At 37.8% G+C, this 72089-nt stretch overlaps 4 protein-coding genes and 1 long non-coding RNA gene across 5 annotated transcripts; 2 read left to right on the top strand and 3 right to left on the bottom strand.

Moving 5' to 3' along the window:
* Positions 1-17872: 17872 nt before the first annotated feature.
* On the bottom strand, positions 17873-28085 carry wnt7aa (wingless-type MMTV integration site family, member 7Aa). Its single transcript, XM_087801165.1, has 4 exons — positions 27884-28085; positions 27531-27757; positions 24338-24609; positions 17873-19463 (listed from the first exon to the last, which is right to left on the bottom strand). The coding sequence occupies exons 1-4, from the start codon at positions 27952-27954 to the stop codon at positions 18984-18986; spliced, it is 1050 nt and encodes a 349-aa protein (XP_087657291.1). The 5' UTR covers positions 27955-28085; the 3' UTR covers positions 17873-18983.
* Positions 28086-29696: 1611 nt separating this feature from the next.
* On the bottom strand, positions 29697-31598 carry LOC148070491 (uncharacterized). Its single transcript, XR_015712923.1, has 3 exons — positions 31524-31598; positions 30115-30185; positions 29697-30041 (listed from the first exon to the last, which is right to left on the bottom strand). It is a non-coding gene; the product is annotated as an uncharacterized LOC148070491 (long non-coding RNA).
* Positions 31599-31983: 385 nt separating this feature from the next.
* On the bottom strand, positions 31984-44357 carry ptpdc1a (protein tyrosine phosphatase domain containing 1a). The gene is made up of 10 exons (XM_087801164.1): positions 44198-44357; positions 42323-42409; positions 38927-39098; positions 38780-38860; positions 38450-38568; positions 36986-37123; positions 35022-36082; positions 34415-34600; positions 33747-33860; positions 31984-32876 (listed from the first exon to the last, which is right to left on the bottom strand). The coding sequence occupies exons 1-10, from the start codon at positions 44265-44267 to the stop codon at positions 32754-32756; spliced, it is 2151 nt and encodes a 716-aa protein (XP_087657290.1). The 5' UTR covers positions 44268-44357; the 3' UTR covers positions 31984-32753.
* Positions 44358-47193: 2836 nt separating this feature from the next.
* On the top strand, positions 47194-57281 carry cfap57 (cilia and flagella associated protein 57). The gene is made up of 21 exons (XM_087800612.1): positions 47194-47350; positions 48197-48504; positions 48566-48822; positions 49704-49836; positions 49907-50056; positions 50220-50359; positions 50919-51084; positions 51167-51280; positions 51353-51565; positions 53166-53339; positions 53401-53562; positions 53642-53788; positions 53848-53941; positions 54044-54234; positions 54296-54469; positions 54534-54692; positions 54752-54892; positions 55575-55691; positions 56528-56665; positions 56738-56878; positions 56961-57281. Exons 1-21 carry the CDS (start codon positions 47194-47196, stop codon positions 57021-57023), a joined length of 3339 nt encoding a protein of 1112 aa, XP_087656738.1. The 3' UTR covers positions 57024-57281.
* A 1380-nt stretch (positions 57282-58661) lies between these two features.
* barx1 (BARX homeobox 1) lies at positions 58662-62378 on the top strand. Its single transcript, XM_087800613.1, has 4 exons — positions 58662-59167; positions 60237-60504; positions 61471-61555; positions 61979-62378. Exons 1-4 carry the CDS (start codon positions 58948-58950, stop codon positions 62144-62146), a joined length of 741 nt encoding a protein of 246 aa, XP_087656739.1. The 5' UTR covers positions 58662-58947; the 3' UTR covers positions 62147-62378.
* Positions 62379-72089: the final 9711 nt, after the last annotated feature.

The raw sequence follows: 72089 nt of genomic DNA, 5'->3' as shown, positions 1-72089 counted from the left end.
ATTGACACTAGGACCAAAATCTCTTTGAAAGGTCACATTCCAATGAATGACTGGAGTGGGTTTGCTCATAGCCCCCATTTTTAATCATGAACATTGAAGTCTACCACAGTAGAAAACAGGGTAGCATCCCTTTCACCTTAAGGTTGGGGGACATCTTAAGGTTGTCCACTGTTGTTTCCGCCTAAAAGCCAAATAGCGGTCAAAGTACCAGGTCTTTCTGGATTCAATTGATAATGCTCTAGAAACTCCTGCTCCTAGGGATTCTCTTGAAAGAATGATGTGCTTATTGTTGGAAACGGCAGTGTAGCTTTGAGAGGTGTTTTGGAGGAACAACCGGTACAATCTCTACCAGAATGGGCATTTGTAGTTGGACTACTGAGTTCTTCACAACTTGTCCATTACATACACCATGTTTGAGCATCTACAAAAGATGGAGACCAAGACACCCTTGGCTGAATTTGGATGATCAACTTTGTACATATTGCATCTGATTCGCGGCTGTATGACAAAGAGACTTGGGTGAAGAGGGCGAGGTGAAGGGTCAATGTGCTCCGTGTAAGAATAACTTGACCAGCAGGTGAAGATCTCTGGGAGGTACGGCGCTACTGGGAGTGGCCTGGAAGAGTTTCTCAACACATGGGTCCTCAAAGCTGACAGCTTTTGGAACACCTTGTTGTCACACCCTGATCTCAGTGACTCCAAACTTCTCAGACTGAAGGTGAAGTCAGTAACAGCAGGTGGAACACGAGACCCTTGTGAACCTAGACACTTGATGGGAACCACACCTGACTCATCCTGGTCTCCAATGTCGGACTGGCCAAGAGTCTCAAAGAGAGTCGGGTGGTCAGCCTCATAGTAATGACATTGAAGGTAGCCAAAAGGGCCTGTCGCCAAACTCTGTCCACTGATGGAAGCCCCACGGAGGGAAAAAAACATTTTGTGTTGGTCTAGGTCAGGGCAACACCACAAAGCAGGGACGTAATTCCAATGGCGCTGATGAAAATTCATTTCGCTAACACTTGGATGCAGTTTGGAGACTGAGGTCGACATTACCACTTGTATAATTGAGGCCATACTTATCAATATTTCTTTATATCTTCCATCAAAATAGATGTTGCTTCCTTCCACTGTCTCGCTCTAGGATCCTGGTCAAATACATTTTAATCATATATTTCTAGAAACACTTAAGAGACTTACAATATGACAATGATGGATCTCAGAACCTGAAGTGGCTTGAAATTAAAGTCAAGTCAGGCCAAACTATAAGTAGTTATAGTTGTTTTGGCAAATAGCCCTTAAAAATGTGTGGGTTGACTGTTGCATGGAGGGCTTTCGCTTCGCCATTAAAGGTTGACAGGGATGACTGTGAGCACTTAGGAGAATAAACAAATACATGTGAAAGTTCTGCACTTGTGGTTACATCACCATGTGTACTTAGCTGTTATTTGCTTGTCTTCTGATGGAAGCTCCTCCTGTGGATGTTTCTAGTGTCAACCAGCTGCAAACAAAGTGAAGTGTAGGTCACTGGACTGACATTGTTTATTTTAAAAAGCACCATGATCCATTCATTCAATAGTTAGACACATACCATTTGTGTAACTGAAAAATAGTAACTTTCAAACAATTTATTTTCATAATAATATGCTGAGGCTGAACATTCAAGTACAGCTAGTCTAAGACTTTTGGTATCATGATGGTTATATTAGATATTAAAGATCAATAAATAGGATGTTCAGAAGTTTCAAATGCTAAAAGCTGTGAATGAAATAGATTTGGAAATAAGTTGCATGGTCTTTGTTCTCGTATGTGCTTTTTATGTTGTTCCTAGGGGGAAACAGCTTTTTTCATTATCCTGTGCAAATATGAATCCAGAGAAATTGTGACATAACTTAAGACTTAACATTAATTACTCATTAGCCATTTAAACCTAGTTTACACACAAACAAAGAACGTGAGCCTTTCTAAGACTCAATGACTGCCCATTCAATTTCCCATATAGTGGCTCAGATAAGATAATCTTTGGTCCTGGTTACCCTTGTGGAGGTTTAAAATATAAGACAAACAACAAACAAGCAAAACTCTTGACAAATTTCTAGTTTGGGGGGCCTGACACAAAACAGCAAGTGAGTTTTTGTCGTGATGTTGCCACATTGTATCACCTCGTTTTCATCGTCAACTAAAAGCTTAGAGTTTATCCATCCTCAACCCAACTAGAAATATTAAATTTTAAAGGAAACTAATGTGTGGATTTAAGTGTGTTTTAAGTAGATCTTGTACCTCTATTGTATCATCAGTATGTGTCTGTTTGTACACAAATATATTTTCATTAAAGATTTACATAAGAAGACTGTTCTTAAGCCCCATCCACTGAAAACACTTTTTTGGAGATGGAATCTTGTTAACTATAACCACACCCACTCTTTTGTGACACATGTCACAGGGCGTCATCAATCCAAGACCTTCAAGGGACTCGTTGTATAAACAAAGCAGGGCATTATTGATGGCAAAGAACTGTCTAATAGAAACTGTCCAGACGAACAAATGGTTCGTCTTCAGCCTTAGGCCCAAAGAAAAAGTTATTACTTAAAGTTCTCCCCTGTTTGAAATCTTTGCGAACAAGAGGTTACGAGAGCGTCCGCTATGACGTACTAATGGGCTTCACTCCTCCTCCAGCCAGCTGTAATCAGGCCTCGCTTTGTTTATACAACGAGTCCCTTGGAGGTGGAGACTTCCTGGATTGATGACGCACGGTCAGAAACCACAATCTAAAATAAATGTGCCATGATTGATTGACCTCTTTAATATCATTTAAATTTCTCTTTATTATTATTATCACCCTTTATTGTTATTTTATTTCCAATTTTTTTTGCTTGTATATTAAAATCCCTTTTTATAAGAATTGAATTTGGAGCCTACTTTCCCAATCTTTCCCATTGTTGCCACGGAAACCCAATGTTTTTAGAGTGCTATGCCAAACAAGGGCTCTTGGGGCTGCAGACACCGACCGCTGGCAACAAATAGTTGATCTGTTATATGAAGACGACAGGGTTTTGTGGAGGAGATGATGGAGAGAAAGAGCATGAACAAAGAAAGCATCTTGTCACAAACTCTTCACTACGTTACAGAAGCTAGATTATAAGACTATAATTATATCAGTGCTAAACATTTTTAGAATTTTTTTTGGGTTTGTATAGAACCATCTTTTCACTGTTGAATCAATTTTATTTACACATTGAAGTTGAACATAGATTAAAAAAGACCTGTTTTCTGTCAAGAATAATTTCCGTCATGCGCGGATGCTAAGCTTCCTCACAGGACAATTAATGATAAGTTTTATCAAATCTTATGTCAAACACAGTTTATGGTTGTTTCCCTCCAGCCACATACTGCTGTGACAGAACACACTCGGGAACATGATGAATGGCTTTAATAAGTCTGTAGCTGCCGGCTACGCTACAAGCAGATGAGACAAAACAAAGCGGTGTGTTTCCTCATGAAGCATGTAAAAACACACATGTACGGACTAGCTGCACTCCAGCTTGTTGACTATTGACAGCACCTCTGTTCAAGCCTCTATTGGAGCTCCATTATAAATACCATGAGTCAACAAAGACATAAAGAAACTGATGATAATGTAAGCTACTGCAAATTCTGGTTGTTAATGAGACTTAATTAAGTAATTACTTTTTAGTTATATTACAAAGTAAAGGTGAAACTACGGTCTCTGTTGTCGTTGCAGGACATAAAAACACAGCTGAGTTTTGACTGTAAGACAGAGACAGATAATTAGTTCCTTCTTTACCAAACATTTTTTCTCTAAAGTTTTCATTTTTCAAGTCATTGATTCTTTGAATCATGGCCCCTGTAAGAACATGTGTGCACTGCTCTTGACATATGTGCAATATTTGATTTATAAATCATTTTTTAATAATGTTAAAGAAATCCAAGACTGATATCTGGTAGAAGAACTCACATTCCCCTGATGCTTAAAACTCTTCACTGGCTGCCAGTTTCTTTCAGGATCAATTTTAAATTTCTGGTTCTTAGTTTCAGATCTATTCATGGTCAGGCTCCTCCTTACATCAGTGATCTGATCCAGCCTTACACCCCAGCTCGGGCTCTTAGGTCTGTGGATCAGAATCTACTGATGGTTCCTGAACACGCTTCTGGACCAGAGGAGAGAAATCCTTCCAGGCTTTTAATCCTAAACTTTGGAACGATCTCCCTCTGTGTTTGATGATCTACTGACTCCTTCAAGAAACATCTAAAGACATTTTTATTTGTGCAGAATTTTCCTGATTTTCTGGGACTCCTGTGTTTGTCTTATGTGTCTTGATCTTTTAAAGCATGTATTTTAGCTATATATTGTTTTTGATTTTTAAAGTGCTTTGTGACCCTGGTCTAGAAAAGGCGCTTTACAAATAACTATTACTTACTTACTTACTTACAAGTTAGGAATAAGTTCCTGAAAGTAATACCTTTTGACCTGGTGGGAATTAACTACCATGTCTAACAGGGCATCTATAGTATGGTTATTTTTGTAGCTTTAATAAAAATACTAAACCCCTACATATTGTTTTCCTAAGAAAGAGGGGACCAAGAGGAGGATAGGGGCCTCACCTGCATCATGTCCCCAAACTCTTTCGGTGATTAATTGCACGCATTCAACCGCCTACTTTCACTACCTTTTCTTGAATTTTTGCTTATGAACAATATCATTTATCTCACATGCCATTACCATTGAGAGTTGAAATGGACCTTTCTTTATAATAAAGGATTGCATGTACATTTTTATCCATTCTAGTTTTGAAAAACAAATCTTCATTTTGACGGTCGCCGCTTCAGGCTAATCCCTGCGTGTCACATCCTTCAAACTTGTTCCTGCAAAAGTCTTTGTACGACCTGCAGGAGTAACTTTAGACAATTGCACCTCAGAGACGGCGGTTTATGGCAGCTGTGATCACACAAGTATCGCCTGACGTTACCGCAGAAGCTACTTTTTAACTTTTTTTCAAAGTACTGTAGCCATGTCAGTGGCTACCGGTAATGATGGTGTAGCTTTCCCCGCTGGGAGGGAAAGTAAGCCTCACAGTTCCCCTCGCTGTCGAGCTCATTTGCATGCTGCTGACATGTCACAAAGAACACTTCTTTTATTACCGAGCGGGGATTGTTTGCAGAATTGGGAATGGCCTCCAGGAACCTCCTGCACATTCCTAAGGAGTGCCACAATATTCCAATGGGAGGACCAACTATTGTGTCTGTGCCGGGGACAGCCTATCATGTGGCCCTGAAATGAAGATGTTAATAGCTGGATTGATCTGACTTTCAAGTGGGCGACACAGAGGGAGTACAGTCTTACAGTAGCTCAGAGCAGCACTGGACTTGTTGTGCTTGGGTTAATTAACAGTAACCGCTTTGTGGTATATCCTTGTCACTCACACACAAAGTCGTTCAACACAGCTTGAAAATTCATGCTTGTTAAAACTCAAAGTCTGTTTTCCTTTTAATAAGGGACTCTAAAACGTGGCTTTTCCCAAGTGGCTTTCATTCAGACTTGGGCAATTGAATTTCCTGAGAGGCCACATTATATTCTGTGACAGGTGGGGAAGGGGGGGGGGGTCAGCAAAGACAGATGGATGAAGAAAAAATAGAAAGTTGGATTTAAACAATGCAGTAAAATGTTTGTTTATTATTTATTTATTTGTTTTGTATACATTTGATTACATATAAGATAAATATAAAGCTCTTTAAAACAACTTAATGTGACTATGGATTAATTTAAAATGTGACAATAAATACTTACATGTTTCAAATCTTGAAGTCTTCCTCTTCAAGATGCAGTAAGTGATGATGAGAGATCATCATGATGTTATCTTTTAAAGTATTAAAAGGTTTTCCCCCTTGAAATCTTGGCGAACAAGAGGTTATGAGAGCTGAGTCCATTATGATGTAATAATGGCTCCACTCCTCCAGGCAGCTGTAATTACACTCCACTTTCTTCATACAACAAGTCCATTGGAGGTTGACACTTCCTGAATGGATGACACACAGTGACAAACGACAATGTTGACAAATCACAGCAAGTGCAATATTTTGTGCAATTTCACTTCCTCTCCCTGAGGAATGTGCAATACATCCCAGTGCAATATTGCAATTCTCTCTTACTCTCTCTTATAAAAACATATGAAGATGCTTTACATTGTATGTACATTTGTATCTATATGAACAATTTTTACATTTTTATATTCTATAAATTTTAATTTACACTTAAGTTTGTGTTTTTTTGTTTTCTAAAACTGACTAGTTGAACCCACACAAGATTTCCAATGTCCCTGGGTTGTCTGTTTAAGCACAGAACATTAAAATGGTGAACAAGATTTAATCTCCAGAAAAACTAAGCATTTTCAGTGGGCGGAGCTTAAGCACATTTTTTTATGTAAATATTTCAATGAAAATAGTTTTGGTCACATACCGATGATACAATAGACATCACAGTTCTTTTTAAGAGACATATGAGTTCCTCTTTAATTTTTTTCAAGAGATACTAATAAGAAATATTTTTTCTTTGCCTTAAATGGTGCTTGGTTCTGTTTCCTTATATTGCTTGTGTTGTGTGTTATTAAATGTTGTATCTATTCTGTACTGCCACCAGAAAATCCTATTTTGTGTTTACAACACTGGCAATAAAGTTTTCTTAATCTGATTGTGATGAGCTACAGGTCCGGTCCAATTGTGCGCACCAGAAAGTATGTTTGCGTTACTGATGCTGTCAAAAAGAAGGACACACTATATTTCAACAAAATACCAGCTTTTTTTATATCAAATGTTTAGTGTATTCTTGTAGTCTCTGGAGTCGTGACAGTTCATCAGCTCATGGTCTTTTAATTTTAGTCTGACATCACAATCCATGTCCAGCTGTGTTTTTCCAAGCGGACATTGACCCGGTCGTACTTCTGACCTCCTCTGGACACTTTCCCCCCTTTGACCACGGCAGCTTTCACCTATTGAGACATTTGTCCAGGCCTGTCGTTCTGTCTTCAACGATGTTTTAAATCTTATCCTTTCACTGACATCTCATTCTGCCTCACACTGTCATTGGGAGAGTCCCGGGATAACTATCTTTGCTCCCATCACCAGGAGGCCTCAAGCTGTCCAAACAATGGAGGAGGAGGGGACAGCAACAAGTACATCGGTGTCCCAGGGAAAGAAAAAAAAATGTTCTTTTACAGAAGCAGGGGGGAAAAGGGATTGGTTCTGGGAAATATGTTTCGTTATTGTAGTGAGTGTCATTCATTCATGTAAATATACCCAAATAACTGAATTATTTAGCCATGCTTAACCTGAAATATACAGTGTTGTGTTATCAGTTTTATCTTGACCTTTAAAGTATATACTTTATTGAATATTGTTTTGATTGTTTAAGCGCTTCGTGACTCCGGTCTGGAAAAGCGGTATATAAATAAAAATGACTTACTTACTTACTTAGTATATATATAAATATATTTTCTTAATTTCTTATCTTTCATGATTAAAAGATTCATTCTTTGGTTTTATAGCTTACATACTTATTCATTCATTCATTCAATTTAGACTGTTTAGTCTTAGATATTTTTTATTTAAATTGTCTTGTCTTCATCTTGTTGTCCTCCATTAATCCGGGTCGTGGGGGCAGCAGCTTCAGCAGGGAGGCCCAGACTTTCCTCATCCCATCTATGTTGTCCAGCTCTTCCCGTGGGAGCCCCAAGGCTTTCCCAGAACCAGCTGGGAGGCCTAGTCTCTCCAGCGCATCCTGGGTCTGCTCCATGTCAATTTAAAAATAATTGTGATAAATTAAACAAGATAGGGTATTTTTCCATCTCTAATTTATATATTGTTGTTGCTTTACTTAAATAATACATTTATTCACGTGTCTTAAAATTACCTCGCAATTTTGGAAAAGGAAACACTTTGCTTGTTAAAAGGGTTTGTATTCGTCATGATCTTAATTGGCCACTAGGGGGCTGACTGTAGGGTAGATTCCAGAATCAAAGAACAAGTTCAGGGTCAAGCATGTTCCTCATAAACAAAAAAACTCAAGGGTTCTGTTGTATCAAAAAAAAAGGCCTGAAGGTGTGTTCCACTCACGAAGTTACATTCTGAAGCGTTTCAACAGGGTTCATTTAAGAAAAGTGACGCATGCTGGAATTTCTTTTTACTTTGCATGTCTAACCAGCTTCCTTCTCGAAAGCACCAACGCATTAAATACAGTTTCAGACCTCAGGTCTCATTATCTCATCCTGTTAACTGCATGACTCATAGGGATTGTTTTCTTACTCAACTGCTGGGTTGAAAAGGGAACGTTAAAAATTGACTGCTGCGTTCTTGATAAGTCGAACATTAACTTTTTTTTACCACAGCATCTAAATCCAATTAAATATACTCATATTATTTATCTATCATAGAAGGATTCAAGGATGTTTTCATTGTAACTCTTATCACTAGGAATTCATTGAAATATGTTACTGAGGACGTGTGAGAGAGTGCAGTAACAGCGTACCAGACAAAAAACATAAGCAATAATAATAATGATCATATTAACAGTACCAGGTTCACAGAATCAAACAAACACATCAACAAATGTAATATAGGCTGTTCAAGCAACATTTAATTTGCAGATAAATTCAGTCAGCAAGCTCATGTTCACCATTAAGATTAGGAAACTAAGAACATGTATAAATCTGCCAAATTGTCAAAATAAAAGATGATTTATTGATAAGAGATTAGTCAATAAGTGCATTAAAGTATATATGAGCTTCAACAAGTTCCTCCAATAAAATGCACAATATCGCCATGTCATATAAGACACAAACCAGGCGATTACAAAACCAACAATACAATAAATACTAGGAAAAAAAAAACAGTCAAACATGTTGGGGCAGTTTTGTGCCACTTCATTTACATTATGAATGGCAGTGGATCAGACTATATATTTTACCGTTTAGTATTCTTGTCATTTATTTTCTATATCGTTGTTCATTGCAACATACAAAATATATTTACTTTTCTGAATAAGTTTAGGACAGCAGAACATCCTTTATTTGGCCTTGACGGTCCAACACAGAATAAGAGAATTATAGTCATAATAGTAATGGTGCATTGCTTGAATGAAGTACCAATAGAGTACTAATATGAATGTTGTGTTAACAAAGAAGACAATCCATCTAACAGCTGAGGGGAAGAAGCGCTACTTCTGTCTAGTTGTTCTTCTCTGGATGTCTAGCAGCATCTTCCGAGAAGAAGGAGGGTATAAGAGTCGTTTTGTTGGTTCTCTATCTGTATTTGTAAATGTCCACCTTAAGTTGCTCTTGAGCTGAGGATACCCTTCACAGCAACCATAGATGGCTCACAGGACTGAGCTTTCAAGACCAACATGCCTAAATCTCCTGAAGAGGAGCCACTGGTGGACCTTCCTGACCAAACAGGACATGTTGGTGGTCCTGGTCAGATCATCGCTCGGATGATATTCGGGGCTATAATTCAAAAATCTGCTCCACTGATGTTCAGGGGAGGTGGACACAACCAGCTTTTTCGGAAGTCCACTATCATATCCTTAGTTTTCTTTAAATTGATGCAGTGGTCTTTTTCCCAGCATCAACGCTCTAAGTGTGTTACCTCAGTTAATACTCGGATGAAGCCATCGTACTTTAGCAGGGTAAACAGTAGGAGGCTCATCACACAGACCTGTTGCTGAGTAAGAAGGAAGAGAAGAATTTATTGTAGATCATGACAGTTTTTGGTCTTTAAGTCAGGACGTCTAGTGTCCAGTTACAGAGGGAGGCTTTTGAAACCAATTGTATGGAGTTTGCATAACCAGGATGTTCAGGATGATGGTGTTGAAAGCAAACTTGAAGTCCATAAATAGATTTTGTTTTCCTCCAGATGGGTTACAGAAGTGTGATTTAGCTGTTGTTGTTCAGCACTTCCACCGTGCAGCTCTTGGTAACTGTCATTGAGGTGGATTTAATGTGGGATGAAACCATTGCTTGTGAGAGGGAGATGTTAAATATGTCTATAAGGATCTCAGACAGCTCAGTGGCAAAGCCCCTCAGCACTATCCCTGGGCCAGTATTATTTCAGGGGTTAATCTTCCGCAGGGACTTTTCCACAACAGCAGGCGTCACCCCTCGGGGTCTCCTCATATGGAGGTATTTGAACTCTGGTGCATGAAAAACTGAACGTATCAGGGAGGTCTTGGTCAAAATAGCATTATGCATCTCTCTTTTAATGGTCTGTGATGCACTTCATGCTATAAGGAACATTGGAGGAAACTAAATCAACATACTGTCAAAATTGCAGCATTTGAGCAAAATTGGATTGGAAAATGATCTTCCTAAAAGTTTTATATGGTTTACATATGACAAGGATTTAGTGGAGACTAGAGAAGATACACACGATAACCTCTGTAGAACGTTACATACATCATACCAGCATAAGACGAAATACAATTTTTGCTTTTCATCATCACGATAATCAGTTGTTATCTCGACCCATATTCCAACTTTTGGTAACACTATCACCATCGTCTTGTATTGATACCATATTACACCCACTTTAGTGGCAGGATTGTCGGTAAAATCACAATAATCTCTGGCTTACTTTACAAACAAAGCAAAATATGTACTTGCACCTTAATTACTAGTTTCATATGACTTAGACTTGATTAGACAAACAACTCATAGGAAATTCAGAGACTATTCAAAATGTTTGGTTTTTTTGTCTTTTGCTGATAGTCCCATTCTTGTGTATTCAGGGAAATGGCATTAATGTTGTGATGTGACTACAAAATGAGGAGGATATTGTCCGTAGAAAGGGAAAATTGTAATGTAATGACAGTCACTGTCTCAGACGGTTAACAAGATGACAATGACATGAACAGTAATCAGCCAGGATTCACATCAGTAAACAGTAAGTAAAGTAAGTAAAGTAATGATTATTTGTAAAGCGCCTTTCTAGACCAGGGTCACAAAGCGTTTTGAGAATCAAAAACAATACACAGTTAAAATATATACTTTAAAAGATCAAGACACATAAGACAAACACAGGAGAAAAATCACCAACACCATAAAATCAGGGAAAAAGCCTGCACAAATATGTGTTGATGTCTTAAGATGTTTCTTGAAGGAGTCAGTAGATCCATCAAGTGCAAAGAGAGAGGAAGATCGTTCCAAAGCTTAGGAGCAACAGACTGGAAGGATTTCTCTCCTCTGGTCCAGAAGCGTGTTCAGGAACCATCAGTAGATTCTGATCCACAGACCTCAGAGCCCGAGCTGGGGTGTAAGGCTGGATCAGATCAGTGATGTTAGGAGGAGTCTGACCATGAATAGATCTGAAAGTAAGAACCAGAATTTTAAAGTTGATCCTGAAAGAAACTGGCAGCCAGTGAATAGTTTTAAGGAACAGGGAAATGTGAGTTATTCTACCAGAGCAAGTCAGAATTCTCGCTGCAGAGTTTTGTATTAACTGCAGGCGAGACAGATCCTTCTTGTTTAGACACGAAAATAAACTGTTACAATAGTCTAAACGAGAAGACAAAAACACATTATAAGCTCTGGATCGTGTTGTGACATCATTTTCCTAAATTTAGAGATTTTTCTGTGTTAAAGGAAACAGTTTCTGGTCAGTTTTCTGCAGTTTTGTACTAGAGGTGAAGAGGTGACAGTAAAAGTCTGAGCATTAAAGTGTTCTAATATACATAGTGTTAAAACACTAACAAGTGGTTGTCTAATGTTGCTCTTGTCGTGAAGTGTAAAATTCTTCTCTAACACAATCCACAAGCTCTTCATTGTGTCTCCCTCACACACAGAATAATGCTGTTCTACTCTGCTTGACATTTGGCACAGAAGTCTTTTACCCATTAAGAATCCATGTCTTGGTGCATGTTGGAGCTTGCTGTCCTGAGGAAACATGGTGCAGTGCAGTGGTTCACTGATCCAACTCTGGCCTGAATGACTAAGCCTTGGAATCATCATTATTCCACTAATCTCCAAGTTTCCAAAATTCACTCTCAGTGGCCTCACAGTGAACCCCTCATCTGACAAATAAGAGACAGTCATGGGTGTGAAACGGGCTTCATCAGACACTCATATGAATGTGAGAGGGGATTAAGACGTGGCAGTAGAAGGAGAATATTCCTCACATATAACAGTCATTTGCATTTACAATAAGAGAGTCTTATCTCTTGAAAAATGGAAAATCACTTTTCCTAAAGTGGTGCAATGGGGGAGTAAGGCGGGTGATTGGATTAATAACCTGAACAGGTGGGAAACAGATTGTTGGCCATCAATATTCAGCCCCAAAAAAACAAAACTATGTGCAACCCAGGCATATTAAACTTGACATTTTTTAACTAGAATCAGAATAGGAAACGTTTATTTCCAGTGTTGTAAACTTTTATGTGAGTAAGAAAGTAAGTAATAGTTATTTGTAAATCTGGTGGAAGTACAGAATGATAGAATGAAATAAAACATCACATAAAATAGGCAATGGAAAAACAGAACCAAGCACGAAGGCATCCACTCTGCTCGAGACAAACGTTGGCATTGTTTTGTACAAAAAATGATCGCAAAACCCAAAATCCATTTTGTATCAAAAGAGCTGATAAATGATTATCTAAAAATTGAGCAATCCAGCCACTGACTCACCTGATTTATTTTAGATAGTCTAGTCATCACTCTGCTCATTACTCAACTTTATTTTTAAGTGAGTGTCACAGGTGTTTTCAGTTTCTTCTGCCGCTGCGGGACGTTGATGATGTGCCACATTCCTCCCCCTAAATCAACTGTGAAAGGTGTGAGTTGATGAAAACATACAGAAACCTGATGCTTCCATTAATGTGTGACTTATCTGTAAAGAAGGATTTCTGCCAGCAGCACTTACATATGGGGTCACAGGAATTGGGAAGACATGTCGATTCCAAAGATTCCTCTTTGCTCCAGGCCTTCGTATCATTCAGTAGCCTACTGTTCTCCAAACCCTTCACATCCTGAGTTTCACAGGAAGTCTGTGGAGAAGAGGTTTGGTTATTTGGTTTAAGAGGACATACCGCCCTTGTGCTCTCACACGTGTCATTAGTGCATTCTTCACACATTCTTCGCTTACAAATGTATCTGATATGAGCCTTTGCAGTGACAACTTGTAATTTACATCCTTGTCTATTAGAAGTTTTAATAATAGTGTGATTACTGCGTGAGTTTGTTCCACAAATTGGTATGAAGCGCAAGCTAACACAGGCACAGGAGTCACTGCTGATCCTGTTCATACATGGACTGTAATTTCAGATACATGCCACACATGTGGTAGAAAGGCCTGCAGGAGTGGGCAAAAAAAAAAGTGTAATTTAGTGCATCGGCATGTTATTACCTTTGGCTTCTCTGGGATTAAACTGGTTGTCAATCACTATGAAGAACAAAGACGGCAGAGACCTCCAGTGCAGCGAGATGTCTGCGAGTCAGCACTGCACGACTGTTCGACGCCAAATGCAAAAAAAAAAGGTCTTAACCAGCCCTACACGCCGATCCATGCTGTATAGAAAAAGGTACTGTCTGGTTGTGGGTGCTGGCACTCGTCCCTTTTACAAAATGAGGTTGAGATCTGGTCCACCAGTGACAACGGTGGGATAATCTCCCGGTAATGTACTCAATGGACCAACCCATGCTTAGTTTCGGAGATTTCACAAGATAGAGCTCCTTTGTTGCATCGTGGTTTCGCCGCTTGCATCGACTTCAGTAGCGTAGACACTTATTCCACCTTCGGCCAATTTAGTTGCACGCTTGACATGATCTGTTTGAGTGCACTTCACAGGAGGAAAATGTTGTCTTTGTGGTCGCTCCTGCTTACATACCTGTGGTTCAGTTCTCTGCTATGGGAAGCACCGCAAGACAAGCATAACAGATCAGAGCCCGTCCATTCTATCGACCTACGATAGGGGTTTGAAGAAACCATGGTTTGCCCCACAGCCGCCTGGCTTTGACCAGCCCAGAACCTGCATGTGAACATGGTGCCATTGGGGGAGCTCCAGCATCATGCAGCAGGCTACTGGTTGGTCGCCTCATCATCCATGACTTGGTCATCTATTTCCACTTAAAGGACAGAGGACACTTGTTTGAGGACAACTAGGACAAAAAAATGGAACTGCATCGGTGGCCATGGCCCTTGAAGGGTCTAGGAAAAATACAAGACAGACCACCAAACAGCATCTAGTGCAGTTGTGAGACTGCAATAGTCACTTATGCTATTCTTGCTCATGGTCAAGTCCAACAGATGTGGCTTTCCTTTGGCAAGCCTCCTGCCCACAACATTCCCATGACAACACTTTTGGTAGACAAACACATCTTTTGATTGTGTAAACCATGGTTAGCGCCAAAGGCTATACAAAATATGTAAGATCATGAATCTGGGCTCACAAGTTTTTTAGGTTTTACTTGTTGAGGGTGAGCTCTGAGCACCAGCACTGAATAAAAAACTAGTTCCTGCTCTTGGCATTCTGTTTGAATTGTAGTGCCTTCTCACTCATTTCATTGGTTGGTACCGAATACATTCTGGGGGTAGACTGTGGTAGCCGGCTTGGGTTGAGGGTGAACCCCAACAGCCTTTATTGGGTCAGAGTGGGCTGCAACCAGCTTGGCAGGAGCTCAGCTAGAGGACAGAGCACTATAATGAAAGCATCAGAAGTGTATAAAGATGTGTCTTTAGGTTTTTTATTGTTATTTTTCTTGTTGTATCCATGTGTTCTCCTGTCTTAAAGGCAGAGCTCAATTCCCATTGCAGCAGTGGCTGGCCTTCGGGGACAGCCAGGGATTCAATGTGGTCTCACAATGGTCAGAAAAGTAAATCTATGTCTTATGTTATGTCATATTGTATCCACTTGGCTGCGCTGTTTTCCAGGGTGGGCCATACGTAAACTGACATATATGTGTCCTGTTGGTGGATATGCATCACTTACAGTAAATTGACAGTGTTGTGTCCTGTGATTGGACATGTCCATTTTTTTTTTGCGCAAAATATTTCTGAATAGATAGCATGGCTTATCAATGATAACTAAAGATCAATTTAAGAGACATTTAAATCAACACATTCCTTGCACTTTTACTTTCTTAGCGCTGACAAAGGCTCAAGGCCACCTCTTGATCCACCAGCAGAGAGTCACTTGTTTGGTTCTGAATTTGAAAACACATGTGTCCATCACTGCTGGGACAAAGCTCAATAGTGTAACTACAGTAAATGAGAGTGATGTGATATACAGCAGTGGTCTCCTAAAACATGCTAGACATTCTTGTACAAGTATATATACAATCCCACTGTCGGAGCAGTGTTGTTGCACTGACTGGGACTATTTGACCAGCTGCCTATGGAAAGCACATCTATTGAGGAAAACCTTCGCTTTTGTGCCCACTCTTCTCAGAGTTAAGACCTTCTCAATGGTCTGAATTGAAATCCCTTTAGACGTGATCCCAATTGTGACACCTCCACAGCCCCCATCGCTCTGGTGTTGGCTTCTTTTCAAACTCTTAGCTTTACCCTCTCTTAAAGAGATGGCTTCCCATTTCCATCAGGCTTTTGCGTGGATCTACAACTGAGACTTTGCAAGTAAGACGCTGGGAATTTTTGAGGGTCACTGTTCGGTTGTTGTAGCAACATTTATCATGGATTGAATGTAGCAGATGTCAGAATGATCCATCAGTGAGCAGCTAGAAGAATTCACACACCACTTTGACACACAAACCCCTATAGATGTGACGACATCGCCATTTCTACCACATCAAATCTTAGATTTTGAAGCACAAGCTCAGATTTTCTCTTTCAGATCAAGGTGATGAATCAACAAGCCTCTCTTGGCAAGAGACCAACTTGAAACAAACTTGGGTTAAAAGACACGGTGGGTCTATTCTGTGAAAAATCTGTATGTTTTCCATGTACTTATGTTGGATGTGTGTGTCTTTCCTATATATTCAGAGACAAATGAAGACACACAGCTGTAAATATGACCAACAAGAGAGTTTGATAAACACATTTGTCCTACATTCATGATCAAAAACTGCTGCTATTTCGTCACAAAAATAAACGATACAATAAACACAAACAAATCAGAGATGTGAAGTTAAACTAAAGACTATTAAACAAAATCCAAATTGTGTGGATAAGATAATTTGCTCGTTTCATTTTATATTTTGCGGCAAATCTTTTGAAAACAATAATTGAAATTAATAACTTCCTGTAACCAACACAGCTTTCCTACTGGAATTTCATGTAAAATGTCTTCTGGAATTTTTATTAAACAGGATGTGCAATTACGGCAAAAATCATAATCTTTTAAAAAGTTGACAAAAAACGCCCAAATGTAATGAACAATGATACCAAATAAATTTCATAAATAAAAAGAAATAAACATTTTTATATTTACCCGGAAAAAAAATCCCCGGTGGTGTTTCCAGTTGTTGCGAAACTTCCAAGAACAGTAAGTCTGCTCTGCGTTAGATTGTTTAAAGTCAATATCTAATTATTATTTATATTCTTCCTTTGATAGCAACACACGAGAAAGACACAAGGCATACCGATAATCTTGTTTTCATAATTGTGGCTGAACATAATCAAAATCAAATTTCAGCACCTCGTCGATCCCAACGAGGTTAGTAAAATTATTCGCCACTACTTCCACACTTTTATTGTTTACCTCATGATCTCTTTTAATGTACTTTCTAATGAACCAAAACGATGAGTCAAAGTTTCTCTATTCTAACCGACTGAAACTGCCATTACTATACCTGTTATTTCACACAGGTGAGTAAAAAGACATATATAAGTGGCATTATGTGTTTGAAACATAATTATTTCTCACAATCTTGACAGTTAAAAAACATGTTCCAGTTTCTTCTGTTCATCCGTGAATAAAAAAAATGTAAAATGTAATTTGCATTAAGAGTTGTTACGAACAAAATTCATTAAAATGTGAACACATTCAAACTATTTCCTTTTTCGTATAAAGTTTTCCCTCAGACAAAACAACCATCGCTCCTTAATTCGTGGCCATGTATGTGACTGGACTGCCACCCCTGCCTGAAGGTTTCTGTAGATGTATTTGTAAATGAAGAGGGATTCTATGGAATTCATTGTTTCGTGAAAAGTTTTCATTCATTTCCAGAGTAGTACATGTTGCCCCAAGTTTATTGATACTGAGGCCTTCATTAATAGATCATTAATATTGCCAGATTGTCCAATTAAAAACTGCCAGACTACTGATGCTGCTAACAAACGCATTGAATATATAATGTCAAGCTATAAAACAAAACCTGAGGCAACTGGTAAACTTCTAAACTTGTAAGTAATGTTGCCTACATTACGGTGCAATAAGTTCCCTTGTTAAATGTCAACTAATGTGTTGATTTCAGTGAGTCTTAAATAGATCTTGGACTCTATTGTAATCATCAGTATGAGTCTGTTTGTACAAAACTCTCTTTTCATTGACATATTTACATTAGAAAATGGATGAAGAAGTGAAGCCAATTATAACGTCATAATGGACTCCGCTCTCGTAACCTCTCATTTGTCAAGATTTCTGACGGGTGAGAACTTTATAAAGTAATAACTTTAAAACATCATCATTATAAGGGACTTTCTGCATCTTGGAGAGAAATAATTCAACATTTGTAACATGACCAGGAGCCTTACAACCATATGTACAGTTTTAATCAAATGTAGTAAAAGATGCTAACCAAACATCAATGTTTCATCCTTTATTTGACCAATTTAATCCAACATTTATTTTTGCCTCATCTGTAAAAACATCTTTGTTATGAAATATGACTTCAAGATATTTCTGATTCAATGCAAAGTTTTATTGGCTTGGCCGAGCTGTACAGCAACACATCTTCCTAATTCTTCTAAACAGTATCCAGTGGTTCATGACCTTTTCGCTATTATCAAACTAACATGCTACAGTAGTAAATATTAGAAAAATAGAGCTAATAAATAAAAGACATTCATAAAAAAATAATCTCTTAAAAATATACAAAAAAAAAACATTTATACATAGAAAGGGGCAAATATGGAAGTTTCCCTTCTAGAATTATAGGCAAAAATGTCTGTTCATTTTAATGTAGCGACTCAGCTCAGTTGTCGTCTCATTATCTTCGTCAAAAATGACTCACTTAAAAACATACAAATACCTCCAAGGTGCTTGTCTGTAATGTCTAACTTGTATTGAAGAGCCAACATGAGAAACTGTTCTGAAAAGATAGTTAAATAAGTCTATATTTTAAGTTTGTTTGTAGCTGTAGTTAACAGTCTTTCAGTTCCTGCATGACGTCCATCCTCATTGAAACACATTGCAAATGACAAGATTTAACTTATAGATTTGAAAAAAAAAATTGCGAGGCTTCAATACAAAATGGCGTTACAGACTAGCAGTATTTAGGTATTTGAAGTTGGTCATTTTGGACGAAGATGAACCTGAGCTTCAGTCGCTACATTAAATTGAACAAACATTTTTCCCTCTAACTTTAAAAAGGAACGGATTACTCTGAAAATAATCCAAACCCTTGGTCGACATGAGGGCGAGTAGAAAACGAGTGAAGTTTGAATTTTGGGTGAACTATCACTTTAAGCCATGAACATTGATAGTGCTCCAGTGTTGAACCAAAATCCCTCAACTTTGACTCTCTCTAAGTGCAGTAGATAGATATGTTCAGTTGCCAAGTTGGTGACATCACATGTCTCATGTAGGAGCGCCATAAATATAAAAACCAACAAAACAACGGGACAATCCAGTCAGGTTGGTCATTCTAGTAGAAGCTGAACACACTTTTAACATCTCGTCTATTAGATTCCGAGACCGAAATGAACACAAGTCTTCAGTAGTTTGAACATTGAATAAATTATACCGCAATACATCCAGTCTGTGCTTGAAGGTCGTCTCTGCTCCGCCACGGGGTCCTCGACAATAAATAGGTTTATTTACAGGTGTACACTTCTGTCCTCTCGCTGCACGTGTTGCATTTCACGTGGCAGCACCACAGGAACTTGCAGTTGCACTGCCAGACGCGCGAGTACTGGTGCGTGTTGTATCCGCGGCCGCAGCACATCAGGTCGCAGCTGTTGGGCTGCTGAGCCGTCTTGTTGCACAGGCGCCCCTGCGTGCCGGTGCTGCCGGTCCGGGGGTCGGCCTCGCAGTAGTTGGGCGACCTCTCGGTGAAGACCATCTCCGTGTCCATGGGCTTGCGGTAGGAGTGGGGCTTCTTGATTTTCAGGAACGTGGGCCGCTTGTTGCGGCTGGCCGGCACAGGCTCCACGTGCATCGCCAGGTTGTACTTGTCCTTCAGGATGAATCCGAGCTGGCGGAACTTTGGTAGCGTCGTCCAGCAGGTCTTGGTGGTGCAGGATCCTGAGACGCCGTGGCACTTGCACTCGACGTGCATGCCCTTCTTCAGAACCTGCAACACAAGCATGTGGACTTCAGGTTTGGGGAAATGACAAGTCTTTTTTTCTGCTACATCTTAAATGTGTTCTTGGCTTTAAGTCTAGTTGATGAATGAATTAGCTTTAAGAACTTTTCATGTCACGTCTGATTTAATTTTGAATCTTGTTTTGTTCGTCCTCTCTGAGTTCCACAGAGCAACTGCAGCTTCTCATGCAATCACCACCTCTTCAGCAGTCTAAAGCCACCTCTGCTGCAGCAACAGGCGCCAGATTATAATCGTCGCTACCTGGTATGTACATTTCCGACACTCTCCTCTTGGATTACAGTTCTTTCCTGTTTTTCTGTGTTTTTGTTTTTGTCTCCTCACCCTATTTTTTGTTAATTTTGTGTGTGTTTTTTTAATCCCCGCTCTCTTGTTTTTTCTCCGCCTGTCTTGTGTTGCGCTTTGAGCTTCCTTTGGACAGTGATATGGACTTTTTTTATCGAACTATTGTAATTAAACATTTTTGGATACTTCTTTGGGTTGTTTTTATTTGCACTTGGGTCCAGCTCTGGTCTAAAGCCCCACATTTTACTTATTTTAATTTCTTTTTTTACCCAAGAAACAAGTAAAAAGACACCTAAATATAGATTTTTCAAATAACAAAACTGTTTTTGCTTAGATTTCATTGCCTTGTATATAGTATATACCAACTGGTCTTTTTTACTTAAGTTTCATTTAAAATCTTGCCGGGGAACTACAATCAGGATTTCCTCATTGTTCAAGATTTTAGACAGATGTGTTTTGTCAAAGTTGTAGGCCTGTATGTAGTCATTTATGGTTGTTTTTGTCAGTGTCTGTTTTGTTTTACCAACTTATGTCACCATATTGTCTAGCAAGAACATTGATTTGAGCACCTGCCAATACAATAAAAAAGTTTATTCCATGTGTTTCCATCCTTTTGTACCTCAAAACAATTGGTTAGAACTCTTAATGACAGGAGAGATATGGCCACTGTTACTATTTTTATGTTGGTTTATTTTGCAAATGAGAGAAATTCATAAAATAAATGAAGATGATAAATTATTTTTTAAACGGTGAACAAAACATGAATGTGCAGGAATATATAACTTCCCTCACAGCATCCATTTCCCATGTTTGGCATCCTTCTCTTCTCTTCATTTTCAACTCTCTTTGTCTGACTTCTCCGACAAGAATACTCTTGTATTTACAGAATATAAAGATTTACAACATGCAGGGTTGTCAATTATAGACATTAAATCCATGAAATTTTCCACATTGAGGAAGAAAATAAAGGAAAATCAATCAACTTCATGCACAATATATTAAGTAATATCATCTTTTTTTAAATTTAATGATACATTATTTCCAAGCACCTTCATTGGGGAACTTTAGGGAACTAGTCGTGGCAACAGACAGGCATTTGAAGAGATTTAAGAGATATGCATTTGTTGGGTCACATGGTTTTCTGCGTCCCAGTGTGCAGGGGAATCTAAACTCATGGCTGTTTAAAGTCCAAGGCACCAGAGGAAACATTAGATGTTTTTTTGTCATCATGATATGATCTTCTATCTTTAATGTTGCATTAATAACACGTGGTAGAACTTCTGTGATGTCGAGTGAGTACAGGATCTGTTTCCACAGTCAATTACAGTGTCGTTATTTATTTTATTCATAGTATTTTCCTGTTTTTCTATTCCCCAGATGCAGACAATCTGGCAGGAACACATTGTGACTAACATATTGCTGAAATAGTTCAACAGGTTGAGACAAACTTTTCTTAGCATTCCAGAGCTGCTACAGTTTGTCACCCCCTGGCTACTAATTCTACAAGTCGTCTTCATGAGCTTCACAATTCTTGACAAACAAGACTTGAACTGTGGAGATGGATCGCCGGGCAGGTCTACAAAGCTCCGGGAGCCGCCGACTCTTTGTGCTTGATAGAGGATTGAGGGTCAATTGAGATCAGCTTTTTTGTCCAAACACCTACGGAAGAATCTTTCCAGACATCGTCAGGAGTACTTTAACATTACACAAAATTAAAATTATTATTTCATTTATAGAAAAAAAAACTTGCTTAAAAAGAAGTAACTGATTAATTCTACATTACATATTCTAGTTGTGTAGTTGGATGGCACATTATGGGATAACTTTTTGGTTTCATCGATACAAAAATGACAGTTTAAAAAAAATAAAAAGATGTATTTGTACAGCTCATTGTTTGACTGCTGTTCTTTTAAACTTAAAGTGTATTAATATGATCAGACTATCAACCCCTGCTCTATGGACTACATATATATTTCTACTGGTTAGTGTTTCTGTGCTGTTTTCGTTGATATCCGAAGAGCTCCAGTGTTACCTTTGTGCTTTAATTGCTGCTTTTTTTTTATAACATTTAATTTTGTTGTGTCTGATTGAGGGTTTCTTGTGAATTTCTTACTGATTTTAGAGGGATGCACGTACTAAACTGTTTCTGATAAATACAAAGTGATTCAGTAAGAGAGCAGACTATAATCTGGGAAATAAGGTATGTTTAGATCATCATTATGTGACATCTTGGGTCGTCTTCTAGGAGAAGGGCTTCTTTGTATCACCTGATATAGAATGATTAGGAATTATGGGTGTTTTCTAGCTCGTGCATCTTGTATGTTAAGTGAGAACAACTTTATCAAAGTAATCTAAAACTGCGTAATCTGATACGAACTTTATAAATTGATCCTACCATCCAACATTCAATGAAGCAGTCAATCCGTTCTGTCTACTCCTAGTACTCCACACTTAAATGATGATAGGAGGCCAAATCTTTATAGTATTTATACACCTAAAATTAAGGTGAAATTCCGATTTATGTGTGTGTATGATTTGCTCAATAAAGTGTGACTTTTAGGATGAATAGTTTCTGGCTGGTATTCGACCTGCCTCACCCATCTTTTTAATAACTCTCTAAACACACCGCTGCGGCCTCAGACACACTGGAGTCTGCTGCTGTTATTGTCTAAAGCCCGGGATACTTGATGTTCTCCTGCCCCTAAGACCTCGCAAACACTTCCTACACTACCCTCAGTCAGGTGAGAGGCCAACATCACTGCTACTGTTTGTCTAACACAAAGCTCCATAAGCTCGCCCAAGGCACCTTCTCACTCTCGTTGAATCTTCTGAGGAGGACTTAAAGCTCGGCTAACATCATCTCCAATTAAACATAAAAGCTTTATAACAATAATTACAGAGAAGTCACGTTGGTAAATGTATATTAAGAGATTTGCACTCAGAAAAAGAGTCTCAAACATGAAGCTGTTAGAATGTAGAAAGATGAAAGTGAGTCAAGCACATACTTTGGAATGATATACACAGGAAGTGGCAACACAACCATGACATTAAGTCACTTTCAAATATTCTCATGAAGCTTTCTGTCATATATCATCTGTCGCTTACTAGCCAGAGAGTGGGAACTACACATTACAAATCCATAACTTGAACTGAATCTCTTTCTTTTTGTGTCTGTCCAATTAAGTAATATGGAGCAACAATGCTAAATGCTAACTATTCTATACTATATATATATACATATGTCTGTTGTACATATATACATATAAGCCAAGCCTGGTGCTGATACATACAAAGTGATTTAGAACGAGAGCAGACAATTATTATATTTTTCCAAAACAGTTTGAGGTAAATCTGATGTCTTATATTTGTAATTTAAAATGTTCCTTCTCTAGAACAGGGCGTCCTCACTCTATCTGACCCTCTTTGGAAAACAAGTTTGGCTACTAATGACAAATGCTGATGACTTCATTCGAAAATAATTGCAATATAAACTGTTTTTGATTTCAATGTGAGTTTGGACTGTTTCTCAGTCTTTCCAGACTGACTGAAGTCATATTTATGAAGCAAAAAAAAAAGATATATTCTAAACAAATAATCAGGTTTCTCTGATTATAATTACTTTCAATACAGACCAAAAGATTTAGTTGTTTCTTGAGTGTGCAATCATAACGGACACATCGAAACTCACATTTTAGCAGAAACGAATCATTAATGTTTTCTACTTAAACAAAGTTAAATAAAAGTATTATTTTAAATATTTTTGGTGGTAAACCATTGGGTTTCACACCTGAATTATCTCTTTCTCTAGCAAGTTATCTGAAGACATTTTACAGTTTATATAAAAGTGCAAGATGACACAATCTAAATCTAAAGATAAAGAACATAGATCAAAGTAAATTAACTAAAGACAAAGGATACAAAGATTACAAAGATACAAACTCAGAATTGTACAATCTAATAGCACGAGGAATGAATGAGTCCCTGAGTCTATTAGTGTTGCATCTGGGGAGGAGCATTCGTGCTTCTCTGTTCACTGATGACAGTGTTTAGAGGATGACTGTCATCATCCTCTTTCTCTCTTTATATATATATATACATGCATTCTGGAAACAACAGCTTTTCTGATGTAGTTAAATAATGCATAAAGTTTGTAAAAACATTATTGTGTAGGTTTTAAAAAATGTTTTTTTCGAGCCCACGATCAGCATTTTACCCTCAGGCTTTTCCTTGATTTTCTGGAACTCCTGTTGTGTTATCAGTTTTATCTTGACCTTTAAAGTATATACTTTATTGAGTATTGTTCTGATTGTTTAAGCGCTTTGTGACCCTGGTCTGGAAAAGCGCTATACAAATAAAAATGACTTACTTACTTACTTACTCTTTCATTTCTGATCAGCTTAAGCTTTTAAAATAACCCAGTGAATCTAATTTGAGTTTCCTCCTTTTTTTAAGACATAAAAAAGCTGCCAATAAATATATATTTTAAACTAGTTTGTTAGTGGACAATGAACCATGTTTTGAGCGATGACATCATCTCTAGTGACGGATCCGTCGCGTACCTTGCGGCCGACCTCGTTGTTGTGCAGGTTCATGAGCGTCCTGGCGTTCTGCTTGATCTCCCGCGAGTCTACAAACACTTTGGAGAAGTCCAGGCCGAAGAGGATGTCGGCGGAGCAGCCTCCCCACTTCCAGCCCTCCTCGTGGTTGTAGAGACCCTGCTTGTCCTTGTCGCAGCCGCAGCCGCTCAGGGTCCCCTGGGTGCAGGCGGCGGTCACGGCGTGGGCGACACCTGCGGCGATGATGGCGTAGGTGAACGCAGCCTCTTTACTGCCTGCAAACAGAAATCTTTCTTTAATATATAACAATTGGATTCATTCACAGTTTTAAAGGAGCTGTCAGGCCTCCTCACATACCGGGCATAGCTGCGCTCAGGCAAATCATAAAAGCCGAGCCAAGTTCATTAATCATGTCCTTGCTTAGGGCGGAAATAAAGGAGACAGTGGCGGACTCTGGGTTGTGTGTATGGAAAAATCTACTTTCCGTGACTATTTTAATTCCAAAACAAAAACGCACCGACGTGAAATCACATCATCAATCTGCTACATGGATGCGGCAGATATTTTGAGAGTTGCAGTGGGAGAAAAAAAAAACTTTGTATATTTAGATGTGGATTTGGCTTCTTTCCCAGCTGTGTACACACTGATGCACACTGTGGAGGTGATCGTGGCGAACATGCATCCCAGAATGGATGCTAGGCATTGGAACGATCATCGTCTCTCTTTACCCTTGATGGATCTACTGACACCTTCAAGAAACATCTTAAGACATTTTTATTTGTTCAGGCTTTTCCTTGATTTTCTGGAACTCCTGTTGTGTTGTCAGTTTTATCTTGATCTTTAAAGTATATACTTTATTGAATATTGTTTTGATTGTTTAAGCGCTTTGTGACCCCGGTCTGGAAAAGCGCTATACAAATAAAAATTACTTACTTACTTACTTTCCACTCTCTAAATTCATGGTCACACGATGCATCCATTAAAATGTAAAACTAAAGATCTAAAAATGATTAAATTAAAAACCATATATGAGCCACATTGGTACCTATTATTAAGTGGTCATCGATCTATATTTATCCAACTATGAATCGCCATGGCGACAGGGAGGATCCTCCATCCTTAAGGCAGTGCAGTCACGATCGCTGCCCCGCGCTGCCAACAACAATCTCACTTTGAAGGATTCTGTCAGTTATCAGAGTTCCAGTCTGCTGGAACAAAACAATGGACTGTGAGCAGGGCGGCCGGACGACTCGACCCGGTGGCTCCTGGCACATTCTGAGACACATGTGGGTCCAGCTTGGGATCAGGTAACAATGAGATGTTGGAATTTAGAAAGAGACAGTGAGTGCAGACGGCTTTTCTGTTTGGCAGCGGTCGCACATCCTGAAGGCATATACTCGCACAAATCAACAGGATAAATTAGAAACAGGACAACTTTTGTCAACCCCATGGGTACATGAACCAGGCTTGTGATCAGCATTCTTGATTAAAAGTTTATGTTTAAACTTTATATCTTAATGTGTTTTAAGAATATTTAATGTGTTGCTAATATACAGTATAAGTTAGGTAAAACTTTATTTTATTGATTTGATGAAATTGTTTTTTTTTCCAATTAGCCACAGCAAATACAGCAATTTTTCATAAAAAATAAATCAAAATAAAATTGAATTTAATGAAGTTACTGAATTGCTGGGCCATTCATTATTTAACATATTTCAATATATATGATATTTGTGTGATAAAGTTTATTATAATTATTTATATAAGTTTATCCTTTCAGTGTATTATTTTCTTGAAATCCTAATCGATATAACCTATAACTGAATAAGAATATGGGAATTGTTTCAGAAAAGATTATTTATTTGGACTGTTCCATGTGTATGTGCATAAGCAACTTCTGTAAAATGGCACGTTTTAAGGTAAGGTAAGGTAAGGTAGAACTTTATTGATACCTTACTTTATTTTTTTCCAAATAGCCACAGAAAATACAGCAATTTTTCATAAAAAATAAATAAAAATAAAATAAGAACATAAAGAGAAAGAACAAGATGATACAATCTAATCTAATCTAATCTAATCTAATCTACTCAAGTATTATAACAATTCCTGGAAATAAACATTAAAAAAAAACACTGACTTCTACTTCTTATATTAAATGTATCATCATCTCCGTCCCTGATGGAAGACAGAACCATGGAAGGTCACCATGTAAGGTCAGTGCCTCCAGTGGCCTGGATGTGATTAAAACACGACCTGTTTTACATTTTGGTCAAAACTCTGAATAAAAAGTATAATATCAGTTGAAATGTTCATTTGATAGTTTATTTGCCAATGCAAAAATAAGCAGTTCCTGGTAGTCATGTCTATGTGCATAAGCAACTGCTGTAAAATGGCACGTTTTACTCAAGTATTAAAAGAATACCTGAAAATAAACATTAAAAAAACACACTGACTTCTACTTCTTATATTAAATGTATCATCATATCCATCCCTTGATAGAAGACAGAACCAGGGAGGTCACCATGGAAGGTCAGTGCCTCCAGTGGCCTGGATGAGATTCAAACACAACTCTAAATAAAAGTATAATATCAGTTTAAATGTTCATTTGATAGTTTATTTACCAATGCAAAGATAAGCAGTTCCTGGTTGTTTTTCTCCATTTGAGGGGCGTGTTTGATTCCTTAACTATAATCTAGTATTACATGTAATAACATCATCCGAGAGGTTTTTTTTGAGAAAGTCTCAAGGTGTCAAGAGTGTCCATGAAGACAAGAGTCTCACTAATCTAATCTAATCTAATCTAATCTACTCAAGTATTATAACAATACCAGGAAATAAACATTTGAAAAAACACTGACTTCTACTTCTTATATTAAATGTATCATCATCTCCATCCCTGTAAGAAGACAGAACCAGGGAGGTCACCATGGAAGGTCAGCCTCCAGTGACCTGGATGAGATTCAAACCCAACTCTGAATAAAAGTATAATATCAGTTTAAATGTTCATTTGATAGTTTATTTGCCAATGCAGAGATAAGCAGTTCCTGGTTGTCCTGCTCCATTTGAGGGGCGTGTTTGATTCCTTAACTATAATCTAGTATTACATGTAATAACATCGTCATCACATCATCCTAAGGGTTTTTTGAGAAGGTCTCAAGGTGTCAAGAGTGTCCATGAAGACAAGGGTCTCACTCACCGACTCGGAGTTCTCTCCCGAACACGGTCCTCTCCCCCAGAGCCGAGCAGTTCCAGCGGCTGTGTCGGAACTGGAACTGGCACTCGTTGATCGCCATCTGGACCCCCTCCCCGATCACGATGATGGCGTCGGGCCGGCTCTGACAGATAGTCCTCTGACGAGGTGCCAAGCCCGGGATCTTGTTGCAGATGATCCCGGCCCCCAGGGCGACCACCGACGACAGACCCCTTGACGCGCACAAAGAAGCCACGTTAGATGCGCCAGAAGAGAGAGACGCGCGCGCGTCACTCCAGAACACGCGCATCAAAAGTTAAAGTTAGTTATGATAACTTCTTGTTAGTTTAAACACTCACCCGATTTTCAAGTAGAATAATCCAAGGCAGAGGAAAAGGTGGAAGATCCAGCGGCGGGTCTTCCTGCTCATGGTGCTGAAGACGGGTCTAGACCGTCCCGCGGGACCTCCAGGTGGACCAGTGGACCAAAGTTCTGGGCAGTCCTGTCATAGGGTCGCAAGCCTGGGTTCTGAGCTCAGACATCAGGACGGCGGGTTCCGGGCGTGCATGTCCCGACTGAAAAGCACGGAGAGAAATCATGCGCACTTGTGGCCAACGAGGGCGTGTTCCGAGAAAAGGTTCTGCCTCTGCAGGTATGGCTCACCTGACCCAGGATCTGCTCAGCGCGCTCCCCTGAATCCATCTTTTTTTTTTTTGGTTTCCATCTGAGCCCATCCCCTCTCAGCGCCTCCATCAGTTCCAGACACAGAACATCTCACAGTTCTGATCCAATTCAAAAAGGATTACAAGAGAAATGCATCAGACGACATAGAAGAAACCGTTCTTCAAAGCGATATGTGTGACTACAGATGTTGAATTAAAAATGACTAGAAATGATTCACTTCAGGTCAGGGAGAGAAACAGGTACAAAAAAAGGTGCCTCTATAGGTGGGTGAGGGGTGAGCACGCCATCTAGTGGCGACTTTGTGCACACGCGTCTTTACAAAGTACTTTTTTTTTTTTTTAAAAGCGGATTTCATTCATGAGGCTCGACATGTGAAGGTAAGGTAAGGTAAGGTAGAACTTTATTGATATATTGAAATTGTTTTTTTTCCAATAGCCACAGCAAATACAGCAATTTTTCATAACAAAGAAATCAAAATAAAATAAGAACAAGAACAAAGAGAAATAAAGAGAAAGAACAAGATGATACAATCAAAGTCTAAAGATAAAGAACATAGATCAAAGGAAAATAAAAAAGACAAAGGCTACAAAGACTAACATAGAACAGAACTTCCAGATACGTTTACTCCACTCCTGCCCCCGAACTCAGAATTGTACAATTAAGTAATTTTTATTTATATAGCGCTTTTCCAGACCAGGGTCACAAAGCGCTTAAACAATCAAAACAATATTCAATAAAGTATATATTTTAAAGATCAAGATAAAACTGATAACACAACAGGAGTTCCAGAAAATCAAGGAAAAGCCTGAACAAATAGAAAGGAATTAATGAGTCCTTGAGTCTATTAGTGTTGCATCATGGGAGGAGCATTCGTGCTCCATCTGCTTCTCTGCTCACTGATGACAGTGTTAAGAGGATGACTGTCATCATCCATGATGGACAGTAGTTTGTCCAGTGATCTCCTCTCAGCAACTGTCACCAGTGAGTCCAGCTTCATGCCAACCTCAGCCAGCCTTTCTGATCAATATCAATATATCAATATCAATGTGCTGATACTAGGTAGTACGTGAAGGGTATTTGTGTTGAGTCGCACCCAGCATGACATTTATTGGTGGTAAAAGAAATCCAACGTATATAGAAGTCATGTCATGTTTTGCAATCTAGAAGAAAATGTATGCAAGGTTGATGTTTTTACAATTCAGAAGATGCTCGTTTCTCCATGACAGCTGCGCCATAACATGTTGCTGATGTCCGGTCATACATGATAGGGACCAACTTACACCAGTCCGTTGAGGACAAGGACAGAAAAGTAAAAAAGTCTAATTAAATTAGATTTTTTATTTACTAAATGGATGGTTGAATTGTGGTTCAACTGATTATACATATAAGGCTGAAATAGGCCAGAAATAGGTACCTGGGGAAAAACTGTTGTGACCAGAGACATGAATTAATTTATACTTTAAAATATTAATGACAAGAAACATCATATTAATGACCACAGTATCTTTATTTCAATACAAGTGAGTCACTGATCATTTCACAATTTTCAAACAAGGCTGTGACAAGCACGACATGATCATTACATACAATTACACGTTTAAATAAAATGTAAGACTATTACACACACAGGCACAAAAAAAAGGTGATACATTCTGATGAAATTCTTGTCGAGAGGCCACTCTTCAGGGAAGGCAGTACATTGTATAGTCATCTCCAGACAGGGCAACATCTCTACCCACCAACTATACAATCTACTACCTCACTCTGCTGGAGGGCAGTGGACCAGGAGCTCGCAGACCTGAGGAGAACTGGCAACCGTCTGTGTGACCGTCACTTTGAGAAAGACAGTAAGTTGAATAGTTATCTCCCAGTGTGGGTGTGACCCTAAAACTATACAACCTACTACCTCATCCCACAGTGCCAAAACGGATCCATTGCCAGGGGCGGCGTGCTGGACTGGGCCAGAACTTCACTGAGCTGTAACAGGAGAAGAGGACAATAATCATTTTGTTGAAAAACATTCAGCAATATTTCAATAAACGTGACAAGATCCTGCCTAGGACTACCTTAGCTTCACTCCATTAGTCAATGTTCTCCCAGTTATTGCGTAGTCTTGATCAAATGATCACTTACTGACATGAGCAGGCAGGTTAACTGATGGTGCAATAAGGCTCCAAGTTTCAAGTTTACTTTGAACTACTGTCTCATGTAATTTCCCCCAAAATCCCACTAACCTGAAATAAAGACCACTCGAATACGCATATAAACCTTTATTACATGGTAAAGTATTAAAGGAACAAAGACTCATATAATTTGCAAAGGATTATTTGGTGCAACATGCAGTTTATTTTGTCTGTTCCCTTTTGCTTTATTGTGGTATTGCTAATAAATAGTATATTCCATGAAAAACAAATCAAAGGTGAAGTGAAATCGATGTACTAGTTTATTGCTTTTTAAATGAAGGATCACATGATTATCTTAAAAGAGTCTTATTGGCATTATTTAATTAAATTGCCAGTGTAATGATGATTATAGATATGTAGAAAAGCACATTTTCATTGAATCCATCCAAATATGAATACACTTTATAAATGTCTGCCATTAACCATTTTTTATCAGTAGACCTGAATCCTAATTTCTCACAATGGATTTAAAAATCATACATTTCCTTTTAACTAAAATTCCACTTATTTAAATTATATGCATCCTAAATTCTAAACCTGTGACCTACTGGTTTAATGAAAATCTAATTTGTATTTAGAACCAACTGTTAAGTACTGAATAATGCATTTAAGAATACTGAAGAATAAGAATATATAATCTTATAGACTTAAATCCGAGGCTGATATGAAGAGCACGGAGCTCGATTTATAGAAGTTATTATCTTCCTGGATTATAAAACTATTGCTTCTTTAAATATATATACACACACACACACGTTAACAACCATATGGGTGAACGGTACATTCGGTAAGCGCTGCATTCATCTTTTACTCTGAAATACTATTATGTCGGATCACTTCAATAAACTATTATAGCTCAGAAATAATCTATAAATGTAAATTCATTTATTAGTTATTGGCAAAGACAGTCCGCCTCCAGTTTAGCGCCTGAGTGCCTGTTAGCCAGGGAGCTAACGGCATGAGCCAGCATGGTTGTCCTGACAAATGTCGGTTAGAGAAACAGCAACGGACACTGGACTTTAAAAAATATATATATATCGAGTCCCCGCGACGAGTTTTAACAAACCGGTTCGAGTATTTCGAGCGATAGCGAGCAAAGTGTTTTAAAATAATGTAAAAGCTGCAAACCTACTGTGTCAAGAAGGTCTTCGTACTGCTGCTGCTTCTTCTTCTTCGTCGATTACGTGCGACGTGAGGAGTCTGCGACTACTCACTGCCACCCGACGGTTGAAGACTGTACTACAAAGACGACAGGGACCCTTCTAGATTTTTGCCTTTTAATAACTGTAAATTCACCTTTGATGTTTGATCCTTTATGACAAGTAAATGGAAAAAACAACTGTAAATTCACCTTTGATGTTTGATCCTTTATGATAAGTCAATGGAAAAAAACAACTAATATCCAATGATTCAAAATCTTAAAACAGAATGATAGGTCTATGTCAGAAAGATACAGATCTTTGTTCGTCTCAGTCAAAAATGAACATCCTGGGTCTGAAAAAATTCCCAAAAACATAGAAATTACATATACAAATGTAAGTAAATAAGGGATGAAAACAAGTTTGAAGCAAATTTGTTTTTATTTAGCAAGAAGCAGCACGTTGTAAAAAGAAATAGTGCAGACTTTGAATAATAGTCTGTGGGGTCAGAGACCCTGTGTTCACATGTCTTCATGTATTGGGGAGACATGAGGTGGTTTGACTGACTCATGTCATCAGCAAGAAAGTGGCATCACAAGTGCACATTTAGTGCAGTAACACACATATACACACACACACACACAGATGAGCTCAGTTGAGGCAGACGGTGTTTAAGATACATGTAACAGTGTAAGCAGATTGCTGCGAAGACTGCATTAGCACAGTGAGGTCCAGTTGTTGCACAGTTTTAAGAATACACGAGCATATGTCTACAACCTACGGAGGGGTTGTATTGTCATTGTCGTCATTAAAATTTGCATTTCACTCCCTTCTAAAAGGCCTTACACTCTATCTCGGAGCATGGGTCCACAAAATGACAGCTGTAGTGCTGCCATGGTTTTAAATAGGTAACATTATTTCCACAGTGTAAACCATTGCAGGTCTGTAAATAACTTTAGCTTAGGAAGCAAATATAAACTACTATTATACATTAATATCACAAATGCCTCATTTAAAACACAGAAGACAAAGCAATCTTACATTCCATAAATATTTTTAACACATAACATTAAAGTATTAAACAGTGGCACGGAAACGAAAATAAATGGCAGTGATGTTTAGAGAAAAAACAAGAAAACAGTTATTAAGGTTGACTTCTTGACAAGAGGAGGACAGGGTCCGTTACAGAAGCTGGTTGTGGAGACAGTCATGAGCAAAACACGTTAGAGTGATACTCTTGAGTCTTGCTGTTCTTCTGCAGCTTTTCGGCACAGCTTGTGAAGCGTAGGTGTCAGGATTGTTTTCAGTGTGGAGTGCAAAGAGCCGTTCTCCGAGGCAGAGTCAATCTGGAGACAATTAAGAAAACACCAAATATAAATTTTGTATTAAAACACGTTAAAATAAACATTCTGTTTCCTGAATAGAAAAATATATATCGAATACCCATCACTAAATGATGGGTATTCAGTATGGGTTGGCATAAAGCTGGACTCACTGGTGACAGTTGCTGAGAGGAGATCATTGAACAAACTACTGTCCATCATGGATGATGACAGAAATCCTCTCAACACTGTCATCAGTGAGCAGAGAAGCAGAATAAGTGCATGAATGCTACTTCCCAGGTGCAAAACAAATAGACTCAAGGACTCATTCATTCCTTGGGCTATTCAATTGTACAATTCTGAGTTCGGTGGCAGGAGTGGAGTGAAAGTATCTGGATGTTATGTTCTATGTTAGTCTTTGTATCTTTGTCTTTGTTGTTTTTCTTTGATCTATGTTCTTTATCTTTGTCTTTAGACTTAGATTGTATCATTTTGTTCTTTCTCTTTATTTCTCTTGGTTCTTGTTCTTGTTTTATTTTTATTTATTTTTTATTTTTTGTGAAAAATTGCTGTATTTGCTGTGGCTATCGGAAAAAAATAATTCTGAGGGATCAATAAAGTTCTACCTTACCTTAAATGCAAGTATGTTGTTGGCAAGAGTAGATATTGCACATTTATGCATTTATATATGGAATATAAATAAAAAATATTAATACTAATAAATGTTTAAATACTAATGAATGTAAAACAACTGTAGAGAACCTCAAAGTAAACGTTGTGTATTGAAAGCCTGCATAAGAAAAGTTAAAATTTTCTAACGTGAAATGTGACAAACAAAGTAAATATGAGGATACATGAACAGAAATAAAAACAGGATAATTGAGAAAGACTTGCCTTTGTAAACACTTTTATTGTTTGGTTCAGGAAGCTGCTCTCCAATTCTTCAGGCATTACAGGCAGGAGACGAGCTGCACAGTCAAGGATGCACAGGAGAGTGAAGCGATGACTCTGTTGAAAGAAACAAAGAAAGAGGCAGATTTGTCAATTAAAAAAAAAAACCATTCATTGTTATGATTAGTAATTCTGCATTTAGTTGAATTGAATTCAAAGAAAGGATGTTAACCTTTGCTTACTATATATAGTACGAGCTGAAATACCCGGCTTTACACCAGGGTGAGTCGGATATGTAGGTGACTTAAATATAAATGACAAGGATGATATGAAGAAAATGTGAAGAGCAAAAAAAGAGAGAAAGGGAAGTGAGAAGAAAGTTAGTTCAGGAGGATTACGGACCTCAAAATTGCTGAAAGGACCTAAAAATATGGATGTCATTCATATTTAATATGTTTCGACTATGAAATAGGAACCATTTAAACTTTTAATGGAGTCTTCAGCCTCCTATACCTTTAACAAAAGAAAATATTATGGTTTAAATTTCATCAAATTGGACAAATTAGAATTTTGGCTGAAGGCTTACAACTGCAATGTTGACAAACCAGCGATGGTGCTGTATTGATATTTCTTAATGAAAATCACTGTAAGAGAAATTATTGAAGCCAAACCTTTTCCAGCAAGTCGAGTGCATCCTGTGGGTTGACTTTCCTCTCACTTAGGGATTTGACATCCTCTCTGCTGATGATGGGCTCTCTCAGCTGCTCTATCCACGACCACATGAGAGCAGACAGAACCAAAGGGTCTCGCTCCAGGCACAACCTCTCCCACGCGCCTTCCCTGGAGTTCAGCTCCGTCTAATTCAAAAGTAAAAGCCAACATGCAAAGTTTCAAACACTTAAATCAAACTTTACTGAAGATTGTTGAACATACACACCTAATGTATATCAATATATCAAACACAGTCTTATTCCCTTATTAATATTGTCGATTAATTCATCCAAAATAGGAGAATAAACCCTTAACGATTTTGGATGGTATAGACATTTTCCTAAAGACAAACTCATGCTAAAATTAAAAGCCTAAATAAAATATTTATTGACCACTTACAAAATCACATGACAACCTTAAACACGTTTGTTACTAATTTAATTATTTTGTTTTTTAATTGACTACGTTGGGCAGTGTTCTATGGATGCTTTATATAAACATATAATTGAAATATTATTGCAATATTGTGGAAATATTTCACTCTCAGTAACAGAACTTGCGGTTTACCTGCCAAACTGACACCTTGGAGCCCAGATGGTTGTCAATCAGATCCATGGACAGAGCTCTGGCCACCAACAAACATCTCTTTTCTGAGGAGATTTCCAGCTGAAGGTTGAGGATGGGAACTTCAGCTTTGTGGTCCGTTTCTACAAGCGAAACCACATCTGTTTGTCCAACAACTGACTCTGCTTTGTTCTTGGTTGAAAGATGAGCAATCCTGGTGTTACACAGAGTCCGTCTTTGGTCACTCAGCTCCGCAGGCAAACTTAGTCGCCCTCTATTTAAGGGTCTGTCTAATAAAGGGGATCCTGGGTTGGGAAATGAGCTGCTCAAGTCCTGAGGAGAGAACCTGCCGTCTGTAAGGCTTCTGTGAGACAGAGAACGTCTCATGTGCTGACGGGGCAGATCTTCACTCCTCAGACCCCCCGAATGATTGTTACGTAATCCCAGCTCGTGAAGGACAGAGTCACTGCAACTGAGGCTTCTGGTGTTGGACAGACAATACCTGAGGAGGGCCTCTGCATTCTGCCGTCTCCATAGTGGGTCAAGTTCATTATCACTCAGGAGAGGTTGATCGTGAGGCGGACTCGTCTGCAGGGACACCCGGCTGACAGGACGAGGACAGGGCACAGGGATCCCCTTCCCTCTCATCTCCTTCCCCAGCAACTGCAGGGCCTGCTGGGAAACGGTCTTCTCCACCTCAGCGGTGAGGTCAGGGATTTCCAGCCATCCTTCCTCGATCGTCATCTGTCTATTTGCTGCGATGTCGATCAGCAACCTGCACACCAGCTGCACCACTTTAGGCACATGCTTCAGTTGACGGGCCTCGTAGCCGTGCAGCAGGTGCCGCTGTCGGATCAGGTACTGGGACAGGGTGACAGAACTGGTCTTGGGCTCTGCACACGAGAAGACGCTCCTGAGAGGAACAAGAAACTGGGCAAACTCTCGCACACACAGCAACTGGCCTCTAGTCTGGATAGAGTTGGGCCGCTTGGCTCGAACGAACAGGATGGCCTGGTCCGCACTCATCCGACACGTGAAGACGAGATAGCAAGCTAATAACACACCTGAAAGACAAAGTACATCCTGAGAAGAATGACTTGACTTTCCACAATGATCAAGGAAAACAAATGTCAGAGAGCTACAGTATATCTTCGTGTCTCTTGGTAAATGAAGAACATGGGGGTGAGACAGAAACAATTAAGTTGTATGTACCACCAAGAACTAAAGAAAAAGCAGTAAAAATAGCAAGGATCCCTCTCATCTATTCAATAGGGAGTTATATAATAGGGAACTTCTTTCCTCTGCTTTTAGTCCTGAAGATGTTTTTGTGCAAGTTTTGTTTTTGTTGTCGTCCTGCTGGTTATTTTTTTATATAAATACAATATAATAAATGAATGAATTAACTTTTTTTTCGAACTTGTTCCAAACAAAAATATTGTAAATTATTTGTACATACAAAATAACAAAACAACAATAAAACAAAAAAACAGAATAAAAAAGTAACCATGTAGTTCAAAATAATATATAAAGACTAAAGACAAATTTCCACATTCTGGACAATAAATGAAATTGCAATTTAAATGACCACTGGACCTATTCATGGCCAATAAAACAAGCACACACATACTTTCAAATCACTTTCCCTAACAAAGCATTATTACATTATCGTACCGTTTAACTACGGACACAATGGTATTGTGTATAGGCACTTTACTGTGTTCACTACCAGACAGACCGAAATGGCTAGAAGAAATGTTATATAGTGACAAGTATTACTGTGTAAATAATCAAAGATTATTTAAGATAGATTTGAGAGGGAACCAAGCCAAAAGAAAAAACAGTTTAAGAGACAAAATATTTGGGATAAAATAAGGTTTTAGGCGACAGCACAAAGAATGAATACAGTTTTACTAGAAATATTTGTAGTCTATGCAGATTTATTTTCATAAAAAGAAAATAAGACTCACCTGTTCTGCCAAGACCAGCGTGGCAGTGAACTGCCATTTTTCCTTCTTGAACTGCAAAGGCCATCACTTTCACCATGTCAAGGATTGTCGTCAGAGATGCTACGCCGTAGTCCTTCCAACCAAAATTGTAGTAATAGACTGAAATAGGCAAAGAAAAGTTGATAAAATAGTTGTTATGATGGTTTACGAAGTCATTTTCGAATTTGAAGCAATCTTGCTCCAGAAAAATATCTGTGATTTATGAAGTTATTTGTCTGTGTAGGTTCTCATTCATCCAGACTGTAGTTATGCAAGGGGTTTCCAAGTGAGGCAACTGGAAAGTTTAGAGTTTTTGGTTAGTAGTTTCACCTTAGTTCCTCTGAAGAATCCTCTTGAATGAGAGGTGAAATGTTTTCTATACATTACATATATCATTTTAGTTGCTTTGGAACCACTTGGATCAACATTACTTCCTTTGTATTAACATTATCACAAAATACTGATCTTCAAAATACAACGAGTTTATGAGTCAGTGATTTACAGCATCCACTGTCTCTTCTTACCTCAACTTGCTAGCAAAGCACAGCAAAGTGCAACACAGATTATCTGTGTTACAATGGAAACACATTCAAAGCACAAGTTCGCAAATATTGCTATTACTGTGCAAAATCTTTTTCTTTTTTTTAAAAATGTGTTTGTTTTCCCAAGTATCGCATCATTTGACACGCACTGATAAAACCTAAACCACAGCACTCCCTAGTACTGAAAAGGTTTGTTAACTGATCAAAGACAGCAGCGATCATCCGCAATGAGTCTGGTTCTGCTTGTGGTTTCTTTTATTTAAAATTTTTTTTTTTCTTACTAATTTTGCCAAATTGTTGCTCATATTGAATCAATGGTAACAGTTTATCTCTTCATGGATTAAGTGTAGTTTTAACATTAGCATGTTTTGAAATAACCTTTTTCTTAATGGCCCTTAAAATCAAGTTGGATTGAACAAATTGACCCGGTTGTGGTTTGATGATAAAGACATCATTAAGGGACTATGAATGACTTGTTCATTCTTCTGCTTTTTTTCTTCAAATATTATTGTATTTCAATAAGACAAATAAATGTCTGAAACTTTAATTGTTCAGTGTAAAAACAATTTCTATCATCTCTCTTAAATACTTACTAGCATATAGCATGGAATACAGTTGGTCTCCTGAGATTTACAGCCAGTTAAATGTGTTGTGACAAGACCAGAAGCTTAGCTCTGGTCTCAGTGGGCCAGTCCTCCAGGATAAAAAAACACGCCAATTATGCACTAAGCATAATAAGTGACCACCATCAGTTCTCGTTTACGATCCAAATAACAAAATTAAAGAAAAAGCTATTTGGCAAGAAAAGAGATTTAACACCAGCTCTGCTGTTCATCCTACGACTTCATACACCTACACAACAGTCAAAAATATGAATACACCTACAAGGTTTTTGAACACTTACCGCCAGCCTCCATGAACCTCTCGGGCAGATATGTGAAACCGCTCTCTGGCTCCAGCGGGTTGCCGCAGCTTGCATGTTCTGCTGGTCGCTGCAGGTTAATAACCGTTTTTAAACCACACCTGAAAAAACAAAACATGTTATTTCCTTTTTCCTGATCAAAACATTATAGAGATATATTTGAATTAAACTAAACTGAATGAGTTTGAAAGCTACCAAGATTGCACAATGTATTTATTTATGCACTGAAGTCATGCTTTTCTTTATCAAAATAAATGAAGAATTATATTTTGAACCAACTTAAACAAAAATAAAATGGGGGTCATACTTTACCTATGAAATTGTTGGATGATATTATACTTGTCTATTATTTCAGTTGACGGCCTTGCCATTGCTAACAAATTATCAGTGATCCTATAAGAAGAGAAAGTCAGTGATGAGAAAAAACAAACTGATGACTCAGGGCTGTAGACTACGTACCAGGACGAATAGAGTCCTTTAATGGCTTGCTCCTCATCACTCCAGCGAGACGGGTTCTCATATTTACACGCTTTCCCTCCACACGCCATGGAGCACTGCATGTGACCCGGAATGACATGCCTCAGAGTTTCTCCCATCTTGGTATACTTTGCAGTGGGGATCCTCACATTAGCTGATGGAAAAAAAAAGAGAAACTCCTCAATCCACAATTGCTTGTATTTAATTAAATATGCATGAACCTTTCTTTTAGTTACTCATGGTTTTAAAATCTTTAAAAAAAAAAACAGATGCTTCCAACCGTCTGCCACCATGAAATTCTAGTAGAAGGTTAAAGCTCCAGGTTGGAGCTCCTTCTAGGCTGCAGAGTCTTTGTTAACACTCGCCTGCTACCGTGTGTTCCAACACTAAATGTCATCCCTCCAACTAACCTGCATCTGTGTTGATACTGTGAGCAACATTGTCAGCAAAGGTTGGTCTGTCTGAATCATCCACACTTCTGCAACCAGTAGCTGGCAGTTAGAAGGTCGCCATGACAACTATTTTCAAAGTCAACAGTGGGTGGCAGGAGGGGACGATCATCCAAGGCGAGTGGCTGGTTTTGTTGCTTCAAAGGATGGGGTGGAAAATAGATCCAAACACACAGACAGCTGACTATTTATTAGTAGTGCCATTCTTAATATAACTTTATAAATGTTTTCCTTATGCTACTTAAAATAATAACACCCTTAATTATATTAATCATCTTGTGGGGAACTCTAATCTCTCTAAAAAACAAAAAAACAATAAAGAACATTAAAAAACAACAACATTATATTACACTATAGATCTAATGTTGGTATATAATTCTCCTAGTTTTACAATGTACATGTACTCATCTTTTTACTTCATGCCCCCTTACAACAATAACTTAACGTTTTCCCTGGGAAATATAATCGCCCAACCCAAGAGTTCTAGATGCATCTTTACAGACTGTTTAAATAATGGAGTGAGTAACAAAAAGAAAAACGGTATATTGTGCACAAAGACACGTTTGAAAGAGATTTGTGGAATGTATGAAGTACATTGAGGCGACTCACATCAAAAGCGGTTTCTTAAACATCACTTACTTACTTAAACAGAGTGTGATGAGGCTGCACACATCATGTATTAGCTCAGAACTTACTGACTTTGATTTGATGATTATTTTTCTCCATTAATAAAAGTACATTAATAACTTGGTTGACACTACACGGTCCAAGAAAGCAATGTTTGAGACGGTCCAGTTGATGAGATCTATCCTCTATCGTAATGTCTGTCTATTGAGTCGGATCAGCCATCTATCCGTCAATCAAAAGAGCTGATTTGGTGTTTTGAAGGTCGCTGAATTAAACGCGATGAAATAGAAACCAATCCTATTTCAGCAGCACGGTGAGGGAGCTTGCAGCGTGGCGTTGACCTTTACCCGGAGTCTTTCTACAGGTGTTAAAAGTGAAGATTATATTGACAATACTGAAGCTACAGCGGGAAAAACATTAACTTGAGTTGTGGAAGGACAGAAAAAACAACCAGAGGAACAGAAATGCAGTTTTTTGATAACAATAAGACCACGTTGGGAGGAACTATTCTTTTTTAACGTACAGTAGTATTTACTACTACAGACCTGAAACATTCATGAGCTGCAGTGTGGGCAGCAAATGAGACACCTGGATAAACCTAGACAGGTATTGCCAGCTTTATCTCATATATTCCATGTATGAGACAGAAAATTAAAGTTAAGACGAACAATTACCGCTTTAACATTTTGTGTGGTTTATTTATTCTTCCCTTGCAACTTGTAAATATAGGTCAGTAAAGTGATGATGATAATTAAGTAATTAAGAACCCGAACAACATCCTGACGAGAAGTGACACCGGCAGAAAGCGTATCCGTTTGGTCAAGACTCATCGGATTAAAAAGGTTGACCTTAAGGATGACAGGACTACTCAGCAAGTCATGAGCCCCAGGCTCAGCCAAAAAGTGAACCGATACCACTGGATCACTGAGGCGGATGGATCAGCAGGAGACATGAGTGTCAGACGAGCACCAGCTCCGCATTAACACTTTTCTTAAAGGCTTTCTTCTCACAACATACTTTTGTTATTTTAATCTTACTTAGAAATAAAATAAAAAATTGTAAAAAATAAAAACTTCACCAACAGGTTCATGTCTATTTTGCTTGTGTTTTTTGATGTTTTGTAGTTGTACACTGGGCCTGCTTTTATCTATTAAACAATCCTGGACAGTAAAACTGCAATAATTGGCCAACCAACTGTTTCCACAGAGAATAATATATGCATAAATTAATCACTTTTCTTGCCTACAGCAGTATAATTTTTACCAGAAAAAGAAATGTAAAACTACATATTATGATTAGGAAACAGACCCAGTTATAGTATGTATACGGGGAGAGGCATTAAAGATACAGTAAAGATACATTAAATATTTTTTCAAAGAAGTTCCAAATTGAAAAATCACAACTAATGATAGAAACACTAAGGAATTATCTGCATTGTTTTCATTACAATGCAGATAATTCATAAATCTTGAAGAAAAACAAAATAGTTTATTTGTCTTATGTAGACAGATCAAGTGAGAAAGCTTGTAAAATCAAATAAGAAAAAGACTAAGTAAGGACCTGGTAAGACATCAACCAAACCATCAGAGACAACAAATATGAAAGTCCTACGGTTGAAGTCTACTTGACATTGAAGATTGAATCTTCCTGCACTTACGTATATTATTAAAAAGCTGCCTAATGAAACCATCTTACTGAGAAGAAGATGAACACGTCTTAACATAGTTTAATGGAATCAACTATACAAGCAAGTACATATATTCTGTCTTGCCTCCGTTATATATTATACATTTCATACCAGACCATAAACCTTTAGCCTCCATCATGCGAGAATAATGATTCATTTCTTGCAAGTCTGGATTGGACACGATCATTCACAAGGTAGATTTGTAGTCAAACATTCAATTAATTGCATGAATTAAACGTTATTCATATTGCATAAATGAAAGTCAACTAAATGTCTTCACAAGGAATAAGCCTAGATAAGAATATAACACAATTGCTAGCAATTACAAATAATAGTGATGTTGATATCCCTTCATTTTCTTAGGTTGAATTTTAAGTAGAAATTGTCCTGGGGACTTTGAGTAGGAGGGCTGGGAGATTTAATTGATCGACCAAGTATAAATTCAAAATCCTGCTTTGTTTCCATGACCACTGCAGTAAATAAATGAAATGTTCAAATTCCGTGGCAAACATCAGTAAAGGGCCTGGTTTCAAACAAAACCGGCGACTCTAAAGTTAATCATTTTGGTGAGTAATTCATTTTTATATAAGATCTCTGATGCATTTTTTTTCCTACCTGTTTCCATGTCTGTCATCCCAATGCAAGCTCCAGGGGTGGAGATGCTCAGGTCTGTCACTGTGCCGACTGCTGCCATGGCACGAGCTGCAGGTGAGGAGGGAAACATGATCACAAATTGTTGAGGAAGAAAATCATCAACAAGCATGAGCTGCTGAGGAAGCAGGAGCGACAGCGAGAGATGGCAGGCGAGTGATTGGTCTTGGTAGGCTTAAACCCCTGGGGGGGGGGGGGGTGAAAAGGTGATGTGCTAAGTGAGTCACCATGTCAGCAGCGAAGGTGTCAATTGCAACAAGGGAGCTGGTGGGCGTGGCCTTACCGTCAACAGTAGGAGTAATGGGCAAGATCAGAGGTGCCGAGTTACAAGCTGCACTGACTCAAGTCGCTTCATGATGAGTAAACCTGTATCAATCCTTTATAAGTAAGTAAGTAATATTTATTTATATAGCGCTTTTCCAGACCAGGGTCACAAAGCGCTTTAACAATCAAAACAATACTCAAAAAAGTATATACTTACAGCATTTGTACTGAGCCAAAGCAACAGTGTTAAAAGTCTAGTGATGATTGGCTGGCCATTAGTTATAGATAGATAGCTTAAACTGATGTATTATTGAATATTGTTTTGATTGTTCAAGCGCTTTGTGACCCTGGTCTGATAAAGCGCTATATAAATACAAATTACTAACTTACTTATTTCAATGTGGGTAAGTTAGGAGCAAGGTGCATGATAAACTGTAGAGGAATACAAAGATGTATCAATTACTTGTGACGATTACTTTTTCCTGTAATGTTGAGGTCTTGAGGTCCAACATTGTGTTACCGACTCTAAAGGATTAAGAGTCTAATTTTAACACAAAAAGCAATTCCTTGTGTAAATAAGAATTGCAATGATATACAGTACAGGCAAAAGAAGCACCTTCTGGGCTCAAAGTTTTTGCGATTTATTTGGACTGACTGAGCTGAATTTCTTAAAGTAATGAAGGCCACTCACTTTTCTTTACTTAGCTGATTGGTTCTTTCCATAAATGAATTACCATATTGTCCAATAGGGCTGTTTTTGACTTGAACTCTGCACATTACAACTAATGCTACCAACCCCATTGATAAGAAAATAAATGCACTAAATAACCCTAAAAAGACACACCTATAAAGAAAAACAACATTTTAAAAGTCTGAATAGCAGTCATCAGAGAGAAAGTTGGCTACTTCAAAGTAACTACAATATCAGACACAATTTTGGTTATATCACACTTTTTTGTTAACTACATAATTCCACTTGTGTTCATTCATAGTTTTGATGGATTAATTGATAATGTATTATGTGAATAATCATGAAAACAAAGAGAAAGCATTGAATTAGAAGGGGTGGCCCTTTGGCCTGTACTCAATGTCATTTTTTTTAATAATACATGCTATTTTTTAATCTTGGGAAATTTTTTTTAAATGATTATTTTCAATATTCATTGTTATTCCAGGTAACATGTTTATAAACATGTTACCTGGAACAAACATGTCTGACAACAAATAAGAAAACAAAAATGAATGGTAATGTGTGTTCAGCAAATGACATCATTTAACCATTTGCACCTTAAAAAAATGAGGAAAAGTAAAGCTGCAAGTATCTTTTTTTTTAAACAATACATCATTGCTGCTCTTTTAACTCAGCATCATTCAGTCGAATGTAAAGCATCATTTGGATGCTTGAAATCGTGAGATAAGACACAAATATTTGCCAAGCACCTGAATCAATTTGAAACACCTTTTAAATTAGAATAAACACAAACATGAAATAATCGATGTTGACGGTTCATGCTGGTGCTGATGCTGCACTGCCTTTAGCATGTTAGCATGTTAGCTTGTCAGAATCTCACTCACTGTCATCTTGTCGGTTGAGTCCCGGGTTGAGGCCCAGGTCCAACATCGTCGATACATCTGTCCTAAGCATTGGCGGTTCTGTTTGGCACGATTATATTTGGCATTTACCTGTAGCCACGTCATTTGGTCGGCTAAGTGAAGCTAGCTTCCCAGCTAGCTTAGCGACCTGACATGTTGTCCTATGGCGTGTGACGTCACGCGTCACGTGATAGAACATCTCGCATGTACAGCCTTTACCGTGAAAGTAATTTTATTATTATTATAATATTATTATACCGTTCAGGTATATTTTTCTTTAGACACTAATATATTTATAAGTTGTTTTAAAATGTCATTTACATCAACGTTCACCAGATGTCAGTAATAACCCAAGTTCATAAAAGTGTATTAATGTGCATTAAAAAGAACACACTTACCAAATGTATTTACAACTCACACTACTATAGTTGTTTTTCCCAGCTCTGAGATGGCTTCTGTAAACAGGAACTTAAATAGAATTAAATTGAATCAGTTTTTCCTATTTTCTTCGAATATTTATGGTTATATATACCTTAGTAAAGTTTATTTTAACGTTTTTCCATATTTTCTAATGGAATCTAGTGGGCTATTCCATTTCAGCACCTTTACTTCTATGACATTAAATGGCGTTTTTTATGTGTGCCCACTTCATTTTCATCACCCCTGTAGATAAAAACTTTTCCTTTATAGCACTTTATATATTTCCAGTCCTCGCTAGAAATGTTATGAGGAGCACATGGTCATGACTGGTTGATGGTGGTGATGAGATGTTCCTTGTGTGTGATCTCCACAAGGCAGATTTCTATATTTTCTAATAATTTACACTTGCAGGCAAGATAGCATAGACATCAATTACATTATCATTATAATCTTTATCTGGGTATACAGTAAGAGTAAGAGTTATTATTATCATTATTATTATTATCACTATTATTATTATTATTATTGTTATTATTATTATTGTTATTATTATTATTTGTATTATTATTATTATTGTTTTTGTTGTTGTTGTTGTTAATATAAGAATTATTATTGTTAATAGTAGTGGTAGAAGTAGTAGTAGTACTAGTAGTAGTCGTAGTAGTAGTAGTATGGTATTGTTAGGGGTTTTTGTGTTCCGATGAACCGACCCCTCCCCAGCCTCATACGTGGTGGTGGAATGAAGGACAGACACATGGATGAGTTTAAGAAAAATGCTCGTTTAGGGAATTATGCAAAAGTCAGAGACAAACTTACGTGAACACGGACGCTAGCAAGCAGAGAGATCTATCGCAGACGTCTTCGAATGCCAGAACGCAAAGATCAAACAAAATGGTGGATCTTTATAGTAGAATATTCAGGTTAACACCTCAATGTCAAATGTGAATGTAGGATTGGTCAGTAACTGTAAACACTTGATTCTAAGATGGCCGTCGCACGTGATCGTAGTGGAAACTTACTGAAGGTTGTTTTCTGGAGAGAGTTTATTCCCAGCAAATTGCTGGACTGTTGTGTCTTTCAGTGCGAGTTCTCAAACAGGTTCACACTGACTTCTTGGAATCTGGGATTGTTTAATCTTTCTGTGTGTGTGAGGGTTTGTGACCTCGGCCTTGTGTTGCAGTCAGTGAATGCAATGCAAGAATAGGATTATTTAATATGAATTAAATATGAAAGATTATCAGTTAATCAAGTGACTATTTGAAATGTGTGTTAAATCTAGATGATTGATTACAGTAAAGTTGTCATTTCCTTACAGTATTATATTTGTTATCATTATTAGTATAAGTAGTCATGGTAGCACAGAAGCACTATTAGAGTAGTAGAAATCTATCATTATTATTGAATATATTTAACAAATTTGGTTAAGAAAGAAGTCTTTTATGGTGGCCCTAATATGAGACAACAATCACAAAAATGTACAATAACAAAACTCTAGCATAGCTCCTGAACTAGACTGAAAGAATTTTCACCAAAGAAAAGCACAATCATAAAACCCAAATCAATATTAGAAAACAGGAACACATTAACTAAACTAATTTCTGTATCCCTGTCTAGAGCAAATCCTCTCTCTCTCGAGAACATTAGTGGCAAAATACTTTGTACACTGACTCAACTATGTTTATAACAAAACGCTTACTTGCCTCTTTTCGATGTTAAACCTATGCTTAGTTAAAAAGTAAGATTTGCATGGTGTTTTAAATACATTTTAAGGCACGAGGTGGTGGTCCACACTCTAACTAAGGGACTTCATGGCAAAGAAGAAGAGTTTGTGCTTTGGTTGATTTTGGCTTTGTGATTGTGATTCTGTTTTTGTTCTTGTGGATTTGATATGAATATGCTTTTAGTTAAGGTTGCACTTTAGTTTAGTCAGATCATAAATATTCATTTACACATTCATCTTGTAAAAGTTATCTGTAAATGATAATTGTATACGTTTTTTCTTGATTTGATAGTACATCCATTTGTGTGAGAATAACTTTTAGGAGACCAATGTTTAAGTTTAACTTTATAACAGAGGTTCGATACTCAGTCAAAGTGTATTAAAAGAAGCATTTAAAAAGAAGTCTGCAAGTGCTTTAGTTTGTCCTTTTATTTGTGTTTTATTTGTTTAAAAGAGTAGAGTCTGTAAGTGCTTTAATTTGTCCTTTTATTTGTGTGTTTTTTTGCTTAAAAGAGTAGAGTCTGCAAGTGATTTAGTTTGTCCTTTTATTTGTTTAAAAGAGTAGAGTCTGCAAGTGCTTTAGTTTGTCCTTTTTATTTGTTTAAAAGAGTAGAGTCGGCAAGTGCGTTCCTTTTATTTGTTTAAAAGAGTAGTTCCCTGACCGGGACTCGAACCCGGGTCGCTGCATTGAGAACGCCAGCCCCCATCTTTACGACCAGTGCTCCGCCCCTTGTAGCTCCAGGCGTTGCTTAGCGACGCTACACTCACGCTTCAGTTCGGCTTGATAACTTGGATAAATAAGTAGAAGTCAGCTTTTTGTAGCTTTTAAGTGTAAAAAATGGCGAGTGCGGTTCTTGAATGTGAATTTCTGTTCGGGTTGCGATCAGAAGTAACGAACAACCTGAGCTTCAGTGACGAGGAGAGCGTCATGTTCCCGTGTGGAAACAACCTGGTGATCTACAACACTTTGAGTAAAAGTCAGAAGCTCATACCAGGTATTCTTGAGAATCCGTCCTCGATCTTGTTTTTTTTTCATATAAAAAAGCTAAAAAGACTAGTACGAGTATTTAAGAAAAACATTTGAGACTTGCATATCCAGTGAAATATAGATGGATGGAAAATTTAAAAGAATATGGGACGTCTTACACTACTTTTATATTACTTTTGCATTACCATTAGAGGATGAGCAAGCTAAAGAAAAATACCCAATATGCCCTTTTTTTTTCTTCAGATAACTCCAAGCAACATGGAGGTTAGTGCTTCATCAAAAGTCAAATAAACTTCTTAAAGCACATAGCAAAGTTACTTCCTGGATCTATGTAGTTGGTCATCATTCAAAAAATGTCCTCGGACTTAATTGCAATTTGATCAAATCCATTAAATGGTTTACAAGCTATTCAGGAAGTTAACATTAGAGCTGCTTTTTTTCCTCCTGGTTAAATGATTCTAATGTAAGTAAGTAAGTAAGTAATTTTTATTTATATAGCGCTTTTCGAGACCAGGGTCACAAAGCGCTTAAACAATCGAAACAATATTCAATAAATTATATACTTTAAAGATCAAGATAAAACTGATGTAATGCACGTTTACTAATTTATTTCTATTTCACGTTTACATTTTTTTAATGCCTTACTTTACTTTAAGTCTCTTACTCAACACTAAGTATAATACTGCAATTGTTTCAATTATAATAAAGTCAAGCAGAAAATGAGAAAAGTTAAATGTCTTTTTTTTTTACCAATGTTTAAAGAAGAAATACCAGTCTTGTGTTTGCAATATGAAGTAGAACTCAAAGTGTTTTGCATACGTCTCACATGAACCTTTTTTGATGTTGTCCTTAGTTTCAGAGAAAAGCCAAGGCATGCGAACTCTGGCCATCAGCGCCGACAGGCATTACCTGGCAGTGTCTGAGTGCAAAGAAAAAGCTGTCGTCACCGTGTTTGATCTGCAGCAGCACAGGAAGAGGAAATCCCTGACTTCAGCTGACATAGGAAGAGGCCACTTCACAAGTTTAGCTTTCTCACCCGATTCCAAGTACCTGCTCGGCCAAAGTGGAGAACCGGAGGGCCTCCTGGTTCTTTGGCTTTGGGAAAAACAGAAAGTCCTGGTGACATTAAAGACCAGCAGCTCGAGTAACCCGGTTACCCAAGTGAGTTATATCATCTCAAAGTTCCGGGTTCTGACCTTCTCAAGTCCTGTTCTCTGTTCAGGTTAGTTTCAATCCTTACAACAACGCTCAGCTCTCTGTGAGTGGAAAAGGTGTGTTCAAACTATTCCGCTACACACACGGGGCCCTGAAACAGATCAACAACCCCAAAGTAGAAAACTTCAACTTCCTGAGTCACGCCTGGATCAACGAGGAGCGAGTCGTCGCCGGGACCGACTCAGGACGGCTGATGGTGTTCGACTGCGGAGAATCCCGGAGAGGAATCGGCACATCGGAGATTGCTGAGGATCAACGTGGCAGGTTATGAAGGAATTGAGTATCCCAGAATGCAAAGTGGTCATTGGCTGGCATGTTGGTAGTTAAAGTGAATAGATGCTAAAAGTGGGTGATGTGCAGGCAGACAAACAACTTCATCTGCAACTAGATACGTCTCTTAAGTTTCTTATAGAGAAATGAATGAGTTTAGAAAGCATAAGGATACATAGTGAAGTAAAGTAAAGGTTATTTGTAAAACGTCTTTCTAGACCAGGGTCATAAAGCGCTTTAACAATCAAAAACAATACACAGTTAAAATATATACTTCAGAAGATCAAGACAATATAAGACACACACAGGAGTCCCAGAAAATCAGGGAAAAGCCTGAAAAAATAAGAATGTCTTAAGATTTTTCTTGAAGGAGTCAGTAGATCATCAAACAGGAGAGGAAGCTTGTTCCAAAGCTTAGGAGCAACAGTCTGGAAGGAATTCTCTCCTCTGGTCCGGAACTGTGTTCAGGAACCATCAGTAGATTCTGATCCACAGACCTCAGAGCCCGAGCTGGGGTGTAAGGCTGGATCAGATCACTGATGTAAGGAGGAGTCTGACCATGAATAGATCTGAAAGTAAGAACCGGAATTTTAAAATGGATCCTGAAAGAAACTGGCAGCCAGTGAAGAGTTTTAAGTTAAGTTAAGTTTTAGTGTGTGTAGTAACATAACAAACACAGTAGTGGTTGTATCAGTAGGCTGGCAGGAAAGAGCCAGGTAGGTTTATATATAGGTCGTAGAAAGTCAAGAGGCTTGAGGGAAATTTGAGGGTAAGAAACGAATGTGAAAGTAGCATTGTGCATTTCTTTCACGCATTAATATTGTGTTGCAAATAACCCGATTTAACCTAATGTTTCATTTTTATTTCCTGCACAGACAAGAGGAGGGATTTGGAATCACAGCAATTATCCCCCTTTCCAGTGGTTTCGCATGTTCGCCAGCTCCAGGTCTTGTCTGCGTTTACAGAAAGACAGACAAGGATGAGTACCAGAAAGCTAAGGAGTTTTGGGTACAAAACAGATTTATTCAACACATGCTTAGAATTTTATCCTGAATGTGTGGATGTGTTTTTCCAACAGATCCCATCATTCAGAAAGACAGAGGTCACAGAGGAAGAGAGTCAGCGGGTGTCCTGCATTTGCACTAGTCCAGCAGAGAAAACACTGGCCGTCAGTACTGATCAGGGACAGCTTTACCAAGTCAGTTTATCATCTGTAACTGACAGTGAGGTATTGACATTAATGTTCATCCTTATTGTTCATAATATCTAATTAAAATGTTTGTGTTTTTTTTTAACTTAGCCATGACAATTAAGCCTCATTTTAATTTCGGGGTTCTGCATATATGATGGCTTATGACTGTATTTTGAGTATATATTTCTTTCCATTCCAGAGTAAACGGCTTTATTTTGAGCTGCTCTCCCAGCCATTCCACTCTAAAGGCATCACAGACCTATCCATCAGTATGTGGAAACCAATTGTGGCCACGAGCTCTCTTGACTGCACCATCTGCGTCTGGAACTATGAAACCAAGTAAAATAATCAGAATATTATTTTGACAGTTAACATTTTTTTCAATAGTGAGGTTTTATTCCTCAAATGTATCTAAATTTGCTTGAAAACGTTCATTTCTTTACTAATGTTTATAGTATAGTAAGAAGATGTGCCTCAAGTCACAATTTAATTTTGAATAGTTGCATTTTTTTAACACTATCCTTTTATTTTCAGCATATTAATAGTTTATGGTTATAAAATTGTTATAAACTGTAGCAAAAGTCTCTGACACAAACTATAATTTCTGTAAGTTTTTAAGGAATGATATGAAAAACATCTTCATTCCTGTTGGGTTATTATATAATATATTATATTAAAAATGGCACCTAAACCTTAACAACAAGGATGACGTTCTCTTAATTCTATTATGCACAGAAATATTTAGCTGGCTTTACTTATTACTTCATTAAAGTACAACATTTATTTCAGAAATCCCTTTTAAAACTACCATTTTAACGACATCTTGTTTCACATTCCCTCTGTCAGTAATCTTTCCAAAATGTTAATATCCTCTAATTACATGTTTTTGCCTCACTAGAGAGTTGAACTTGAGTAAGAAGTTCCAGGAGGAACCTCACAGCGTGGCGTTGCATCCCACCGGTATCTTCATCCTGGTGGGCTTCACTGACAAACTGCGCCTCATGGAAGTGCTCATGGATGACCTTAAGACCTTGAAAGAGTTTACAGTTCGAGGCAGTAAACAGGTTTGGTGCATTTTTCATCACAGCATGACATTTTGTATTTTAAAATAATACTATATTTAACCAACACATCCTCTCCATGCAGTGCGTCTTCAGCCATGGTGGTCACATGTTTTCAGCCATCAACGGCAACATCATTGAATTGTATTCCTTCACCACTTTTGAGAAACTTCTTAGCCTGAAAGGCCACAACAAAAGGGTGAACGATTTACTCATCCTGTGACGTTTATACTCCCGAAAAATACTAACTAAAGTGTCGTGAATGAACCAGGTGTGCGCCATAGCCTGGAGTCAGGATGACAGGCGACTGGTTTCGTGTGGAGCCGACGGTGCGGTGTACGAGTGGGATACTCACACGGGCAAGAGAGAGTCCGCATGTGTGCTCAAATCTTGCAGCTACACCGATGTCGCCTTTTCTTCCAGCTGTGAAACCATCCTGGCTGTTGGAACAGACCTCACCTTGAAGGAAATCCAAGCTTGTCAGGTTAGTATAACAAACTTTATAAAAAATAATTCTAAATTATTATATTGTATGAATGTGTTTCATCTTCTTATGTTATAAGCAGTATCCTTGTAAATATACATGTATTGTATGTATATATATTTTTGAAACAATTGTACTGATGTTTGTCCCATCCATTTTTGTTATGATAAGATAATGATTGAATTGTATGGCATTTAATTTGTTTGTAAGTAAGTAAGTAAGTAATTTTTATTTGTACAGCGCTTTTCCAGATCAGGGTCACAAAGCGCTTAAAAATCAACACAATATTCAATAAAGTATATACTTTAGAGGTCAAGATAAAACTGAGAACTCAACAGGAGTTCCAGAAAATCAAGGAAAAGCCTGAACAAATAAAAACGTCTTAAGATGTTTCTTGAAGGAGTCATTTGTATTTATATAGCGCTTTTCCAGACCAGGGTCTCGTCTTTATTATCTGATCCTTAAAAAAAAAAAAAAAGTACACTTTTAATGTATGTTTGATGTACGTATGACACACAATGGTAAATGGAATTCTTAGGATTTGGTCTGTAATTGTAACGATTCAGTTAGCAAAGGTGACCCAGAAGCGGAGGATAATAAGTTACCAGGCAGAGGTCCCACAAAAGACAGTTTAATAGTCACACAAAAACCTGAGCTGTCTCGCCTGCAGTTGATCCAGAACTCTGCAGCGAGAATTCTGACCCGCTCCAGTAGAAGAACTCACATTTCTCCGATCCTTAAAACTCTTCACTGGCTTCCAGTTTCTTTCAGGATCAATTTTAAAATTCCGGTTCTTACTTTCAGATCTATTCATGGTCAGACTCCTCCTTACATCAGTGATCTGATCCAGCCTTACACCCCAGCTCGGGCTCTGAGGTCTGTGGATCAGAATCCATGATGGTTCCTGAACACGGTTCAGGACCAGAGGAGAGAAATCCTTCCAGACTGTTGCTCCTAAGCTTTGGAACGATCTTCCTCTCCCTCTGTGTTTGATGATCTACTGACTCCTTCAAGAAACATCTTAAGAAGTTTTTATTTGTTCAGGCTTTTCCTTGATTTTCTGGAACTCCTGTTGTGTTATAAGTTTTTTCTTGATCTTTAAAGTATATACTTTATTGTATTATTGTGTTTGATTGTTTAAGTGCTTTGTGACCCTGGTTTGGAAAAGCGCTATACAAATAAAAATGACTTACTTACTTACTTACTTACAATCTAACACACAAAAACTTCCACAAGATGGCGCCCAAATCTCAGTCTTTAGGAGTCCACAGAAGTCTGAGAAAACCAAAGCAAGTGTGGCTGCAAGGCGTAAGATCCACTCCAAAAACACAAAAAGGCAAAAATTAAATCCAGAAATCACAAAAGGAACACAAAGCACTGACAGCAGATAGGAAGTAGGTTCAGACAAACTGAGAGGTTTACCGATGGTTCAGAGAAAACCTAGGAGTCGATGGACGTAGATCTGTCCGAGCTCCGCTCTCACTGACTGTCCAACGAAAACACAGGAAGCCCAGGAAAAGACTAGACAAAATAAAAGCCCCAGGAAAAGGGGAATGTGACAGTAATTCCCATATAATGAATCAAAATATTTACATTCCAGATCCTACGGGAGGTGCCTGCTGATGATGTGGCTCACACTGCTGTGGCCGTTTCTCACTCTGGCCGAGTAATCTTCACTGGAACCTCCACAGGAGCCATCAGGGCTATGAAATACCCTTTACCCACGCAAACAGACTGGACTGAGTATCAGACCCACTGTGCCCCGGTCACCAAGGTACGACCGCTGAGATAGAAAACATCTGCTGGTTTTCTTACCCTCTTTCTCGCTTCCTCAGATGAAGGTCACGGTTGATGGTCAGTACCTGCTGACCGTGTCGGAGGAGAACAGTCTGTCCATGTGGAGGATCATTGACGCAGAAGGACATAAACCCAGAAAGAGCATCAGCCAGACCATCCACTTCGATGAGGTCCTCGTCAACAAGTCGGATTTGCTAGCGGTGGGCGAACTAATTCAAACATGGACCAATAGATTAGGAGATAATAATAGATAATAGAAGTAATTTTGTTTCTCTTTAGAGCATTCAGGAGAAAGCATCTCTGGAGGAGATCCAGATGGAGAATGAATACCAGCTTCGTTTGAAGGACATACACCACAATGAGAAGATAAAGGGACTAACTGACATTTCTTCACAGCAGATTGAGGCTCTGCAAAAATCCCAGCAGGTAAAGGAAGTCACACATGTTGTTTTTTTTTTATTGAACGAGCTGTTACGAAATCATAGAATATGATGTCGGAGATGAAGAAGAAGGAAAGTGAACACGAGCAGAGATCTACGAAGGTAGCTGCTGAACACTCACTGGTACTGAAAGATCTCGGTAAGCGTTCTTATTTTTAACTTGTTTTCAACATGATTTTAAAACCGAGCCTCAATAACACTTCCACCCTTTCTCCTGTTCAACCTTTAATTAATGACACAGAGATATCGTACAGTGAGAAGCTGATTGTTGAGCAGGAAAAATACCAAGAACTCCAGAGCAAATACGAAAAGATGCAGGAAGTCTTTGAGAGGAAACTACAATCAGCAGCAATAGAGAAAGAAGAGGCCCTGGAGGAGGTCAAACAGGCTTGTGAAGCACAGTTGATGGAGAAAAAACTATTGTTGGATCAGGTCTGTGCACACGCTTATGCAAATTAAAGTACTGGTTTAACCATCATTTGGCTTTGTGCAGCTGCAGGAGGATGCAGAGCACAGAAGTCGCGAATTTAAAGAACACATTAAACAAGTGGAGGAGGATGAAACCAGGATGGTGCATGAAATCCAAACTACATATGACAGGAAACTCCAGAAAGAGAAAGAGACCAACAAGAACCTGACGGGGGAAGCGTGTATAGTGACACAGAAGGTGAGTCCATGTGTATATATATATTATTTTGTGTCATAACACTGACATATTGCTATGAACACAGGTTCACCACTTACAAAGAGAAATCCAAGATAAGTGCACGGAAATCTCCCAACTAAAGCAGGAGCAACAGAAGCTTCAGGTTTTGATCCGCAACCTGGACAGTGACATCATCAGCCTAAAGAGAAAGATATCAGAATATGAGAAGACCAAACCTGACCAGGTGACGAATATATAGATAGATATATAAACAATTACGTAACACTTTCATCCACCTTGCAGGAACGTGTGATCTCCGAACTAAAGAAGAAGAATCAGCAGCTGGAGAAAATTAGGTATCATCTTGACTCCCAATTGAATGAGATGAAGAAACAGGCAAAACCTCAACAGGAGATTATGAGAGAAAAGGAAAGAACAGAGAAGGTATAAAAATGTCTGTCTTCAAAAATAATCTGCATGTAAATTCTAATCCGATAAATACGTACGCCTCTTTGTTTGTTTCATACATTTCCGCGGAAAGTGGTTTCAGTTAATGTGGGGTGACTACATTCATCACGATGTTAGTGTGGACCAACAAAAAGATTTGTCTTAAATTATGTAAAAACTGTTTTCTCCGAATAAAATCCAGACATATTCATCAAATATTATAATGAAGCATATAAACTTATAATGAAGCACCAGAAAATTACTTTATGGTAATATTTAATAGCAATACTCTGCAGTCCATCATAGCTTTATTGTTTTGTCTAAACTTTATACGGTCTCTGGGTCAGAGTGACCCGTTGGTTGAATTCGTTCACCTTGACCCAGAAGCAATTCAAGACGTACCACAAACACGTTTGTTTTCAGACCTTCGGGTCACCGTGACCCTAATACAACACAAGGGTTAAATCTATCCACTCTGGGATAGAACACGCTATGTGGACAGAAAGCCTGACCTTTACACAAGAACTTTGTTCCATTGTTAAACATATTTTTCCTCAGTAATGTTTAAATGATTATTTATCATTATTATTGCTGCCAGTGTTATCTTGTCACAACAAACATGTAGATGCTGGGGTGAATGATGTTGTTTGGTCTGAAGGTCAGTTTGTTTATGTTGCAGCTTGAAGAAGAACTGATGCAGATGAACAAGAGCAACACTCAGTTGAAACACAGTGTGTCGGAGCTCAAGCTGAAGCTCAGAACTAAAGAGCAAGAGATGGACAAAGAGAAACTAAAGGTTGGTCCACTGCAATCGCCATTAAAGTTCACCATTAAACTTCAAACTTACATGTTTGAATGTCAAAGACAGCAATATGAATAGTGTAGTCATTCTTCAAAATTACTTTTTAAATGTTTATCTGCAGAGAAAATATTGTGCTTATTTTCCCCTAAAAGATAACCATGTTATACTGTATTCAATGTTCATTACATAAGTGGAATATATTTAGTTTTATGTTCTAGTTCGGTTGTTTTTTTCCTCCAAAATATTGGCATTATTGACATTAAGCACTCAGATGATCTTATTAGTAATTTTTTGTTTTAGTTTACAGTGATATTTCTATGATTTTTAATATAATCATCAATTTATTGTCTGAGGTAACTGCTATCACTCACTCATCCAGAACAATCAAAATAAAAATGTATTGTTTGTCAGCAGCCACAACAGATGAGGGGTTCTTCAGTAGCTTCAGTTGCTCACAGATACTAATAAAAGAGGCAGTTCCGGTCCATTCTCAACGCAACAGTCCATTTAAATCATTTACAATCAATATTGTGAAAGAATACATTACCCTATTTCATCCACAGCTGTCATTACGTCAAAGTAATTATTTTTGAGAAGCATCGGCTGATATTGGGTAAAATATTCAAATATAAATATTGTGAATAATTGTGATGTATTGTATCATGAAACACTGAGTTAGGTAACTATCTATTTGAATTACAACAACATAAAAACATCCATAACCCTCTCCCATTGTGAACATAGTTTCAGAGTTTAATAAATACCCTGCAGGATTTTTGACATTTCCATCAGATTTTTAGCTGATATTAAAACTGCTTCTTTGTGTTCAGCTCAAAGAGTTACTGATACATTTACAACGACTGAAGTCGGACCTCTATAACTGCGGCAGCTTCATCCAGGAGCCCAAGAAACTCAAAGAGACGTTCAAGCACATCCTGGCGGAGTATGTGCAGGAACAGGAGGAGCAGGTATTCTTGCATGAAGTATCCTGTTTGTTGTCGTGGACTGGTTGACGAAGGGTTGGATTTGTGTCGTTCAAGATGAAGAGCAGCGAGCTGAGTGAGCTTCAGAGTGCATTCTGTCGTCAGAGTGAACATCTGGAGAGGACCGTGGCGGCTCTTCAGTCGAGGCTGGCAAAGGCCGAGGAGGAGCACGAGAAGAAGCAGGTCAAACTCATGAAGGTAAACGACAAGATGAAAATAGCATCGCTACATTCCATAATTATTGAAAATAAATGCAACAAATAAAATTGTGACTTTGCAGGAGATTTCCATCCTGGTCTCACAGATCAATGAACTTCGTGTTGAAAAGAGGCCAAACAAGTGATGCTACTTCGAAAGGAAATATCAACAACTTCACTTAGAAGAAATGTTTTATCTTTGAGTATCTTTGATGTAGTTCCACCATATTTGATCTTATATCTCTCTATATCTCCCTTTCAATGTTTTCCTTCTTCTATTAGCTTCAAGAAAACAACTGTATAGATGAGTACGGCCTATTTCTGGATGTTTTGTGACAAATCAAACTTTTTGACAGTAAAATAATTATAATAAATCAAATTTAAGGTTCGTGCGTTTATTGTAAATATGGTTTTAGAATAACGTTTTCCTGCGATGCCAAAAGCTACCACTAGATAGAGATGTGGTCTTGACGACAGTTTTTTTCTTTAAAGTGGGAGGCAACGAATTAACTGGAGCCAGAAATGTATCCATTTCATTAAGTATTAAAAATATTTAATATGAGAAAATGCGCTTTGATGTCACTAAATATCTCCATAACGCCCGCCGATTAAATTATTAATTTCCGTCATTTTCAGTCCTCATCTTATACCCTAAAAACGATTTTTCAACTATTTGAAATAACTAAAACTATTTTGAATGTCAGTTGGTCACATTCGATTAAATAGATGAAAATTTTAAAAATTGGAATATATGTTAAAACCTGCATAAAAAACATGAATGTTGTCATAGATTAAGTTTAAATGTAAAGAACGCAACAATCGACAAATAACGGTAACTTAAAAAAAATTTAAAAAAAACGTTTACAACTGCAAATATGTTATTTTGTCTTTCAGCTTGAAATATTAGAAAATAGTTTCAGGAAGAAAAAAACGAAATTAATTATTTTCATGTTATTTATTTATAAAATGTTTGTGTTAATACCATAACAGCAAGTTAGTTTGAATAATTTCCTTTTTTCAAATACATCTTTACACTTAATTTAATTTTCACTAATAATAGTTATAATACAAACACGTCTCATAATCGTCTTACAATATTAGAACTTTCTTACCACCTTTTCCCCCAATAATAATTAACAATCAAATATGTGCGTTTTTGTTTTATTTTTATCAAACAATTTGTTTTCGTATATTATTTAATGTTATACATTAATATAAATAAACGAATTAAACGTCAGTCTAGGTTCACGTAAGATGACTTCTTATTTGTCAGATACATTTTTCCCCCCGTGCAGAAAATAAACATAATACTCTTTATATGCACAAGAAAATGAGATTTACTTATTGTTTCTTGTCCATATTTGAGCATATACCCCTCACAGATAAATACATTATATAAACGGAATATATTCCTAATTTACGGTTTATAAATGATATTCACACACTCTTTTAAACACTCTAAACAGTTTCTTCCCAAAAATTCAATGTAAAACAATATTTAAACTTAAATATCTATATCAAGAGTAAATATTATTATATTTACATTTAGAACTTTTTAATAGTAGTACGTTTTTAATAATTAAAGAGGTCAGACATGTAAATCAAACGCATCTTTATTTGGTCAAACAACTCCAACAGTTATTCTGCTTTAAATAGATTTATAAATAGAGTTTAAAAAAAAAAAGAAGGTTAAAATGCTTCACCTGCAGAGTTTATTTCCCCTCGCGTTCGTCCCTCCAGATCACAGAGAGCAGGTTGTTTTTGCTGTGACGGGTCCAGGTCCTGGAAGGAGGAGGTGGGGCTCTGACGAGTCTCTTAAAACCCCCCAAAAAAAGATTCTCCTATGACTTGACATAGTGACGCGTTCGGCGAGGACACAGAGCTGCGACCCTGCACGTGGATTCACAACCTTCAACCCACTTTAAGGACATTTTTTTTTTCCTTTCTTATTTATTTTGTTCATCAACACAAGCTGAAGAAGTGGACTTCACTCTCACCCTTCGGGTAAACTGGTCCAGCTCGGAGCAGGATCATGGCCGCGCCTCGGTCCCACTAAACCTAAAAGTCTAGATGTTCTCGGACATGATGCAGCATCATCTGGACATGGGGGCGCATTACTATCCGCCAGAGGTTCACCCCGACCACAGAACACATCGGTACCGGAGTTTTATGATCGAGGAGATTCTGACGGATCACCCGGAGCACAAAGTCTCGACGCCGGGCGGAGACCTTCTTAAGTTCGGGGTCCACGCGCTGCTCTCCGCCTCTCGGCCCTTCCACAACCAGCTGAGTGAGTCAGAACCGAACTTTTGTTTGGATATAATCCGTTAAGTTGGACATTTTTATCACCGAGAAAACACCAAATACGTAAATTAAAATAGTACCAATGTGCATTCAATTAAAAACACTCTAATAATAATTATATAGTTAATAATTTGTATAGTTAAATCAGAATATGTCTGGGTAAATACAAATAAAAAGGTGATTAAAATAAGTAAAAACCACTTGAATGGAAATTAGATTCGGTCATTACAAAAAATTCAATGTTTCGTATTGCCGTTTTTATTCCATATCTATAAAACGTGGCAAATATAGAAACTTCTTAATCATTTTAAAGTTACTGGATGACAAAAGAGTCTAATTTAATTCTTCTTTTTTTTTTTAATTACAGTTGTTTTTACAAGTTTCAGATTCACCGCAACCACGTGTAATTCAGATTTAAAAAGAAAGTTTAAAGCAAAAAAAAGATCGCAACGTAAATTATTAAAGCGTTTACTGTCTTTTATCGATCAAATATTTCCCAGAACTAATAAAAAAATATCAGCAAAACAAATACAGAGAATGGCGGCATCATTTATAAAAAACATAATATAAAAATATAAAAAAAACATTTATAATTTATAACATATATAATTTGAAATAAAAAATATTTCCCAGAACTAATAAAATATAAAAAACAAATACAGGCAACGATTTAAGCCTATTTCAAAAACACTGAATATTCAAAAAAAGAAGAACGTAAGACATATTAGATGATATGAACCCCTCAATGAAATATAAATAAAGGGTTATAATATAACGCATATATAGGCGACTTGCATTGTTTGATTTATAGAAATAATAAAAATAGACATTTTGGAAACTGGGTTCAAAATATTATCAGAGAAAATATATTACTTTATATATTTATAAAACAATAGTCTAGTAAAACAAACTAAACGGATCTTGTTATTTTTAAAGAGAAATAGCCCTTAAAACAGTAGAACCTTTAATGTGTTTGAGATATAATTTCAGCATTTACTTACATTTCAGACACGATTTAAAACTCATTTAGTTGATCATTATTGTTGTGCTTTCAGTGTTAAAAGCGGACCAGACGAGCCTCCTCAAGTTCCCCATGTCCCCGCTCTCGCTGGGCTCCCCGCTCCTCTCCGGGGCTGCGAGCCTGCAGGCCGGCGCCGCGACGCACCACCTGCCGCTGGACCTGCACCTCCGCGGGAAGCTGGAGCACGAAGCCGGAGGAAAGAGCAAGAAAGGCCGCAGAAGCCGAACCGTGTTCACGGAGCTGCAGCTCATGGGCCTGGAGAAGCGGTTCGAGAAGCAAAAGTATCTGTCCACGCCAGACAGGTACATCTTTCATTGGGATCTTTAGTCAATGAAGTACAAATTCCTTGTAATGTTGTCAAAATTATACTTATATTCCACTATTATCTGACATAAATACTGACATCGTCATCATGTTTACAGGCGCTTTGTCCGCTGTTATTCATGATTTAAATTGAGAGAAATAAAAAAGCATCAGTACATTTGTAAGTAAGTAGGTAATTTTTATTTGTATAGCGCTTTTCCAGACCAGGGTCACAAAGCGCTTAAACAATCAAAACAATATTCAATAAAGTATAAACTTTAAAGATCAAGATAAAACTGATAACACAACAGGAGTTCCAGAAAATCAAGGAAAAGCCTGAACAAATAAAAACGTCTTAAGATGTTTCTTGAAGGAGTCAGTAGATCCATCAAGCATTTGTGAACTATTCTTAAACTTTTGTGTTTTATTTTCAGTGTTTTATTTAAATATTTTACCTTTTTTTATATTCATTGTGTGCACTAGTTATTTGGTTATCTGCCAGGTTTATTGAAAACAAATAATCATTCATGTATTGCTTTTCAATGCACTATTTAATTCGTATTTTGTAACTATACTGTACTACATAATGATACAATGCTATTCCTGATGAACTGTTATTGTGTCGTTCTTTGTAAAGTTAATTTAATGTACAAGTTTGAAGCCAATAATTTCCAACAATGGTCATAAAATAACAAATCAATGTGAATTTTTTGTTTTGTTTTATGGCAGCACTTTACCTCGAAATAACGGATACAGAAGAAAATGAAAAAATATAGTAGAGATTTTTCTTATAAAACTTATAAGACGCAGTTTTGTTGGTCAGTTAAAGCTGAACTCCTCACATGCAAATCAAGGCTGAATATGTTAGATTGTCTTTCCTGATTAAAAATTGAAAAATTCTTCTTTTATTAGGGCAATTTAAAACGTTTAAACTTATTTCCTTTTTTTGTTGTTTTACATCACAGAATAGATCTAGCCGAGTCACTGGGTCTGAGTCAACTTCAAGTGAAAACCTGGTACCAGAACAGAAGGATGAAGTGGAAGAAAATTGTAAGTCCCTCCAGAAAAAAACCTTTATTCACATCTATTTAATACTTTAATAGATGAGATGATTATGTTTAAAAACAGATCTGTGTGACGATAGTTAAATGTTATAGACAAAAACATGAATGGGAAATTGGCTGTACATTTAGTTATTTGATAAATAACTAAATGTGTTTTTTATTGATTGAATCAAGATCTTATTTCCCCACTGAATATTTATGAAGAAATTTTAATTTACGATCTGACAATTTAATGGGATCTCTGTCTCATTATTTAAGTTGAATTCAATGTATGAAAAAAAACAAAAGATATCATAGTCGATGAAAGAAAATATATAGAGGGATTTTTTTTAATGTGATTTCCTCCTGAATCATTTACAGTCAACATTGCCCAACAGTTTTAACAGACGTTCGTTTTCCTCGTCGGCAGGTACTGCAGGGAGGAGGCCTGGAGTCACCCACCAAACCCAAAGGACGCCCCAAAAAGAACTCCATACCCAGCAGCGATCAGCTCTCCGAGCAAGAGCGATCCACTGCGTCTGCTGACCAACAGTCCGAAGCCTCCAGCTCACATTCGGAAAACACGCAAGAGGACTGAACCCTACAGATGTCACAGGACTAAACAGGATTTTGGGAATTGCCTCATGGGGTCTGTGGTTAAATTCCAGGGCCTAGAAGCAGAAGGCCTTGTGCTGCTTGTGAGTACAGTGAGATGAACTTACAGTTGAGGAGGAACTCACACGTGGCAGTAGGTTGACCCTTTATATTTGAAAAAAAAAGCTGTTTATTATTGTGTATCTGTGTTAATTATTAAATGTATTTTTGACTTATTTCTCTCTCTGGACATCATTGATGACCTGTTAGAAGCAGCTCCTGTCGTAAGGTATTTTGGAAAGAACTGAATTCTAAATGAACTGAATTGCTTCAGATAGATCTCACCTTTATTTCATCTAAATTAAATACTGTACACAATAAACCTTGTCCTACATTTATAGCTTAATATGATGCAAAAACATCTTCAAATAATATTTCAATTGGTCTCAATGCAATACAAAAAATACATTTTAAGTAAAAAACAAAAGTTGTAGAATGAGCTGATTCTTATTTCAGAATCTGCAAAAAAAAACAAATTCTATATTCATGTAAATGAACATTTGTAAGACTCGTTTTTTATCTTCAAATTATAAGTTATGAGTTAGTTACATTTAAAAATTAAAACTTGAAATGTTTTGTAAGGGTTATTAAAGGTCATCAAGTCTCATTCAATAACATAGGTTTACTGTTCCTTTAGCTGATGGTTTATAAGCTCCTAAAATAATGATATCATTAGTTCTCACAGGTTCTTAAATGTTTCACGTTTCACCTTGTACATGAATTTGACTTCTCGAGTGAGATCTTTTCTCTTCCCTCTGTCTAGCTGGACTTAAATTAAAAGCATTGCAGCTCATTCATCAGGTCTTTAAATAAGGTTGATATTTATAGTTGAAATGGATTCACATCAAGTTCTCGTCCCTCACAGATGTCAGCTTTCGAAGACATGCTCCATTCATTAGTGCTAAAAAAAAATCAGAATACTAATAAGTTGAGCTTTAAGAATACAGTCACTTATTTACTGCTACATACAAGCCGGGCACTCACACATGCATGTTCTCACTCTATCGACTATTTTGAGACCAAAGCAGGCGTGAGACGTTTATACAAACTCCACAAGCCGTCATGCAGCCATGTGAAGAATGAATTTAGAAACATTTGTGAATAAGTGATATTCTGAATATAAAGACTATTAGAATTATGTGTTCCACTTACGACGACCTAGAGAGAGATAGAAATTAAATAAAAATAAGAATAATTGGTCATTCACACATAAATGTTATTGATTATTACAATAACATTAATAAGAGTAATGCTAATTTAATATTTAAAATATGATTGTCATACAATATTGCTCTAAAATCAAGTCAAATTAACAAAATCTGGTATTCAAACAAAAACTTAAGGGTTAATATGTTCATTATTTAGCAGGATGAAACACTCTTTCAAGTTTAAAATTAATGTTAAATAATTTCCGGGGCCATTCATGAGGAAGTGTGTGTTATGTGTAGATCCATTCATATCCATCACATAATAATCCAAGAGGTTCCAACGTGATGCAACTGGACTGTCTGTGGTAAGTTAAAAGGTTTAGGTTCACTGACTCACTCTGGTTTCCTCCAACAGTCCTAAAACAAACGGGTTCATTGGAGATTCGAGTCGTTGGCAGGTGTGAGTCTGTGGTGTGTGTGTGTGTGTGTGTGTGTGTGTGTGTGTGTGTGTGTGTGTGTGTGTGTGTGTCTCTCCTTTTGTAACTGGGATTGTCTGAGTATAAGCAGCAGAAGCAGAATGTTAGGAAAACACGTCTCAGAGAGCATGAGATTGAAACATTAAAAGAGGAAAAACCATATTCGAGAGCAGATTGAAATATAAAGAGCAACATTTAATGATAAAACCAAATCGTAAACTAAATAAAAGACGAGCTAATAATAGCATGAGACAAAGGATTTATAAAAATGTCAACATGGTTTCAAGATGTATTTTATAGCAAAAATAATCAAGTAACAAAGCATGACAATAGTGACGATTGTAATACGATTCTGTTTTCATTTTATTAATTGGTGTATTGAGTGTGTGTGTGAACAGTTGTCTGTCTTTGTCGGACTCGCGTCGTGTCCAGGGTTTCCCCCATAAGGGATTAAGCGGTAAAGAAAATTAATAAATAATTGGTGACATTTTCTCTTTGTAAAGACTCTGTTACAAAGGTAGAAGTTGCTGGATTGATTTTCTAGAGTAATGTGTGGCACGAGTATTCAACACCATAAAAAAAATATTGCTCTTTGTAATAAAAATAAAAATATTTGTAATAAAAACAGATGTTTCCACCTCCGTTATATTGTAAGCGATTAATTGTCGGTGACGCAATGATGATATAAACACGTGAACAAAAGTAAGACATTGACACAATGATGTAATTCTTAGCTAGCTGTGTTAACATTATTCAACCTTGAGTTTATTTTGACGCAATATAATTTTATTTTTAAATGTTAATATCTGGGGTTTTTTTTGGTATTAGAGTTTTTCTTTTTTTTTCATTGTTTATTTATTAAAAGAAAAAAGGAAAAAATTCTAGGGCGGACTCTGTGGTTTTCCTGTCAGAAATAATGTTAATTTACACACTGAAAAAACATATTGAAAATTGTAAAACAAATAGCGTTAAATCCCGGAATTAAGGTTCATTATTTATAAATTGTGTGTTCTTTTTTTGTGGGTGTTTCAGTGTAAGACGGTCCCCTCTTTATTAATAGTTTAAATTGTTGGCCGGACGACTTTGAGGTGAAATCTTTGTCCTTGAAGCCGTAAAGGAGTGAGTTCACATAAGTGATGGTGGTAAACACGATACAACAGACGAATGACTTGCTTAAAATTAAAGTCTGCGGTACAGAATTTCACCCTGATTTTTTGGCCGTCACTTAAAGATTTTCCTAGTCACACTTGACTATTTCATTGTGATCTAACAAGTCGAAAGTAGTAAGCTGATCAAAGAAAACATGAAAATATAATCCATCCCTCTTGAATTTCACCAACTTAGCTTCTGAGGAGACGACAGCAATAGTATTATGAACTGTGTGAAGCATTAACCACTATTGAGAGACACTTTTGCATTATTCCATGGTGAAATTAAAGATTGTGGTACGATAAAAAAGCTATTTTATGTTATTTTAAAAAGTTGCTCAAGCTTGTACATCATAACACAACATTAGATCGATAATATTAATCATAATTTATAAACTATATCTCACTTTATGACAGTGTGAATTCATAAGTGATGAATGTGTTGCATCAACAGTAAAAAAAAACCAGCACATGTCATTGTAGTGTTTAAATAAAGTTATTTTGAAGTTGAAAGAAAAGGTTTAAATGATCATTGATTTATCTTTTAACACAAATAGAGAGAGAGAGCGAAGTCTTTAAAAGGTTTTCCTGTCAGGCAGAGCTCCAGGTTACAATCCGTGATACAGTGCGCAAACTTCCTCTGCTGCGATTGGAAGTGTTCAATCGTTGGACGGCACCGACTTCCGACATAAATTACAATCAGCGGGGAAGAGTCCGTCTCGAGGCGTCATCTCCACACTCGCAGTGTTTGGATCATTAGAGGGCCCGTTGTGGTGGCTGTGATGGCGCTCCGGTGCCAGCAAGGGGAGGTTGACCCCAATTCCGCCGAGTGAGTGTTTATGGAGTCAAAAGGTCCATGGTTAGACGAAGGCCAGCATTTTTTATGGGGTCCAAGGCGACCCCTCAGCCACACACAGCACACTTTCTCCACCATTAAGGAGCCGTTATTAATCCAGCATATGCTCCGAGAGCTGCACGTGGATGATCCCAATTAGTGAGAAACGTGAGCCAGTCCAGGCTCACATCAGCATTGGCTCTATCGTTCATCTCTGTTTCCCCTCTTTTTTTCGACCTCTGGAGATGATTCCGATGAATGATGTTGACGTTTAAGGGTGGCCTTGTTATCAGACTTCATGATGTCCCTGCGCTCGTGCTAAACAAGTGGAACTCTAATGTTATTTTTAGAAAGGTTTCTTATTCTTAGTGGAGGTTTTGGGGGACATTGCTTAGTGGAAAACATCGCAGGAAAATGCACAAGAATGAATGATTAATTTAATCTTTTTTTTTTGTTTTAAACATAATCAAGTTATTTTAAGACATTCTTATTTTTGCAGGCTTCTCCCTTATTTTCTGGAACTCCTGTGTTTGTCTTATGTGTCTTGATCTTTTTAAGTATATATTTTAACTGTGTATTGTTATGGATTGTTAAAGCGCTTTGTGACCCTGGTCTAGAAAGGCGCTTTACAAATGACTATTACTGACTTACTTACTTACTACAGTGAAATCTTAAGACCATTGTAGACTTGAGCCACAATTTAAGTACCATTTATATAGGTCACCAAACTAGTAAGCATATTCAGAGTTTGTCATTCTTGGTCAGAACACTAACTAAATTAGGCCATGAGTTTGTGTCTTCTCGTTTGGACTTTTATTTCCGTGTCTAAACAAGAAGGAGCTTTCTCGCCTTCAGTTGATACAAAACTCTGCAGTGAGAATTCTGACCCGCTCTAGTAGAAGAACTCACATTTCTCCGATCCTTAAAACTCCTCACTAACTGCCAGTTTCTTTCAGGATAACTTTTAAAATTCTGGTTCTTACTTTCAGATCTATTCATGGTCAGGCTCCTCCTTCCATCAGTGATCTGATCCAGACTTACACCCCAGCTCGGGCTCTGAGGTCTGTGGATCAGAATATACTGATGGTTCCTGAACATGCTTCCGGACCAGAGGAGAGAAATCATTCCAGGCTGTTGCTCCTTAGCTTTGGAACGATCTTCCTCTCTCTCTGTGTTTGATGATCTACTGAATCCTTCAAGAAATATCTTAAGACATTTTTATTTGTGCAGGCTTTTTTTGGGACTTTTTAAATTTGTAGGTATTTTTAAACGTGTATTACTTTTGATTGTTCTAACACTTTGTGACCCTAGTCTAGTTAGGCCCTTTACAAATAACTATTACTTACTTACTTACCTTAAACTGCTTATCTTATATCCATCTCATATGTGGGTGTCAGATCATAGAACTGAGTCGAGCTGAACTTTGTGTACGCGAGTCAGCAACAGTCTCAGTTCAACATGAAAAGTAAAAGCGAACAAACTCACAACTGTTTGACTCTGCAACATCTTGTGCCAGTGAGTCTGCAGTCAGTGAGGGCAGCAGTTTAAATAAACACCTCTGTGCCAAAGCCATATTCTAGAATGTCAACCAGGATAGACATTCATGATGAATATGTTTCCACATTATTTAGCTAGAATATTACATGGTAATAATAATAATAACAATAAACAATAAGTATTAGGTAGGTAGGTAGATAGGTAGGTGGGTGGGTGGGTAGGTGGGTAAGTAGGTAGGTAGGTAGGAAGGAAGGTAGGAAGGTAGGAAGGTAGGTAGGTAGGTAGGTAGATAGGTAGGTAGGTAGGTAGGTAGGTAGGTAGGTAGGTAGGTAGGTAGGTAGGTAGGTAGGTAGGTAGGTAGGTAGGTAGGTAGGTAGGTAGGTAGGTAGGTAGGTAGGTAGGTAGGTAGGTAGGTAGGTAGGTAGGTAGGTAGGTAGGTAGGTAGGTAGGTAGGTAGGAAGGAAGGTAGGAAGGAAGGTAGGAAGGTAGGAACGAAGGTAGGTAGGTAGGTAGGTAGGTAGGTAGGTAGGTAGGTAGGTAGGTAGGTAGGTAGGTAGGTAGGTAGGTAGGTAGGTAGGTAGGTAGGTAGGTAGGTAGGTAGGTAGGTAGGTAGGTAGGTAGGTAGGTAGGTAGGAAGGTGGGTGGGTAAGTAGGTAGGAAGGTGGGTGGGTAAGTAGGTAGGTGGGTGGGTAAGTAGGTAGGTGGGTGGGTAAGTAGGTAGGTAGGTGGGTGGGTAAGTAGGTAGGTAGGTAGGTAGGTAGGTAGGTAGGTAGGTAGGTAGGTAGGTAGGTAGGTAGGTAGGTAGGTAGGTAGGTAGGTAGGTAGGTAGGTAGGTAGGTAGGTAGGTAGGTAGGTAGGTAGGTAGGTAGGTAGGTAGGTAGGTAGGTAGGTAGGTAGGTAGGTAGGAAGGTGGGTGGGTAAGTAGGTAGGAAGGTGGGTGGGTAAGTAGGTAGGTGGGTGGGTAAGTAGGTAGGTAGGTGGGTGGGTAAGTAGGTAGGTGGGTGGGTAAGTAGGTAGGTAGGTGGGTGGGTAAGTAGGTAGGTAGGTAGGTAGGTAGGTAGGTAGGTAGGTAGGTAGGTAGGTAGGTAGGTAGGTAGGTAGGTAGGTAGGTAGGTAGGTAGGTAGGTAGGTAGGTAGGTAGGTAGGTAGGTAGGTAGGTAGGTAGGTAGGTAGGTAGGTAGGTAGGTAGGTAGGTAGGTAGGTAGGTAGGTGGGTGGGTAAGTAGGTAGGTATGCAGGAAGGCAGGCAAGAAGACGGAAGGACAGACAGACAGACAGTCATGAAGAGATTTTTCTTGTATGTCACATAAATGACAAGCTTCTGACAAACCAACCTGCGTCAAAAATACTTTCAGAGATCAGCTCCTTCCTTCTGACCAGGAATATATAAAACCAAAACACACTGCTAAGATGATTCTAGTGAATAGTTCTAGTGAGGAGGATGTGTACAAGTCAATCCATCCAGTCATGCTTTTATTTCATTTAAATAGAAGAAATCGTTTGGGAACACATTTCAAGACATTAGGCATTTAGCTGGCCGGTTTTCAGGAAAGTATTTAAGGAAATGTGGTGTCAGAGAAATATACATGTTTGAGTAATATAGTCAAGAGGAATCTTTCCGCGTAAAATGCCAAAGAGTGATGCACCCTGGGTAATGTTGGCCTTGGAAGATAGTCTTGTGTTACATTGGAAAAGCCTTGGAGAGTTGCTCAGATTTCCAGGCTGGATTTAAGAGGAAAGGGGAGGGTTGATCTGTAATTGCTGTGTAATGAGTGCTTCAGTGACCTCCTGAAACATCTTGGCAATGATTTTGTCATATTTACTCATTTAGCAAAAGCCAGTGACTCTGGTGAACAGATGGGAAGTATACAGGCCTTGCAAAAAAAAAAGAAAGACATCCAGAGTTCCTCCGACAGCTGTACTACTTTAAGTGACGGGTCCGGATAAGTGCTGAAGTTCTGATGTGCTCTTGTTTAGTTCTTCTAATGTAGACAGTTTAACTGAAACTATTCATTTCCACCTTGGACTAGGAGTACCGTACAGCAACAATCCAACACTCCGGAGATGATTCTATTTGGCAGTGATAATAGTGTAAGATGTGATGCATAATTGACTCCAAAACCAAAATGAGAAGGGATGATCTAAACCTCATTTATCATGTCTCTGCAATCCACGTGCCTCCACACAAATGTTCATGGTCTTCTATTTTCTCAACTTTATAAAGTAATAAGTTCAAAACATGGTCATGATGAGAGACTTCCTGCATCTTGGAGAGGAAGACTTCAACCTTTGAAACATGGGAGTGAGTCAGGAGAGTTGAGTTTTAACATTAGTCGCCTTTAAATGAATCTTGATTTGAAGAGATGAGTCAAAGAAAGCGGCAAAAAAAATGATTTTGATTCTTGACCTTTTACTCTAACTTCAAAGTAAAGGATTCTAGAATGTTTTTTCCAGTCTTTTATAATAAATAATTGAAAGCTGACTTTCTCGATCGCTGTCCTTTCCTGTATTCAGTAACCTTTACCATGTGTTGGCTTCCTTTCTCTTCCTTTGTTCTCCTTCATTTGCTTCATTTGTTCTGTCTAATTGGACCAGCTAATGGTGCATCACACACAGGGTCAGATCTCAGAGTTGGAAGTGATGTCACAACTATTTGAGCCAAACATGCTTTTTTAAATCGATTCCGGATGATCAGATTTAGGAAGCTAAATATGATGTATCTGCGATATTAAAGTTAAATCATAGCAAACAAGAAACAAATTCAATAAAAGTCTGCTGCACATTTAGAGAATAAAAAAAAAACAGAGGTAAAACATGTGCTTTTTACTAACCTTTTTTGGGGAAATGAAACACGCAACATAAATCTTGTTCAGTATAGATTTCCGAGTGGGATGCGGAACATTAACTGGTGAAGTCTGGGATCCGTAGTTTGAGAGCCTGTGATCTTCTTTTAATAGTCAGAACACAAAGCTGCAAGTTTGCCAACTAACTGGATGACATTCCTGCTTCATCTCAGGTGATGAGTCCACGAGAGGATAACCTTAATCGACGTCTGTTTTCCATTAAAACAGATCAGTAACAACAACATCAAGATGTTGAGTCATCAAATGGACAAAGTTGATTGAGCGTCGTATCAGTTCTCTTCTCAGTGGGTCCTCTCAGATTATAATGGAACTTCAGCTCCAGAGTATTTTTCTTTCCACAACACGCACATACATTATTTCTGTGTCTTCTAAATATATATATATGAAATTGAAGATTCTTTTGTCATATATGCGTCATGAGTTATGCTCACAAAGCGGTGTTTCCCAAAGTAAATGGAGCGCTGCATAAAATAAAGTGAACTTTGAGGAAGGAGGTCAAAGTGGATGGATGGCGAACATCATTTAGTTGTGTTGACTCTGGAGACTGAAGTTTACCTTCCTAAATCTCACGCCAACTTTGTTTGAATTAGCTCAGAAACCCTGAATTATGAATGGCTGAGACTTATATTCGTGGTGTTATTGAGATTAGGTGGAGCGAAGGGATAGTCACCTCTTCGACGATACACAAACATGACTGAGATTGTGCCAACTTGTCAATAAAGTCATGATGTTATAATCACTTTGTATTCACTCCGGTCATTATATTCACAAGTACAAGGTTCACAACTCAAAACACCGAAAGCCACGACCAAATGGTAATGTTTGCTAAAACAAGATGTGCACCAAACACATATTTCTCCAAGTATCCGGCAATTGTTTGTAATTTTCGTAGCTTTGTGCCGCATCCAAGCGTCTTTGATTTGAAGGCCGGCGGAATAATGATTGTTGCTGAGAACAGCAAGTAAGAAGTGGAGGCCGCCGTCACAGTAATCTCCCAGATGTTCCTCACATGGCTATAAAATCACTGGCCGCCTTGTGAGTGGATCTCAGAGAAAACAATCAGAAAGTCCTGGCGCAGGAACCGCACGTAATTCTATGATGGCCTTGGAGACGCTAACGAGAGGTGACAGTTGTAATCATCGTTCTACAACCGTGACTAGTGGCAAGTTAAATGGAAGATTCCTCAACAGTGCATGTGAGAGACCAAAAAACATGTTGGATCGAGGTTAATTTCTTGTCCAGGATTTGATGATCGCTTCTCTTCATTAAGTGATTCAAGCTGTTCTGTCGCGTACAGTCAACGCATTAACCGAGCCAGTTAGCACGCCAGCACGCTCGCCAGCGCCGTTTCTCAGAGGAAATACAAGGACTGTTGACGAAAATGTTTTCCGTTTAAGGCCTTAAACTGACAAACAGGCTTGAACAATTATTTTTTAAATCTCAACAAATGGAAAGCATATCCAATTCTGTCAAACCAACCACAAAAATCCTCATCCTCGTCAAAGCGTCTTTTATCCATCTATCTATCTATTATAAGATTTTAGAATACATAGATATATATATATTAAGTTATTAAGAGAAAAAAAGGTTGTTTTTTTTAAATGTGCGATATAATTTCTAACTAAATAATAATAATAATGTTTTCATAAATAAAAAATGTCATTTTAGTCGTTTTTCTTTTTCCACTTCAGCCTCAAGAAGTAGCTTTTTTGTTCTATACATTACCGGCAATATAGCTGTTTCTGATTCTAAGATATATATATATATACAGTTGCAATATATATATATACATACATATTAAACAATAATCTGTTTTCGTTCCGAGTCGAATTATATTCTCTGACTTTTGTAAGAGATCGTCCAGTCAAAATTATGAGTGGAAAAAGAGAAAGAGCCCAATATGAAAGACGATCCAAGAAA

Source organism: Callionymus lyra, chromosome 10 (assembly GCF_982586985.1).
Source record: "Callionymus lyra chromosome 10, fCalLyr1.hap1.1, whole genome shotgun sequence".
NCBI lineage: Eukaryota > Metazoa > Chordata > Actinopteri > Syngnathiformes > Callionymidae > Callionymus > Callionymus lyra.
The sequence above is the reverse complement of the archived record's forward strand: the minus strand, read 5'-3'. Positions and strand labels throughout refer to the sequence as shown.

Coding starts and splice junctions, on each gene's coding strand:
- wnt7aa (XM_087801165.1), bottom strand. CDS start 27,954: ATGAGCAGGAAGACCCGCCGCTGGATCTTCCACCTTTTCCTCTGCCTT. Junction 27,758..27,883: donor TTATTCTACTTGAAAATCGG/GTGAGTGTTTAA, acceptor GTGCGCGTCAAG/GGGTCTGTCGTCGGTGGTCG. Junction 19,464..24,337: donor ACAACGAGGTCGGCCGCAAG/GTACGCGACGGA, acceptor CTTGTGTTGCAG/GTTCTGAAGAAGGGCATGCA.
- ptpdc1a (XM_087801164.1), bottom strand. CDS start 44,267: ATGCTTAGGACAGATGTATCGACGATGTTGGACCTGGGCCTCAACCCG. Junction 42,410..44,197: donor ACTCAACCGACAAGATGACA/GTGAGTGAGATT, acceptor CCTCACCTGCAG/CTCGTGCCATGGCAGCAGTC. Junction 36,083..36,985: donor CGCTGGTCTTGGCAGAACAG/GTGAGTCTTATT, acceptor TTTGTCTTTCAG/GTGTGTTATTAGCTTGCTAT.
- cfap57 (XM_087800612.1), top strand. CDS start 47,194: ATGGCGAGTGCGGTTCTTGAATGTGAATTTCTGTTCGGGTTGCGATCA. Junction 47,351..48,196: donor AAGTCAGAAGCTCATACCAG/GTATTCTTGAGA, acceptor TGTTGTCCTTAG/TTTCAGAGAAAAGCCAAGGC. Junction 56,879..56,960: donor AGCAGGTCAAACTCATGAAG/GTAAACGACAAG, acceptor GTGACTTTGCAG/GAGATTTCCATCCTGGTCTC.
- barx1 (XM_087800613.1), top strand. CDS start 58,948: ATGTTCTCGGACATGATGCAGCATCATCTGGACATGGGGGCGCATTAC. Junction 59,168..60,236: donor GCCCTTCCACAACCAGCTGA/GTGAGTCAGAAC, acceptor TTGTGCTTTCAG/TGTTAAAAGCGGACCAGACG. Junction 60,505..61,470: donor TATCTGTCCACGCCAGACAG/GTACATCTTTCA, acceptor TTTACATCACAG/AATAGATCTAGCCGAGTCAC.